Consider the following 64,076-nt stretch of genomic DNA (forward strand, 5'->3'; position numbering starts at 1 on the left):
CTGGGGGTTTTTTCATATATACCAAATAATTAATTGGGAAAATATTTACCAGGTGATGGCTGATGCAGATAAAGCATGTTAGTACATTAGGGGGTAGACGTCTTGGTGCTCTGTTCTTGTATTTTGGAAACCTGAACTAAGAGGAAATGAAAGGCTGATTGTAAACAAGTCGACGAAGCTTTATTTTATCAGTCAAAGCAGAAAGAAGTCAAAACTATGTCCAATATTCAGGCATCGGGGTTTTATTTTGCTGATTGTAAGTGATCATTTGAATGCAGCGTGGGGTCGTAAGTAATTAGGATAAAGTAAATGCATACATAAAAATCAAACGCAAAAATGCACCTGTGTTTGTCTTTTTCTCGTCTCATTTAAAACCTTTCATAATCTCCTCTTCATCCTCTCTTCCTCTCCTGTTCAATATTTTATTTGTGTCTGTCTCTCCTCCTCTCTCTGTGTTTTCTGTACGCGTCTCTCCGTCAGCAGCACTCCGGTAGTCAGGGGGGGTTTCAGGGTGGGTTAGGATGTGATGTATGCTTGTGCGTGAGTGCACATATACACCCAGTCTTTTAATGCGAGAGGAAGGAGGGCTGTGGCGGCTGGTCGTTAGGTCTGTCGTCACGTGGAGACTGGGGGTTTGGCGTAATCAACTCTCGCCATGGCAACGGAAGTGTACGTATGTGAGAGAGGGATGGAGGGCGATGTCTGTATGTTATCAATGCCCAGAGCTGAGAGTTGACTAGCTGAAGTGAAATTGCTGACCATCATCCCTCTTCTTTGCCCCCCGTGCATCATCATCATTCTGACCTCCTCTCTCTCTCTCTTTCTCCTGTAGGTCTCCAACCTCCCATCACTCCTCTCCTCTCTGTGGATCATTGGAACAACCCGTCATCAACCCCTCCTCCGCGAGAAAAGACCAGCGGAAGTATTTCCGGATCCCCCACCTCCTCATCTCTCTCTCCGCCCATCTCCCACCTCCATCACTTTCCTTTTGTCATTATGGGTACCTGGATGGTTTATGAAGTCCTCTAGCGCCTGCGAGCGAGGCACAATGGACAGGTATCCTAAAGTGTTCAGACGGATGAAGCGGCAGAGTCGACACTCGCAGAGGAAACGTGATTTTTTATGACTGAAACGAAGGAGTGGTTAACGATGCTTCAAACTGCCTCCTGGAGTGACGACTAGGGGAACCAGGATCTCTGAAGTGCCTTGCCCGAAGGAGCGCCTGCAGGGCCGAAGAAATGTACAGCAAGGAAACCAAAATCTGACTCTTCTTCTAGCTGATCGCTTCCAACTTTACCTCCATCTTTCTTTTCCTTCTGTTCGGCACCTTTAAGCTAAAGCCTCAGGTGTCTCCTCCCTTCCTTTCCTCTTCCCTAGCTTCCTCCCCTCCCCCTTTTTTTTCTCTCTTTGGCGCACCCACTTGGCCTCCACCATTCGCCCCTCCCTCGCAACGGCTGTCCTCCCCCCTCGCCCCCGTCCCCAGTCATCCTCCCCCTCCCCTTCACCCACCCTCCCCTCTTCCTCCTCCTCTGCCCCCTCCTCTCCCCACCACCACCATCACCACCACCCCCATCCCCACTCCCACCACCACCAGCACCACCATCACAGCCACCAACTCTCCTCCTCTCCCCCTCGCTTCTCGCCCCCTCCCTTCACCACCTCCTCCTCTGTGGTAACCATGGCCATGGCTGCCACTGCCTCCTCCTCTTCCTCGTCCACGGCGTCCCCATCGACGGCCAATGGAAGCGCCCGAGAGCACCTGCAGGCGGTGCGTCGGCGCACCCCGCACTCCCGGCCGTACACGATTGGTCCAGACAACCTCCGCAGCCTGTCGGTGCAAGGCGCAGTCGGAGGCTCCTCTTCTGCGTCCTCCTCTGGTATGACGTCTGGGAATCAACCAGAAACGCCGATGGGGCTCCAGCGGGCCAACAGCGACACAGATCTGGTGACGTCAGACAGCCGCTCGTCGCTCACGGCGTCTACGTACCAGCTGACTCTCGGCCACAGCCACCTGGTCATCTCCTGGGACATCAAGGAGGAAGTGGATGCTACAGACTGGATCGGCCTGTACCACATCGGTGAGCTAACTCGCCTCCCCCTGTCTGAAGTGTGGAGCAGTCCGCTTGTCCCAGGCATTAGTTAGCATCCTGGCTAGCTTAAAATCAGGAGAAGATATGGAGATAAAGGAGCAGCATTATAGCAGAGTCTTATGTTAGCTGGAGATGACAGATCCCAGAAAGAGCAGGGCTAAGTTGCTAACATTAGACTTTACGTTTTATATTCCAGTCTTCAGCATAGCTTTTTCTAACTTAACCTTTAATCAGAAACCATAATGTTGTTGGCTAATGCTAACTCCTGAATTTTTGTTGATCTTAGTTCCTTTGACATGCTGAGTGTTATTTAGATCTCACATGTTTACATGTTTCCTTTAAAAGCAGCTAAAGTCCCTTTCCCACTAGTCAAAAAACTCGCTAACACCCGGCTTTTTTGCTTAGTGGGAAAGGCTACAATCGGCATTCAGACCCGGGTCAGATGATTCTGCAGTAGACACGCTAATCTCCGCTCACTTTCCGGTGCCATGCTATGACGCGCACAGCTTCAAATTCCATCCAAGTAGCGCTCCAACGTCGTTACAAATTTGACATTTATTAGCAGGTCTTCCCAGGTGTGAAAAACCTGCGTCAGCACGCTAATTTTGGTGGGAAAGGGTTATAAGAAAGCCAAGAAAGGACTTGTTGCAGATTATGACTAGCATTTATAGTCGCCAATAGCGCTGAATGTGAGAACATTACAACAAAAAAGTGAGGATTGTAACTGCTAGCTAGTTAGCTTTTAGGTCTTGCGTCACTTTTAGCTAGCTTGCGTCAATGGCAGGATGAGTCATCGATATTCTTTTGTTTTCCTGTAAAGAACAACTTCTACATTATCAAATATCTACTAAGTGACTTTTTTTTGTCACTGTTGTTTTTTTTTTAAATAAATAAAACATCTAGCTTAAGTTTATTGAAACTTTAATGCTAGGTTACTGTAGGTAGTTGGCTAGTTAGCAAAGCGTGCTAACATTTGTAGCTTGTCCTTTCATGCGTAGTTAACACTAGGGCTAGGATTGGACAAGTGGTGTCCAGGGAAGGGGTTAACCGAGTTGTTACTTAGTTAATTAACTGTTTCAGCTGGTCATACTCAAGTTTAAGCTAGCTTTCCTGTGAGTATTAGCATGTTAACATCCCACTCTGTTAGCTGTAAGGGTACCAAGCCGGTATTTATCTTTAAGCTTGACGGACCTGGGTTAGAAATGTCATGCTCACTGTGTCTCAGTACCTTAGACCCAAATCTACCCATTCAGACTACTATGCTATTTCAACATCACTTAACACTTGTGTAGTAAGCTATCACTGAACACCTCTTATCCTCAAAAGGACCTCATTCATTCTTGCTTGCTCATGGTCATCACTCCCGTCTGTCTCCCTACTTCCTGTCTGTCCTCCTGTATGTCTGGCGATGTAATAAAATTGCTGTCGGATAGCGATATGATGGTGCTGTTGAAGAGGTTGCGACTTGTAACTCATCTCCTCAAGGTGAAGGCATTACATCAGCCCCACTGCTGCTACATTAACCGGCTAATGGATTCTGTGTGTGTGTGTGTGTGTAAGAAAAGATGGTGAGAGAAAGCGAGTACGTTACACTGATGAAAAGTGAAGCTGACTCAGCGTTGGTAGCATTTTAAGAGCAGTATGTTTCCTCTCATATTACGCTCTCTCTTTCTCACACACAACCAACAAGGGCGTCCTCCTCGTCCTTTAGAGATGCACTTGTGAATGACAGAGGCCTGCAAGTGAAGTGAGATCTGTTTTTTATTTAAAACTTCACAGATGTCTCTGTAGAAGCATTTCCTTATTTTATTTCTATTAGTGGAGGTGAATTCTGAGAGGCCTTCATCATAAAGAAACAGTTTACTGTTAGGGACCGTCTGAAAATTATTGTGATAGGGAGGGGGAGATGCATTAGTGTATGTTTTTTTACATCCCCTTGATTTAGAAAAATAATAATAAAATTAATTAATTAAAAAATAATGAAACATAAAGAATTTAAGATTGTTCATCCCAATTTAAGGGGCTCTCAACAAATTGCGAGAGCAGTGAAAATAGTTGTTTAATGAATTAATACTCTTCGGGGAGCCTTTTTTTTTTTTTAGCTGATAAAAAAAAAAATTTAATCTGAGATTGGATTTGAAATGTATGTTTTAAGCCCTCATTTACAACTAGTGTTATGGAGTAAATACATGTATTTACCAGGCAGGGACGGTCTAAAAAAAGAGGCCATTGAGTTGCATTAAAGTATTATAGGATGCAGTGTTTTAGAGCTTAACCCATACAAGGGGCGAGAAGCGATGATACCCCTGCTGTACCAATTTTGAACCCTTCTTCAACCCTTTTAGTTTAATAAAAGTCCCCTAATTTAACGTGAGAGCATTTCTAAATTGCTGGCATAACCCTTTAACACAGTGGTTCTCAACTGCTCTAGCCTCAGGGCCCACAACCACCTCCGTAAAGGATAACTTCGGGATTTTTCAACCTGTTTTTCCATGCGTTTGTGTGTGAGTGACTAGTGGAGACAATAATTATTGAAATCGATCCAGTATTCAGGGAGGGAGCACCGGCTGGCAGCCGCGAAATGAGATACAATGTCACTAAACCGGGCAACGCACATACGCCAATATACAGCCACTAAAAGCGCATGTTTTTGCTGCTGACAGGCTCAGATCGTTATAATAAGTGTCTGACAACACAGTTGCAGCCATGGTAGTTTACCTTATGCTCTCTGTTGTTGTCTGTAACCAAGTCTCGCTCACGGAGAAGTCTCGCGCTGAAATCTTGCGCGAGACCGTAGTTGTTGCAGCACGAGGGGGAGAGGAGTGAATCGTAGAAATCAGATAAATCTTCAGCCATGACATGACTTAGATAGCACTGAGCAGCGCTTTCTGTACTCCAACACAACAAACGGCACTTCTCCCTCTTCGTCTTCGTCTTCTCTCACTCCTCTCTCCATCACAAGGTCTAGGTTGAAAAATATCGAAGTTATCCTTTAATGACAATCGCGCCCCGAATCTTTCCACCACTCAGTTATTTAGTGAAAAATGGTGCCGTTTGGACCCGAGACGGAACAAAACATCACGGTATGTGCAGGCAGCAGTGCATAAGAGGGAAATATTCCCTCTACAATTAATTCAACCAACAGAAAAAAGTGAATGCAGCTACTGTTGGCCTCATCAAGTTTCAGTAATGTAACTGTAGCTGGGATTATCATTATCAGACACACATGTCCTTCAAAATAAAAGCGCAGCACCCGCGACCCCCTGAAAACAGCTCTGCGACCCACTTCTGGGTCCTGACCCACCAGTTGAGAACCAGGGCTTTAAGACATTGCTACTGCAAACGGTGTTAACGTCCAAAACAAAGACTGTATATGGTGCTTTTTAAAAAATACATAGATACAGATAAAAATAAATAAAATACAGCATGAAATATAAGCCTATCTCGCTTTAAGGAACAAAAAAAATACTGCTTTTACCTCATTTAGAAAAACTATATATATAATATTTGAATAAATTTCACATTTTCTGACCCTGCAAAAACATTTTGTACAGTCCCTAAAATACAGAGTCACATGACTTCTTGCAGGAGGTTTGTGGATGTAAAACTCAGTACAAACAAAACATGATCCTCCTTAAAATGTATCCAGACATGTTTTTGTACACTGGCTTCCATTGTTAGTCAGACTGAAACGTTGGCATGAGTTGAATGTGAGATTAAAGCCGGTGTGTGTTCACGCTCTTGTCTGCTTTTAGGCTCAGGTGTGAAAGAGCAGCTTTCAGCAGGCAGTGAAACACACACCGTTTTACAGGAGCTAAGGTCATCTTAAACCTCAGGTGATTTTTTTCTCAGTCCTTTACAATCCTCTATTTGAGACGGAGAGACGGAGGAAGCCGGCGAAAGGTGATCTCTCCATCCCTCCATCCTCTCTGCAGCTCTTCTCTGGTATTGATCCAGGAGCAGGGGGATTTTCTGGGGTGTTTCTCCCCAGGGGCGAGCACTGTTTCCAGCCTGGCTGTCAGCCATGCTCCCACGGAGCCGCCTAAGCTCCGCAGCCTCTCTGTGCTGTCTGACCTGTGTGTGTATACATGTTATATGTGTGTGTGTGTGTGCAGCTCTCACACTGTAGTTTATAAGGTTTGGATGATTGCAGGGTTATGAGGTCAGACAGGTGAGGCAAACGTATTCCCCGTCAGCAACAAAAGCTCAGGGTTTATTGACGGCGACCTGCTGTGACACAGGGCAGGAGGTGTACTGTATGTGTGTGTGACGCTGACTGACAGCAGCATTGATCCATGAGGACACGAGCCATTTGTCACAGGACGTACACATAAATGTTTGATGGTTGCACTGCCTCAGACGGGGGTGTAGTTTATGACCTGAGGTCAGAGTTTCCCTCAGGAACCAGTAACCCCCACGCTCCCTAAGCTGTCACATGAAGTGTAGAGATTGTGGCACCAAACCCCACTCATAATTTAGTTGTTTTAGTGAATCAAAAACAGCTACTTCCACCTCTTTGCGCCATGTGTAGAAAGCATATGTCTGTTCATGCTGCCTCGTTAAGTGAGTCAATACCTCAATATGTGACCTTGTTGAACGTCCTTCCAGTGTTTGCCCCTGTGTGTCCTTAACTATTACTGTTGCTTAATTCAGAACAGCATCTGTTTTGTCGTGTGTTTCACAGATGAGACGTGCGTGGCCAACGTGTGGGACTCCAAGAATCGGGGTGTGAACGGCACCCAGAGGGGGCAGATCGTGTGGAGGTTGGAGGCGGGACCCTACTTCATGGAGCGTGAGTGGACCTCATAGGTTCTGTGTTTGTATTAAGCATCTTCATAGGTAAAATGCCTGTATTGTAGCATATGAGTGGTGTTAGCATGGAGTACGTCCGTTCTGACTGGTTTAAATACTCTCAGCACTATATCGGCCCTCATTTGGTTAATTTCTTTCCCTTCAAAATTGGTATCAATTCAGTTTAGAGAATCCCACATCATCAGGTTCTAATAGCATCATTTGTCCTTTCTCCACAGCTGAGACAAAGATCTGCTTTAAATACTATCACGGTGTCAGCGGAGCATTAAGAGCAACAACACCCTGTATCACCGTCAAGAACCCTGGAGTACCGGTACGTCCAATCTTCTGACTTTATATTAACCCCCCAGGATTTCACACTTTTTGGGCTCGAGTCGTCGAAAACACGAAGCTGGAAAACAAATTCGGAGTCAGTGGAGGAAAGTGGATGGAGAGAGGTGGATGTCACAGAGCACAAACTGAGGAGAGGAGACGTTTGCTCCAGTTGAGTCAGTAAAATTTAAAGCAGTCGGCAGTCAGAGCTCTCAGACTATTATCACACTCTGCTGATTCCTCCGTTTAACTTTTCATCAGCTCTCATGTTTTTTTCACTCTTGGGTAAAGTCAGGTCTCCTCTCCTATTGGTTGTTTCTTCAGGTTGGCAGTGAAGGCCAAGCGGAGGACCAATCAGGGACTGAGCACTGTCGTAAGCTCGTCAGCTTCACCCTATCAGGTGAGAGGGGTTCATTTGCAGTTGCCGTCCAGTGAAATATAAACCCGTATGCTGATGATGGTGTGTTTTTTCTCGCTGCAGATATCCGCGCGGTGGGCCTGAAGAAGGGCATGTTCTTCAACCCAGACCCCTACCTGAAGATGTCCATCAAGCCGGGGAAGAGGAGCGGACTCCCCAAGTTCACCCACCATGGTCAGGAGAGACGCTCCTCCATCATCGCCAACACCATCAGCCCTGTGTGGCACGGAGAGGTCGGCACAAAATACACACAGCAACAAGTTACTCATGTTGTGTTGGTTCCTGATATTTATCCAGGACCGTAGCATGGATTTATCCAATTCAGATCATGTGTTTCGTAATTAAAATTTTCCAACACAAGCTACCTTTATGTTTCCTAGCAACAAGAAAGAGCTCCATTGCGATTAGAACTCGACTTGTATATAGGTCGTAGTTAAAGTAGGCCAAGTTAACCAACAACTCAGGCAGAGTTATGATGCCAATTTAAGATAATGGTCATCAATGCAGCAGAGTCATTAAACAACTGACAAGCCGCCGAGAAATGCAGTGTTACAGTGTGTAATGTCCGAAGACGGCAGGCCTTAAAAATGAGTAATAGCTAACAGATGCTAACAAAGAAAATCGTTCTCAAAGTGGCCGCTTCCAAGAAATGGGCGAGTGTGTGAGTATGTTACTGAGCAACAGAGTGAAGGTACGCCCGATACCAGCTGTCATCCAGCTGTTTCAAGATTGCTCTGTAAATAAACCTCACTTCACTTCGATGGTTAATGATTCATTGAAATTTTTAAAGGCATTTTATTTCATTTAAATGTGACAATTTAATCTTAAAGATATTGAAAACATATATATATATTATTATTAAAACATCTTATATTCGGATAATGCAGAAAACAATTCTCAGGGTCATTTAGAAATGATGTCATCACCTCGTTTGGGCGGCAGAGCACGTTTTATAGTTTACAGCAGTGTTGTGACCAAGTCATCTTTGTACAATCCCAAGTAAGTCTCGAGTCATTTTTTCTTGGGCAAGTCAAGTCAAGTCACTTTTTTCCTCCTAAGATCCAGCACTCTTACCTGTAGTATCTGCTCTTTATAAAGAGAAAATACACGGTGTTAGCAGCCCCTCTAATAATGATATTATTGGCCAACTTATATAACCTGTTCAAAAAGTATGACAGTGAATTGTATCTGTATTATCTTGGCACAGACGCAGCCATGATGATGGTCTGCTCTGAGACCGTGTTGAGTAATAACGAGTACGACTGATGAGGCTTCTTTTTGGGGGCTTCGATGTTGCGCGTTGCCATAGTGAGGAGTTTGACTGACAGCCGGTCCTCCAATCATGACAATCACATACCAGGGAGCTTTTTGAGTCGTCCAATCATGATTCCCAGTTTGTGCTGCGTACATACTTGATAGTTAGAAACTTGACAACATTGAAGTTTATCATTTTATATTGAACAGCTAACATTCAAACTCATGAACACACGCAAGTCATACGAGTCATCATGCCTCAAGTCAAGTCGAGTCTCGAGTCATTTATTTTGACTCATCAAAACATCACCAAGTCACCAAGTCTGAAAGTCTCAAAGTCTCAAGTCCACATCTGTGGTTTACAGCACTCTCAGCTCTGTCTGCAGTCACAATCAGTGGTCCACTCTAGAATTTTACAATGAATATTCATGTTAAATATTCTATAATGTTAAAATTATAAATAGGGTTGTCAAAATAACGCATTAATTTTGATAAATTAATTACAGAAAAAATAACGTGCAAAATGAATGCAGATTAATCGCACTTGGTTCTATCCCCTGACGTCATAAGGTGCTGATGTCATTTGATAATGACGTAGCGTTTCAGAGCAGAGACGGACAGAAAGAAAAGGGCGGGGCAGGAAGCTGTGTGCAGAGAGCAGAGGTGCAGGTGTGTTTGGGAGTTCAAACGCATGCGCAGGCCACATAGGAAAGTATAATTTCACTCCAACTTAAAAATAAAAAAAGATGTTATTGGCGGCCATATTGGCAATCAGTTATCCTTTTAAAAATCTGTACTGGTATAGGGTAAAGGAATGATCCTGCATTTAATTGGCTTCCTGTTTCCATGACGAATGTGTCTGCTCGTGTTCCCCCTTGGCAGCACAGAATGTCGTGTTCAGGGTCGCCAGAGCTGGACAGAAGGGAGACTTTCTTTCATCAAGATTAGATAATTTTTTTGTGAGCCAATCGAACCTTTTCAACAACAACTGTTCCCATACAGTTAGATGTCTAAAATCACGTAGAAACATCACCTCTGAGGAAACATGTAGGGTAACGTGACTGTTGCTCCTCCCATAGAAATACACCTTCGTGGCTCTGATGACCGACGTGTTGGAGATCGAGGTGAAGGATAAGTTTGCAAAGAGCCGACCGATCATCAAGCGGTTTCTGGGTCAGCTGATCATCCCCGTGCAGAGGCTTCTCGAAGGGCCGACAGCGGAGTGAGTCCACACACACGCACACACACACACACACACGCACACGCTTTTACAGGTATTAACTTTGTGTTAAAGACGAGGATGAAAGCCGGAGCTGTGTTTAAGTGTTGATTGAGTTTATTTGACTCGAATCAGCTCCTGCTCACTTTTAATGAGCACTCAGACGGAGAGAGAAAACGTCTGCAGGACATCTGACCTTCAGCATTTAACCGCAGTGACTCAACGTTGCTCAGTCCATACCGATCAATACGGGCCAATCAGCTCATTGTTCAGGCATTGATTAAGTATTGATCTACAACCGAGGACATCATGTACTCATGTGAACCGTGATGTACAGCGTGCGTGCTCAGTGTTCCTCACTGTGCAGATTAAGGGGATGCTTGTTTACCTGCCTGAGCTGCTGTTTTTAGGGGCATTAATGTGTGTGTGTGTGTGTGTATGTGTGTGTGTGTGTGTGTGTGTGTGTGTGCAGCGATCAGCCAGTCAGCTACAGCCTGTGTCGCCGTCTCCCTACGGACCACGTGAGCGGGCAGCTTCTGTTCAGAGTGGATCTCACCTCCACAGGACAAGAAGGTGTGTGTTTGTGCTTACACTTTCTTTGTGGTAATGCAAACGTGTGTGCTTGTCACTAATCTCTTTCTTCCTCCGTCCCTCCTCCTCCTCCTCCTCCTCCTCTTCGCCCCAGAAGCTTCCCCAGACGCCGTGGGAAGCATTCTAGGTGGTGCTGTGAACGGTGACCCCGGCAGCCCCTCTGACGACGAAGACCTCCCTCACCCGTCTTCATCCTTACGCGCCACATATGGACCCTCTCCCACAGGCTCCGATGAGGGCTCCCTGTTGGTCAACGGCGCTTCGTACTATGGCGACGACAGCGTGTGGCGGGAGCCCGTCCCGCTGGGGGACGAGGACCTGCTCCCTTTGGCTCTGGGCGGCCACACACACCGGCAGGTGTCGCTTAACGACTACCTGGACGCCATTGAGTCTCCCAGGAGCCCCGGGGACCGACCTCTGGTGGGGCCGTTGCCGAAACTGCGCTCCAGCTTTCCGACGGACACGCGGCTCAACGCCATGCTGCACATAGATTCTGACGAGGATGAGGAGACGGCGGGGCAGCAGAGGGAGCAGTCGCAGGAGGCGAGGACACAGCAGAGCTCAGACTCGCCGAGGGCGTCGGCTACATCAGAGTCTCAACAGCCAAACGAGAGTCCGAAAGGAGAGCCGGCTGCAGCTGGAGCAGCAGAGGCAGGTTCCTCTGCTAGTGCCACACCTGGAAGTGAGCCGGCGGGGGCTGAACCTGGAGCAGCAGGCGGTGCAGACGGAGTCCAAACACCAGCTGAGGCAGCAGCTCCGAGCGCAGAAGTGGCCGGAGCGTCAGGCGAGGCCTCGGGCGTCGCTGGAGAAACCTCCACGGCTTCCTCTCAAGCATCCGGGGAGGAAGCAGCAGCAGCAGGTCTGGGGGAGTCGGCGATGGAGTGTACCTGTCAGGAGCAGAGGAGCAGGATGGGAGGAAGCCTGGAAGTACCCTTCAATCCCTCACTCGGCCCACTGTCTCCCATTCAGGTGAGCAGCCGTAGCTTAGGTGGCCTCTTCCTCTTCTCCTCTTCCCCGCTTTCCTCTCCTTTCCTTCTCATCTTTTTTTCCCTTCTCAACTCCCGTACTCTAAATTACTCGGCTGCCTCCTCCTCTCCTCTGCTCAGGAGGTGGACACAAGAAAGGAAGTGGCTCCGAAGGCGGAGGAGGAAGGGGCGGAGTCATCGAGCAGTGAAGCTAACGGGCCAGTAGGTGCAACAGCTTCAAGCGGCAGCAACGTAGCTGACCAGGGAGGCGGGGCTTCTGAAGCAGGTAGGTGGTCGTTTATGATCAGATCTTTTACTTACATACACAGTATACAACACGCATATAAAAGTGTTGTTTGGATTACAGGAGCTGAGGGTGAGGAGGAGGGAGGGGAGGTGTGGCGGAGGAGACAGTCAATGCAGGCGTCAGGAGGCGTGGCCCAAAACCAGGAGACGAGTGGAGCCAGAGAGGGTCAGGACGGGGCGGCGGGGGGCGAGAGAGAGACAGGTGAATGCAGCCTTCTAATTTGTTTCTTTTGTTTGAAGTCAGAAAATGTTTTTTTAATATTCAAACCAATTGTGTTTATTGTGTTCGGCCACAAATCCAATAGAAGGGGAATATCCCCGCGTCCGCCAGCGTCTCGTCAAGAGGGACTGAGTGATCCGCGGGTATTTGATAAAAGACCGGAGCATTATCCAGATCAGAACAAGTTTTCTGCAGCGGCCAAAAAGCCGTTGGATTACACAGAGAACAGTTGTGTTTGCTCAACCTTTGACACTGTTGGATAAGAGGAGGTAACAGCAACAGAGCTGTACTGAAGGGGCGACGACGCGGCTGTAGGATCTGATATCTCGAGGCCGTGACGTTTTTGTACAGTACATATAAAAAGACAGCTTCCTGCCTTGTTAGGATGACGTTATATAATGTGTGTATGCAGGTGCCACAGCTCAGGTCAATGGCCACCAGTCTGTTCGCTCGCTGCCATCCGTCCGCCATGACATCAGTCGTTACCAGAGGGTGGACGAGCCGCTACCCCCTAGTAAGTGTGTGTGTAGTACAGTATAACAAGACGCATGGAGCATTATTAAAGGGGGGGTGTCGTGCTAATTTCAAGCTTCATATTTCACTCTGATTCCTGTGGAGTAGCTTAGCATAATTTACAGTTAAGAAAACTCTAAGTGCTCTGTGCAGGCCCTCATTCAGCCTCTGCCTGAAACGACTCAGTCGGCTCTGTCCCTTTAAGAAGCCCCGCCCCTACAAGCCCATTTATTATTATTTATTATTTTCAGTTGGTGGTCAATTCTTTTACACCGTTGCTGAGCGTTCACTCTCTTTGTGTGTGTGTGTTTTAGATTGGGAGGCTCGCATCGACAGCCACGGTCGGATCTTTTACGTGGACCACGTTAACCGGACCACGACCTGGCAGCGTCCTACCGCTCCCCCTGCTCCGCAGACCCTCCAGAGGTCCAACTCCATCCAGCAGATGGAGCAGCTGAACCGCAGGTCAGTAACAGCCACAAACACGAGCAACCAAAATATCTTGAAAATTTCGAAATACCGTAACGTTTATATGACTTGCAACCTTGAATGCAGCAATTACCGTGGTACTTAACGCACACATTTACACACCTCTCCAGGTATCAGAGTATTCGGAGGACGATAACCAACGACAGCAGACCAGAGGAGCAGCCAGCCAATGAGCTGCCAACAGATGAGACTGACTTGCACCCCTCCATCCCAGGTAATCCCTCACTGCGCTGCATTCTGGTCTTTGTAGTTTAAGTAATTCCTTGAGCCTTAGTTTGTGCCCTTTTGTGTTACAGAGCTGCGCAGGGACAACAGTGTGTCTCAGTCCGGTTCCAGGTCTCGTCTCTCGCTGCTGCTGCAGTCGCCCAGCGCCAAGTTCCTCACCAGCCCCGACTTCTTCACTGTGCTGCATTCCAACCCTGTACGGACGCTCGTTTTCTCCTTCCCTCTCTGCCTTCTTTCCTCTTACCTTCTTCTCGCAGACCACGCTCTGCTCTTTGTGTCAGGAAATTCCATGGCCTCCTCTTCAACTTCGTTTGACCTCACAGGCTCTTAAGGGACTGTATGAAAATTATTGGTGTGGTCAGAAAAAGGAGGGGTTTTTTCTGATCCCAAATTCATCTATTTTCAAGTGTTGTGCGTAAAAACTGTAAACGGGGATAAAAACGCGAGCCTGGCTCTGTCCTAAGATAATAAAATCCAACCAGAAGCATCTCTAAAGCACACTTGAGAGATAGCATGCTAACATTTACTAGCTAGCACTAAAGCTGACTTGAGAGATAGCATGCTAACATTCGCTAGCTAGCTCTGAAGCTGACTTGATTTATAGCATGTAAACATTTGCTAGCTAGCACTAAAGCTGACTTGAGAGATAGCATGCTATCATTTGCTAGCTAGCACTAAAGCTGACTTGAGAGATGGCATGCTAATATTTGCTAACTAGCACTAAAGCTGACTTGAGAGATAGCATGCTAATATTTGCCAACTAGCACTAAAGCTGACTTGAGAGATAGCATGCTTACATTTGCTAGCTAGCACTAAAGCTGACTTGAGAGATAGCATGCTAACATTTGCTAGCTAGCACTTTAGCTGACTTGAGAGATAGCATGCTAACATTTGGTAGCGAGCACTAAAGCTGACTTGAGAGATAGCATGCTAATATTTGCTAGCTAGCAAATACGATGGAAATGCGATGAGTTTTTGACTCGATAATATGCTAGTAGCTAGCTAAAAATGCTAAAGAGTGGCTGAAATATGTTTGCAATAATTACATTATTTTTTTTGGTAATGGTTGGCCTCGTTGGGAAACGCTAGGTTTAGCTCCCCCCACCAATAATTTTCATACAGTCTCTTCCTCATAGAAGACACATACAAAACAATATTGATGAATAGTAACTTCAGCACCGCAGTGGGACAACTTAACTGAACAAAACTTTTCTCCTTTCTCTGGTGGGTGTTTCCTCTTCCTGTCTCTCCTCCGTCCTCCTTCCTCTCTACTACACATCCTGTTATTCGTCTCTCTCGCTGTCCGTCACCCTCTCTCTCTCTCTCAGAGTGCCTATCGTATGTTCACCACCAACACGTGTCTGAAGCATATGATCAGTAAGGTTCGTCGGGATGCTCACCACTTTGAGCGCTACCAGCACAACAGGGACCTGGTGGCCTTCCTCAACATGTTCTCCAACAAACAGCTGGAGCTGCCCCGAGGCTGGGAGATGAAGCACGACCACACGGGCAAGGTGGGGACGACACCGACATGAGCCAGTGTCCCAGAGTTTATTAACTCATAATCTTTAGTGTTATTATATTTAGCTCCAGATCCTTTCTTGTGCTGTAACCCCTCAGATGTACGTTCTGTTTTACACAGCCTTTCTTCGTGGATCATAACTGCCGTGCCACCACCTTCATCGACCCCCGGCTGCCTCTGCAGAGCACTCGGCCCCCGAGCCTCCTAGCTCACCGCCAACACCTGACCCGCCAACGCAGCCACAGTGCCGGGGAGGTCAGCACCCGACGACTAGTAAGACACCAAAATCTGTTAGACTAAACGTTCTTAAACTAGAAGGGAAAATTAAAACCACCTCCTCTCCTCGCTCTGTAGGTGGGTGACGATCCTCGACACGCTGGTCCGCCCGTCATGCCGCGGCCTTCCAGCACGTTCACCTCTGCCAGCAGGGGGCAGTGCCAAGACGTGGTGCCAGTGGGTCAGTACATGCACATGAACATTAACCCTCAGAGAGGAACCACATTTGACTTACATGATTGTGTCTGCTCTGCTTTCAGCTTACAACGACAAGATCGTGGCGTTTTTACGACAACCAAACATCTATGAGATTCTGCAGGAGAGGCAGCCCGACATCAGCCGGAACCATTCACTCAGGTACGCACACAGATATGCTACACGCAAGGTACCCAACACAGAGTTCAGATCTTTTATGTGCAGCTTCCATATGAAAGAAAGCTGCATTCACTTGTGTATTGTTGCTGTAACCACAGGGAGAAGGTGCAGTTGATCCGCACAGATGGAGGGTCGGGGTTGGCCAGGCTGTCAGGTGACGCAGACCTCGTCATGCTGCTAAGGTGAGACCTACATGATTCCTCTCCTTCCTCGTTTCCTTTCTCCCTTTTTCTATAATGTGTGTATCACTCTCTCTCTCTCTCTCTCTCTGCTCTACAGTCTGTTTGAAGATGAAGTAATGTCCTACGTGCCTCCTCACGCCTTACTTCACCCCAGCTACTGTCAGTCACCGCGGGGGTCACCTGTCTCCTCCCCACAGAACTCACCTGGTATGAGAGTACATTTTCTAAACTAATTGTCCTTGATTAGTTGGAGTCACAATGAATTGGCTCTGAATAAAGCACCAATGTCACCTTATTGGAGTGCTTAAATACTTATAGAGTGTTTTTACGCAGCCTCAGTTAATGCTAGCTGGAGCTTGTGGACTTCAAACGTCTCCGAATCCAACTAAGAGCAGAACAGAGTCGCTAACGTTAGCTTAAAGTGATATATTAGCAAGCAGTGAAGAAGTGCAGCACTGTAAATATGACGTGAACAAGGCAAATTAACCCATAAACGTAGTTATTGATGCAAATGTTGCTAAATGACGCAAGGATATGCGTTAAGCTAGTTAGCGTGATATGCTAACGTTAGATTAGACGCCTATTGTTTATTCCATTCCTACTGGTTTGCATGGGTATGTTTCCAGAACAGCTGAGCTACAGCTAATCTAAAAGTGATGCAGTAATTGGTCAACACTTTAAGATATCTTAGCATTCATTTATTTTAGTTTATTTCCCATCAGAACATCCGTCAACAAAAGCACAGCGTGTAAAGTAATCTCTACATGTGTCCAAAGGTATCCTGGGAATGCTAGTTAAATCTGCGAGTTAAGACTTTCAAAGCTACTGTCAAATGCCGCCACTTTAAGGGAGTATAACTTTTTCTCTCCTCTCTGCCTGTAGGTACTCAGAGAGCTAACGCCAGAGCCCCGGCGCCCTACAAGAGAGACTTTGAGGCCAAACTGCGCAACTTCTACAGGAAACTGGAAACTAAAGGCTACGGCCAGGGACCAGGGAAGCTAAAGTAGGTGGATTTAATTTGTCTGTATTTACGTGTGTGTGTTTGTGTGTGTATGTATGCCAACTCACTAATGTGTGTATCTCAGGTTGATCATCCGCCGCGACCACCTGCTGGAAGACGCCTTCAACCAGATCATGTGCTATTCCCGTAAAGACCTGCAGCGCAGCAAGCTCTACGTCAGCTTTGTGGGGGAGGAGGGGTGAGTGTGTGGGAGGGAGGGAGGGAGGAGGAGAAAGCGAGCATGATACAAGACGTGTGTGATTGTTTCTCTTAGTACGGAGCAAATCTATACAAATCTTTTCCTTGTAGATGTTATGTTGTAATGCTGTATTGGCAAATTTATCCCCCCCAAAAAATATAGGTAGAAAGGATGGGAACAAGAGTTAATCATAATTATGCAGCATTTCTTATATGTATAGATTCAATCTCCTTATAAACATGTTGTAGAAGGAGAGGTCACCTTCTTCACCTAAAGTTTGCAGAACCACCGTAGTAACAACAAAGCCTCTGCTTAATTTTGTTGTGTGATTCCCAAATGACTAAAGATGGACGACGCATCTCCATCTGCTCTCATTGTGTTAAATTGAAGCCAAAGTAGCCCCTGTGACGGGCGCTGCCGCCTCCAATGGTGACGTCATTTGGAGCCAGAGCTGCGCAGTCGAGATCGTAGCTGTAACCACTTCCGCAAACCAAAACACACAAGATCCCGCACGTCGGCGTGTTTAACAGCAGAACAGCTTCTTTGTGATGTTCACAGATATGTAAACTACAATGACTGTAGTGATTGTTTTAGTTACGTCTCCTCTCGCCGTTCGTCCTCTACTCTGCTAATCAGAAACTGATCGGTCGCAGGAGCTGTATTAGTCAACAGAGCTGTCAATCATCCTTTTGACAGCCTCAAATTAAAACTAAACTCGTCAGAAAAATGAACACTTGGACATAAATCAGCATGATAAGAACTAGCTATAATGACAGAAACCATGTTTGAGAACAATGTATTTGGCGTGTATTTTGATTTTATAGTTTGACTCATGTCCCATCTGTTAACATGGAGGAGGCGGGCTTTATGACCTATACTGCAGCCAGTCAGCAGGGGGCGATAGAGAGGGTTTGGCTTCACTTTAAGGGAGCTGTCATGTCGTCCATCTTTTTATACAGTCTATGGTGATTCCCAATATGCCTAGATTTAGCAGATCTGGCATCTGACATTAAATAGCAATTAATGTTTGAATGAATTAGATCGCAGTAAGGCTATATATGTGTGTGTCTCTGTTACAGGTTGGACTACAGCGGGCCTTCCAGAGAGTTCTTCTTCCTGGTTTCCAGGGAGCTGTTCAACCCTTATTATGGTCTGTTTGAGTACTCTGCCAACGACACCTACACGGTCCAGATCAGCCCCATGTCCGCCTTCGTAGACAATCACCACGAATGGTGAGAAGCTCAGATATGATACTGCACAATAAATAAATATCCTGATACTTTCTGCGTGTTAATGTGTGTGTGTTTGTGTATTTCAGGTTCCGGTTCAGTGGTCGTATTCTCGGTTTGGCGCTGATCCATCAGTACCTCCTGGATGCCTTCTTCACCAGACCCTTTTATAAAGGCCTCCTACGCATGTACGTAAAGTATATGTAACACAGATATATATAGGACTCACATACCGGACAAATCCTGCATGTATTTCTTTTGGTTCCTTTACAAGTATGTGTTATAATGTGACCTGGAATACTATAGTCCCCACATGTACACATAAACCTGAATACACACTCTTATTTCCCTCCCTGTAGCCCCTGTGAGCTGAGCGACCTGGAGTATCTAGACGAAGAGTTTCACCAGTCGCTTCAGTGGATGAAGGACAACGACATAGAAGACATGCTGGACCTCACCTTCACCGTCAACGAGGAGGTGTTCGGCCAGGTTAGGCTCCAAGTGTGTGTGTGTGTGTGTTTGTAAAATGTATCATGTGTGGACTTGGAGTTTAAAAGGGGTTCTGTTTTTGTTCCCGTAGATAACCGAAAGGGAGCTGAAGCCCGGCGGAGCCAACATCCCCGTCTCGGAGAAGAACAAGAAGGAATACATCGAGCGGATGGTGAAGTGGAGGATAGAGCGAGGGGTGGTGCAGCAGACGGAAAGCCTGGTCAGGGGCTTTTACGAGGTGGTGGATGCCAGGCTGGTGTCGGTGTTTGACGCCAGGGAGCTGGAGCTGGTGATCGCCGGCACAGCTGAGATCGATTTATCAGACTGGAGGAACAACACGGAGTACAGAGGAGGTGTGGCGGCCATGTTGACACAAAGAACATATTATATTTTCCCTTACTTTCTGTTAAGCCTTATATGCCGTTGTTACATGAATATGACATGTTGTGTTTAGGTTACCACGACAACCACATTGTGATCCGGTGGTTCTGGGCGGCAGTGGAGAGGTTCAACAATGAGCAAAGACTGCGCCTCCTGCAGGTAGGTGATCGGGAAAGGAAAGATGGTTATTAAAGAGGCTTTATTATGCTGTTTCACATTTATATAAACATATATATATATATAATGTTGGATGTTCAGACTAAACGTGGATGAAGTTTCAAATCTGTAGGTAAAAGTATGTTGGAGTAATCCCCCAAGCTTCTCCGCTCAGTCTGCAGGCTGCTGCGAACGCCAGGTTTCAGGCAGTTTTTTCTGCAGCAGGCTTCAAGGGCTGGCCAATCAGAAGAAAGTGGGCTTGTAGGGGGCGGGGTTTCTGAAAGGGACAGAGCCGACCAGTGTGAGAAAAATGAGCAGTTTTGTTAACTGTAAATTATGCTAAGCTACTCCATAGGTATCACAGAGTGAAATACGAAGCTTGAAATTAGCATAATACCCCCCCTTTAAACTTTTTAGGTCAAGTATCCTTATATTCTGTTTTCCTTTTTGTCCCTCTCTCCCTCCCGTCTTCTTCCGCCTCTTCAGTTTGTAACAGGGACGTCCAGTATTCCTTATGAGGGCTTTGCGTCTCTGCGAGGCAGCAACGGCCCCCGCAGGTTCTGCGTGGAGAAGTGGGGGAAGGTCACCTCTCTGCCCAGGTAAGCCCGAATCTTACCATGATTGAAAATCTGTGATTTTAGACTGCAATTGATTTGCAAATGATAAAATTGCAGCCTCAGAAAGCGGGCTTGTAGGGGGCGGGGTTTCTTAAAGAGACAGAGCTGACTGAGTCGTTTCAGGCAGAGGCTGTGTGAGGGCCTGCACAGAGCACCAGTGTGAGAAAAACTAGCAGTTTTGTTAACTGTAAATGATGCTAAGCTATGCTAAGCTAAGAGTGAACTATGACGCTTGAAATTAGCGTTATACCCCACCCTTTAACATAACTTCATAACTTCAACCATGTAACTACAGTGAGAGCTTTGAGTGCTGCTAAACCTCGGATGACCCACTCTTAATACCGCACCTGAACGCATCTCAGGAAAAGGAAAACGTAACCCGTGTCTGACTCATTTCAGAGCTCACACCTGTTTCAACCGGCTCGACCTGCCGCCGTACCCGTCCTTCTCCATGCTGTATGAGAAGATGCTGACGGCCGTGGAGGAGACCAGCACCTTCGGGCTGGAATGAGACCCCCCCCGTCTGTCCCACCACGCAGATCCCAGCTCCTTGTGAGGCGCTGCGTTCAAAAAGCTGGATTTAAAGTCACATTTATGTTTTGTTTTTAATTTATAACGGGCTGTATTTTATAACAGAGGCTGATCGAACCTTTGGACCATGAATCTGCACTCTGAGCTTTTGAAACGCCCCGTGTACAGAGTTACTTTATGTTGCACTTGCACGTCTTTCGCACGTACTTAGTAACACACGCTTTCACCTGTGTGATGTGACGAATGAAGACCCGCACTGCCTTTGGGACCAGACTCATAACTGCCAGGATTTGCTCAATCGGAGACCCTTTTCTTTTTTTTCTTTGATACCAGGAAGTTAAAGATTTACATCAAAGAAGAAGCAACCACTGCCTTCACTGCAAACGCTGAGCGGACTCGGCCTCTTTTATCCCACTTGGATGGACCTCAGAGGATTTTCAGGCCCGTCCGGAAGTGCGAGCGTCAGTGCAGCGTCTCCTTGTGGCCTGTTGTAGTAACTGCACTCGTGTGCTCTCTAAGCCTTTTGAGGAGGCGACTCTGGCTGGGTTTGTGGGAGTTTTCCAGTGAACTTAAACAGCCAATTTTGGAGGAGCCGCACAGAAGCTTTGGTATTGTTGTTACAGTATTTTCATCTACGAGAAGAAGTGATTTTCTAATGATGTGGCAGTGACATGTTGTGATTTGAATGTACCTAATTTTATGATGTTGATTGTGTGGGGAGAAATTTTCAATCAGTTTGCAAAAAAAAGAAAAAACAATTGGCCACCACTAACTTGTGTTAATAAGTACATTAATCTACAGTCTGTAACCGTATCCATTGACTTTGTATTAGATTGAATTGAAACTAGCTTTTTGCTCAAGCTTACTTTAAGTCCTCTACACTCAATACTTTTGGATTACATAAAAAAAGTAAATGTTCAGACACCAGTGGCCCATCTAGAAACTTTGGTGGCAAAGGGGTGGCAGGATATTAAAATACCCTTTTATTTTTTGTTCTCTATCTTCAGTCAAATCCAGCTTCTCTTACCTGCTGAAGTCTCACTATGACTTCCCGTTTCCATCATGGCTCCATCAGTCAGTATGCCGACTCGTGTGCTCGGAAACGAGAACACTTTCAATATATTATTTGCTGATTAAATAAAAAATATAGATTCGTTGACGTGACCGTTTTACGGCCATGTTCCCAGGCAAACTACTCTTAAAGAATTACCGTAAAATCCAGAATATAAGTCGCACCGGACGCAGTCTGTTTTTGGGGGTGTCCCAGATGGAAGAATATTTTCTATAGCTATTTATTAATGAAAACATGTAAACCAGATATTTCAAAACTATTTATTTTCATTTAAACACATTCAAAACACACAAATGACAGCCTACCATCTGTTTTCAACATGTCGAGTTTGCAATCCTGCTAGCTACCGGTGCTGTAGTTGAGCTCAGCCTACGTTAACGTTGATTGTTATGTGGGTAGCGGCTGCACTGGAGATCATGACGGCGCATGTCCGCGACGAAGCTTTAGCTAGCTTTTAGCGCCATCGTCTGGGCAGAGTACTGTAACACAGTAAAACGCGTTTTACACCGGTATGCTGGACACAGCCCACTTTTTAGATGGAGAAAAAAAAAGTATTAAAAGTGCGTCTTATACACCGAATGTTACGGTAAATGTGAGCCTCTAAATCCGCCCCTGCCATTCGACTACAGCTACTGGTGTCAAAAGACAATGACGTCATCTGGTTTTCAGCTGCCATGTTACGTTTAAATTATTATTAACTCATGGAAACGGACTTTATCCTGATAATTCAATAACACCTTCTGGCATTTAAATGTCTCCACAGCGTATTCGCTGTTAGAACAAACCATTTTCTTTTCTTTGTGGCTTTTTTTCACCTTCAACACTTTGATTAGACGCTCCAGAAGATTGGAAAGTTTTCTCTTTTCTTTGCTCTTTTCACACTTGTGATGGTCGGCCACTTATGTATCCGTACGGCTGATTGTGATGACACACGCTGTATGTATATCTGACATGAAGAGCTGACACCGTTAAATAGTCCCCCTCGGTTTGCACTCTGTCATCGTTTCAGTATTGAATGAATTGTATGAACTCACTGTTTATGTTAATTTAATCACATGTAGTGACGTTCACATGGAGCGCGCAGAACAGGCAACAGCATGAACATTTTGTATCACAGATCATCCTCTTTTGTACATTGAGGTACTCGTTACCGTCCCCTTCACTACCACCCCCCTCCCCCTCCGCACTATGAATGTAATCACGCCTTGAACTGCGACACTGAAACAAAGCTATCCACATGCAGGCCTGCATCACCTGACAGTCAACCGCTGAGTTCCTGGACGAACACAAGCGCCCCTGAACGCCTCATTTTCTACACAGGACATGTGGAAGCTCATTTTTAACATGAAATATAAAGTGCATGAGAATCGAGCCCTGGTTAGAATGCAGTTCCTAAAACAAACACTTAAACATATTCTGATTTGGAAAAGCAAAATAACAATCTTACTTTATCTCACAAAGTTTACTCACTGTCTCATAGTTAGTTTTATTGTAGGATGATAGTAGTTTTACTTAGTGGAAATGGGCCTTCATAGACCAAAGTTACTACACACACAGACTGCTTTTGTATGTGCGTTAATGGGACCTTTACATTTTCAAATTTTGGAACAAATTTTGATAAAGTTGTGAACCTGCAGTTTTCCCTGTTTACACTTTTAGAGAATGTGCTCTAATACATGTTTCCGTATGAAGTTGACACTTTGACATTTTCATGTATGCATTCGGTTAAATGACACCATTATCATCATGAAAATATGGTTTCCCTCACTGAATGCACTGCCCTCTGTTTGTCGAACCAGAATGTACCAAAGTTTTGAGCCTAAGCTGACTGCCTCACATCTAACAACCAACCACTCTCTCTGTACAGTCCACCTCACTTTTAGAAATGAATGTTTGTCAGCACTCCTCTCCTGAAATAAAATGTCATTTCTCTATGCAAGATGTTTCTTCTTCTTTTCCTTTTTACGTTGGCTGATATTCAAAGCGGAGCAGGATAATAAATGGTCATAAATATTTGTGTCTTTGTCTACTGTTCATGTTCAGTTCACGAGGGATAGGCTAACCCTCGAATCAGAATCAGGGTTTATTGCCAAGTAGGTTTACACATACAAGGAATTTGTTTTGGTGTTTTGGTGCAGGACAATTGTGTACAGACTATATAAAAGTCCAGTGTGCGTTAATGTTACGCATAGAGTCTGATTTAATAGCTCTACTGTTAGCTTAAAGAAACTAATGTGTTCAGATGAGGTAAAGGCCTGCATCGTGTGTTTTGTGAGGAGTAACCTGCCCTGTTTCGAGCTGTGAGCGAACTGAGCAACCTGGGTCTAAATACTAAAGGATATTTGGGGAAGTAATCTAAGACTCTTCTGAATGTCCTCACCCTGTTTTGTCCTCTAATGGCCACCATATTGGGAACAAAAATGACATTGTACCTATAAACAATTATACGTAATATTATTTAGGACTTGTAAGTCCATTTTTTTTTTTACAAAACAAAAAACCGCCTTCTTTTACCACACTTGATTTAGCGACGACAAATAGACTTGTGCAGCAGCAGCGCCCTCTGCTGTCCGCATAAATAATTGCAAAAGCTTACAGCACCTGGTATTCCCAGGCGGTCTCCCATCCAAGTACTAACCAGGCCCGACCCTGCTTAGCTTCCGAGATCGGACGAGATCGGGCGTGTTCAGGGTGGTATGGCCGTAAGCGAAGGACACTGTCACAAAAAGGCTCTTTATAGATGTTGAGCATCACCTCCACGAACATCTGTGTGTATTCCTGGTAGATGTAGATTTTAACTTTATAATGTTTCAAACAAATACAAATAGTTTTACAATCATAAGGAATTCACAATGCGCCTGTCTGTCATTCTTACACTAGTCTAAATAATGTTATAGGTGGGGCTACACTTACAAAATGAATGTACTTAATGTGGGGACATTATTTAACTTTTATCAATAACGTTTGTCCAGATTAAATATAATTTGTCAATGTACATAAATACATTGAAATGCCCCGATGGTGATGAACCACATGTAGAAATCAGTGAAGCAGCAGCAGCAGCGCCCTCTGCTGTCTGTGAAGAGAAGTGCAAAAGCTTACAGCACCGGGTATTCCCAGGCGGTCTCCCATCCAAGTACTAACCAGGCCCGACCCTGCTTAGCTTCCGAGATCGGACGAGATCGGGCGTGTTCAGGGTGGTATGGCCGTAAGCGAAAGACAGTGTCACAAAAAGGCTCTTTATAGATGTTGAGCATCACCTCCACAAACATCTGTGTGTATTCCTGGTAGATGTAGATTTTAACTTTATAATGTGTCAAACAAATACAAATAGTTTTACAATCGTTAGGAATTCACAATGCGCCTGTCTGTCATTCTTACACTAGTCTAAATAATGTTATAGGTGGGGCTACACTTACAAAATGAATGTACTTAATGTGGGGACATTATTTAACTTTTATCAATAACGTTTGTCCAGATTAAATATAATTTGTCAATGTACATAAATACATTGAAATGCCCCGATGGTGATGAACCACATGTAGAAATCAGTGAAGCAGCAGCAGCAGCGCCCTCTGCTGTCCGCATAAATAATTTAAAAAGCTTACAGCACCTGGTATTCCCAGGCGGTCTCCCATCCAAGTACTAACCAGGCCCGACCCTGCTTAGCTTCCGAGATCGGACGAGATCGGGCGTGTTCAGGGTGGTATGGCCGTAAGCGAAAGACAGTGTCACAAAAAGGCTCTTTATAGATGTTGAGCATCACCTCCACGAACATCCGTGTGTATTCCCGGATAAAGAAATAGCAGGGTATTTCTTATAAAATCTACACAAGAAGCTCTGATCAGAGATGCAATTTCCCCACTTGAATGATAAAAGCCGTATGCGTGAAGATGAGTCAGTGCATTTACTCAGTAATTGTTTCCAAGTCTAGTTTTGAGATACTTTACTTCAAGTATTTTGTGCTCCACCTCATTAATGTGATTTCTTATTAAATGACCCAACAGTATATCAATTAATAAATGTCATATTAACCCCCATTGACTTTTTACACTGTTGCCTAACGCATGATATAATATCAAATGTATTAACAATGACAGCGAGGCAGCACTTTTGAAGGATTTTTTTTAAATTACTGAAATAATTAGTTTATGTACTTCATTTTATTAGTGTAGAAACTGACCAGTAATATACTATTTAAAAGGCAGTGTAAATGGTATGCAATAATAACAAGTGACAAGTTAAATGAATGCTGTCTTTCCTTCAGTTCGCAAATCACTTGTAACAAACTAATATCTGTAATCCTCTCCCTGTCAAATCTTCAGCCTTAATTATTTGTAAATGATTAAAATCAAACTTGAAATAAAAACACTTTTACTTGACCTCACAATTTTAGTATAAAAATAGTGATACGTATTTTGTGTGCTATGAAGGCCTTCTGACTTCTTTAAACATTAGTATTATAATCTTATGTATCTATGTATGTATAGCTGTATAGATGATAGACGCATGCGTAGTCAGTCATGTGGCTCAGACGCGGCAACATCAGCGGTAACGCTTAATAAATGAGTGGAGAACCAAATGAATGCTGCTCACCTTTAACCCGCTCCCTTTCTTATCTTACAATATGCAGAAATAAGCTCAATGAAAAGCCATAGATAGATAGTTAGACATTTAAACGAAACTGGTTTAATTAACAGAATATAAAGACATGCGCACTCCGATACAGTAGGTGGCGCTCGGCACCTTTAACGTCGGCTTGTTGTCCGCCAATAATACCCAAGAAGAACATAGGACGCATGCGTAGTAAGTCACGTGACACAAACACGGCAGTAATGACTGAGCCCTTTAAAAGCTGCGGCATTGTATCGCCCGGGTCGCATTGTGTTAGCCACGAGGCTGCGTCCAACGATATGCGGAGAACGAGAGGAAAAGTAGGAGAGTCTGAACGAAAAACACGAAGAACTGCAGTTTCGTGTGGATAATGAGGTCAGTAATAAGCCACACAAACACACGTAAAACACGTGGACGCTGCGGCACGCTAGCTAGCATAAGGCTATGCTAACGGCTGTAGCTAAAATTGCCACCCTGGCTGTTTGGGGCGATATAAAACGACCAAGTGGTCAAATTCACCCAAATGATGCGTGAAGGAGATTACATGATGTAGTAAAAGGAACATCCGTAGTTTAGGTTGTCTTTTCGTAGTTTTCTTGATGTTATTGTCGGAAGTAATGTACGCTACCTGTTCGCGCCAATTAGCATAAGCGGCTAGCATTACCTGTATTCACCCAAATCACGCGTGAAGGAGATTACAGATAACTGTGAATAGGAATGTTTTATTTTAGGTTGTTTTTCGTAGTTTTCCTGCTGTTATTGTCGGAAGTAATCCACCTGTTGGCGCCAAAATTAGCATTAGCAGCTAGCATAGCAGTACCTGTATAGCCTCTCTGACGACCAAATACAAGGTTGGATGGGAAGGAGGGCAACAGAGGACAATAAACAAACAACTCAGAATTAATGTACGATTTCAAAGTAACTTATTTACTTATTGAGCTGTTTCAGTTGTGTAATTTGTGTCTCTAATGGTTGTGGCTTGTGTTGTTATGTACAGATTGCATGCATGGCTCTGTTAATGTTTTCTCTCGTTTAAACATAGTTGGTTACCAGCAGCAGTTTTATTAGTTATGGCGCAGTTTGAATTTTCATTAGTGCACACTAGGCGCTTATTTCTGCTAATAACTCACATTACCAACTGCTTTTGTACTGTTCTTGTTAAGCCGAGTTATCAGCTTTTTTCCATTGAGATGTTTTAATATGTGAGAATAATACTTGTGCATTAACAGACGGTTGATGAAGTAGTTTTTCTCTCAGGAAACTAAGCTTGATTTATTGATCTTCTGATGTTGTGGTGACTTTCATTAGACTTAGCGTTGATGCCATGTTTCCCACTATCACATTGCAATTCAGTAAGTAATGATCTGCAATGTATAACAATTTAACTAGGACTGTAATTTACTATTTTACTCTGACTATTATGTTTGCAATTTTTTGAATAATTGTTTAGTCCCAAAAATGTCTTATTACCTTAATGAATACATTCTTACCTTTGACATTTTAAGTCGATAAAGTTGCCAATCATTCTAAGATCAATTCTTAAGAACATTTCTATTTCCCCCTCAATCTTTCACCAATTCCAACAGGTTTTATTACATTATAGTTAACAAAAGAATTAACGTGGAAAAACTATCAACAAAATAAATGTAAATGAAATCGGAAGAAAGAAATTATCATTGCAAATACCAGGTTTTTATTTATACACAGAGGATGTTTTAAATGTTTGCATCATGTTTCAGTCTGAAACTCAAAAGACTCATGACTTTATTTCTCGTGTGTTTCAGGGTCCAGATGTCTGCAGGTGGACGACATGATGGAAGAGGAACGTCACACAGACCACCTGAGAGAACGTCTCTGTGCTGAAGCTCTGAGGTAAGAAGCTTTCTGTCTTATCAGCTGCTGTGTTTCACGATGAAGAAAGTGAGTTGAATATTGAAGCAGAGAGAGGCAGCGGTTCCTTTTGTTGTATTTAACATTGAGAAGAGAAATGCTAGTGTTAATTTTAAAGGGTTATTGGCTCTCATCATGGTGTAGTTCAGCTCAGTGTTTGCATGTCTTTTATTCCTGGTTGTTATTTTCAATGACAGAACTGAAGCCTTTTTAAAGTGAGACCCAGCTGTTGTTGTTTATGCTGCAGAAGTAAAGAAATACTGTGGAGTAATAACTTACTGTGAAAACTGGTGTATTGCTGTACGATGACTTCTTTAACAACAATACATGTAAATGAAATAGGAAGAAACACCCAGTGTTTATTCATACACACAGGTTGTTTTAAATGTGTGCATCATGTTTCAGTCTGAAACTCAAAGGAGTCATGACTTTATTTCTTGTGTGTTTCAGGGTCCAGACGTCTGCAGGTTGACTTGTAGATCTGCGGCCTCAGTGGACATGATGGAAGAACGTCGAACAGACCACCCGAGAGAACGTCTCCTCTGTGCTGAAGCTCTGAGGTAGGACGCTTTCTCTGTGTAGTGAGAGCTCAGAGTGTGAATGGTTGTGTTCCTGACATTATTGTGATTACTAGGATCATTCTTAACCGTTTGACTCACTATTAATAGTCCAACTGTGTTGTGATTTCTCAAGGGGATACTTGAGTAAAATAATTTAATGTATTTATTAACTAAACGTAATCAATCAGCTTACAGTCCAGTGTTCTGTGCCTCATTAGCTCTAAGAAATCAACACAAAGCAGCAGTCTGATTAGCTGTGCAGGTTACTAACAGACTAGTTAAGATAAAACTAACCACCAGAGGGCGCCACTTCCGCCACAAGTGATTTATAGCTGATTGATTAAATCGCGCCACCTCTGTATTTGGCAGGAACATAGTTTAAAAATAAAGGCGTTTCTATTCTTGATGCAGTTCATCGGCCACAAATACTTTAAGTCTGTTACTTTAAAAGGAAATGTGATGCAATCGGCCACAGCCTCTGAATATTATGTCTAAAACTATCAGAAGATTCCAGAAGTCAGAGTATACTTTAATGTTCAATGAAAACACACTTTAATACGAACTTTATTGTGAGATATTGTCAAACGTCACCATAATAAGTAATGTAGAAAAACTAACACCTGAAATGTAAATTAAATAGAAAGAAACAATTTATCAGTGCAAACACCAAGTTTTTATTCATACACAGGTTGTTTTAAATGCGTGCATCAATAATGTATGTGACTGTAATTTACTATTTTACTCTGACTATTATGTTTGCAATTTTTTGAATAATTGTTTAGTCCCAATAATGTCTTATTACCTTAATGTATACATTCTTACCTTTGACATTTTAAGTCGATAAAGTTGCCAATCATTCGAAGATCAATTCTTAAGAACATTTCTATTTCCCCTTCAATCTTTCAGCAATTCCAACAGGTTTTATTACATTATAGTTAACAAAAGAATTAATGTGGAAAAACTATCAACAAAATAAATGTAAATGAAATCGGAAGAAAGAAATTATCATTGCAAATACCAAGTTTTTATTTATACACAGAGGATGTTTTAAATGTGTGCATCATGTTTCAGTCTGAAACTCAAAAGACTAATGACTTTATTTCTTGTGCTTCAGGGTCCAGACGTCGGCAGATGGACTCGTAGATCTGCGGCCTCAGTAGACGACATGTTGGAAGAAGAGGAACGTCACACAGACCACTTGAGAGGACGTCTCCTCTGTGCTGAAGCTCTGAGGTAGGACGCTTTCTCTGTATTATACGCTGAAGAAATAGAGTTAGATATTGAAGTAGAGTTGTTGAGGTTATATATCTGACCCTTCGAAAGATTGTAAGATAGAAGACTTGATAGGTCTCATTGTTGTGAGTACGAGCCGTTGTTGTTTATGCTGACGTTGTAAAACAAGGATGTGTAGTGAGTCAGTAGGTGGCTTCTTAAGTGGTTTTTAACAGGTTGTTGGTAGATTTGTCGTCTTGTGTGTGATAGGTCGACAGGTGTTATAGGTGTTACAGAATTTGCTGTGTTGGTCTGTACATTTTAAACGGTCGTGTTAATTTTAGTCTTGTTAGTGATGTCAGAAGCTTTGAGTGTGGCTGTCTTGCTGAAAGTGCTCTTGTCATGTTATAGTCTTGTGATAGTTAACTTTATTACGCTGTCTTAGCTATAAATATTAGGTACTTGTTGCTGAGCGTTGTTGTCTTGTTTGTAGTGGACTTTTATTTTGTCATTTTTGTTAACAAGCTGAGATGTGTCGTGATTGTAGGCCTGGTTACTTTAGTAGGTTGTTGGTAGATTTTCATAATGTGCACTAAGTTTGAGACAATATCCTTGTTGGTCAATCTGTTGAAGTTGTTAGTGTTGTGGTTTATTTAAACCAGTTGAGATGTGTACTGCGGAGGAGACTTGTAAGGAAGAGCTTTGAGTGTAAACTGTCGTTTGCTTGCTGTTGACTCTTAGTTTAATGTCTTAAAATTAGCCCAGGTGTGTAGTGACAGATTGGCTCACAGTGCTACTTTGTTGTCTCTTGATTCAGTGTGTGAAGTTTGTCAGAATTAGACCTGAAGTTGAAGCTCTGTGAGCTCGACTGTTTTAGTGATGTCAGAAAAGCTTTGAGTGGTCGTCTTCGTCTGGTTTCAGTCGTCAGTTTAGTAGGTAGTTTTTTTGTCTTTAGAAAAAGTGCAAATTATCCCATATTGCTAAATGTGTTGAGTAAGTTTTAGTTTGCTTGTGATATTAATTTGTAAAGCACGCTTTGGTTTGAGATGCTTCAGGTTAGATGTTGTCTTTGAAATGTGTGTGGTGTCCTTTTGAAGATGTAAAATCATGAAGCAAAGTGTTGCATTAGGCTATAGCCTTTGTAGTGATGTTGTCTTGCAGTAGACTTACAGTTTGATGTTTGTAGTGAGTATAGTCAGTTGAGATAATTGTGTGTGAAGCTGAACGAAGGTTTATTAGCTCCAAATGTCAGAAGCTTTGAATGTGGTTGTCTGAGCTAATAAACCTTCAGAACAAAGATCAAAGTGTTGCGTCTGTATTGGTTTAAGGCTTGTTAGCTGTCAGAAGCTTTGAGTAAGGCTGTCTTGAGTTGTGTATTGATTGAGTCGTCAGTTTAGTAGCCTGTGTTAGATCAGTTGTCTCTTGGAGCAGTAAAAACAATGTGTAAAAAGTTTTACAGACTAAAACAGATTGAATCAGAAACTAACACTTGTTTTTCTTCTTTAACAGGGACTCCACCGAAGACATCGACTTCTCATCAAGGCGTTCCTGGAGCTGGGAGGGTCCTCCTCGGACGTCGCGCTCAGGTTTGGAAGCTCAAATGCTTTTATTATTTTGTACTGCTGTGTTCCAATTTTTCAGTCTTGTAAATGTGGGGAATCGTACATATTTATCCTTTCACCTCTTCCTGATTGATAGCCAACCGGTAAGTCGATAGATAGTGAAGCTCTGGGGGAACGTTGCGCCATATTTCAAAGTCAAACTACATATTTAATAATCCATTATGTGTCACTAGTTAACTGCTAATGTTAGCATTCAACTACAACAACATTACTATTTTCTTGGACTTTACTATACAGACAAGCTTAAAGTCCAAGCTAATAGTAATGTTGACTAAGAAGTGGTTGAATGCTAACATTAGCAGTTAACTAGTGACACATAATGGATTATTAAATATGTAGTTTTACTTTGAAATATGGCGCAACGTTCTTCCAGACCTTCGTTATCTATTTCACATATCAGTTGGCTATCAATCAGGAAGAGGGGAAATCATAAATATATTCTGACTCCCCACATTTATAAGACTTAAAAGCTGGAACACAACAGTAGAAGATAATGAAAGCATTTGACCTTCCCTCCCTGAGGACGACGGAGGGGGAGAGAGGGGGGGAGAGAGGGAGACCAGGCGGGATTCTACACTCATACAAAAAAAGCACTTTATATTGTCCCGATTGTTCATTAATGAAAGAAAGAAAACTCAGACATGTATTATGTTGGATGTATGAGGGGAGGAGGGACCAGACTGGATTCTACACCACTTATTTTTCTTGTCGCACTCATTCAGTGTTTTGTTGTATTTATTGTTCTGCCCTATTTTTCCTTCTTTATGGCCAGCCTTGTTCATTAATGAAAGAAAACTCAGACACGTATTATGTTGGATGTATTTATTCATCTGTCATTCAAAAATAAAGGAAAAGAAACATGTCCCAGCCTTCTCCATTCATGTGTGAACATATAAACTCTGTCAGGTTTAGTCGGCAGTCAGAGAAGCTTTGTCAGGATGGATCTCCTTTTGCTGTCGCCCCAAATGTTTCACTGCTGTTTCATCGTTCAGCTGTGTTTTCTATATTCTGATTAATGCACTAAAAGTTGCCTACTATTTTCATGAGCATAACATGTTATTTTGTGTACATTTTATGGTTATAATAATCTTCCTGTATTTAGAAACATGTTAATTGGTAGTGGATGATGGAGGTAATGTCGGTGTTTAAGATCTCTAGTCCAAAGCAGAGTTAGATGAAGTTCTGCTTAGGTCGAGAGATCCTACTTCTTTCTAATCAACTGCTAATATTAGCATTCAACCACTTCTTAGCCTGGAGTTTAAGCTTCTCTGTATGGTCAAGAAGTGGCTAAATGCTAAAAGCAGTTGACTAGAAAGTAGTAGGATCTCTCAACCTAAGCAGAACTTCAACTAACTCTGCTTTGGACTAAAGAACTTAAACACCGACATTACCTCCATCATCCACTACCAAATAACATGTTTCTAAATACACGTACAGCTAGTATTATAACCAAGACAAATGTACACAAAACAACATGCTATGTTAATGAAAATCACAACTTTTAGTACATTAATCAGAATATAGAAAATACAACTGAAAGATCAAACAGCAATTAGACATTCAAGACAACACTGCCAAGAGAAACATCCTCAAAGCTTTCCTCACAGCTCACTAACAACACTTACTGTATTTCCTGTGGAGTGAAATGATCTAGTCTTGGACATTGCTTCAACTGACCAAACTGCTAGTTTTGAAGAAAAGTTCCTGCAAACAACACAACACTCAGCTCTCACTACAAAGTCTACTGGATCAACTTCTTTAGCACAAGAACACAACTGCAATCAATAACTTTCTCTCTGACAAAACTACCATGTCATAGTATGAATGACGTGTTTTTGTGAGTTTTTTCGACATGCTATTATATGACGTTTTTTGTGAGGTTTTTCGACAGGCTATAACTATGACGTTTTTTGTGAGTTTCTTCGACAGGCTATTCTATGACGTTTTTTGTGAGTTTCTTCGACAGGCTATTCTATGACGTTTTTTGTGAGTTTCTTCGACAGGCTATACTATGACTTTTTTTCGACAGGCTATACTATGACGTTTTTCGACAGGCTATTCTATGACGTTTTTTGTGAGTTTCTTCGACAGGCTATACTATGACTTTTTTTCGACAGGCTATACTATGACGTTTTTCGACAGGCTATTCTATGACGTTTTTTGTGAGTTTCTTCGACAGGCTATTCTATGACGTTTTTTGAGAGTTTTTTCGACATGCTATTATATGACTTTTTTCGACAGGCTATTCTATGACGTTTTTTGAGAGTTTTTTCGACATGCTATACTATGACGTTTTGGTGAGTTTCTTCGACAGGCTATACTATGACGTTTTTTGAGAGTTTTTTCAACATGCTATTATATGAGTTTTTTCGACAGGCTATACTATGACGTTTTTCGACAGGCTATTCTATGACGTTTTTTGTGAGTTTTTTCGACAGGCTATACTATGACGTTTTTTGTGACTGTTTTCGACAGGCTATACTATGACGTTTTTCGACAGGCTATTCTATGACGTTTTTGTGAGTTTTTTCGACAGGCTATACTATGACGTTTTTCGACAGGCTATTCTATGACGTTTTTTGTGAGTTTTTTCGACATGCTATACTATGACTTTTTTTCGACAGGCTATTCTATGACGTTTTTTGTGACTTTTTTCGACAGGCTATACTATGACTTTTTTGAGAGTTTTTTTCGACATGCTATACTATGACGTTTTTTGTGACTTTTTTCGACAGGCTATTCTATGACGTTTTTTGTGACTTTTTTCGACAGGCTATACTATGACTTTTTTGAGAGTTTTTTCGACAGGCTATACTATGACTTTTTTGAGAGTTTTTTTCGACATGCTATACTATGACTTTTTTTGACAGGCTATACTATGACGTTTTTTGTGACTTTTTTCGACAGGCTATACTATGACTTTTTTGAGAGTTTTTTCGACAGGCTATACTATGACTTTTTTGAGAGTTTTTTTCGACATGCTATACTATGACTTTTTTTGACAGGCTATACTATGACTTTTTTCGACATGCTATACTGTGACGTTTTTTGTGACTTTTTTCGACAGGCTATACTATGACGTTTTTTGAGAGTTTTTTCGACATGCTATTATATGACTTTTTTCGACAGGCTATACTATGACGTTTTTTGAGAGTTTTTTCAATATGCTATACTATGACGTTTTTTGTGACTTTTTTCGACATGCTATACTATGACGTTTTTCGACAGGCTATACTGTGACGTTTTTTGTGACTTTTTTCGACAGGCTATACTATGACGTTTTTTGAGAGTTTTTTCGACATGCTATTATATGACTTTTTTCGACAGGCTATACTATGACGTTTTTTGAGAGTTTTTTCAATATGCTATACTATGACGTTTTTTGTGAGTTTTTTCGACAGGCTATACTATGACTTTTTTCGACATGCTATACTATGACGTTTTGGTGAGTTTTTTTCAACATGCTATACTATGACGTTTTGGTGAGTTTTTTCGACATGCTATACTATGACTTTTTTGAGAGTTTTTTTCGACATGCTATACTATGACTTTTTTTGACAGGCTATACTATGACTTTTTTGTGAGTTTTTTTCGACATGCTATACTATGACTTTTTTCGACATGCTATACTATGACGTTTTTCGACAGGCTATACTGTGACGTTTTTTGTGACTTTTTTCGACAGGCTATACTATGACTTTTTTTGACAGGCTATACTATGAATTTTTTCGACATGCTATACTATGACTTTTTTTGACAGGCTATACTATGACTTTTTTCGACATGCTATACTATGACTTTTTTTGTGACTTTTTTCGACATGCTATACTATGACTTTTTTCGACATGCTATACTATGACGTTTTTCGACAGGCTATACTGTGACGTTTTTTGTGACTTTTTTCGACAGGCTATACTATGACTTTTTTCGACAGGCTATACTATGACGTTTTTCGACAGGCTATACTGTGACGTTTTTGTGACTTTTTTCGACATGCTACACTATGACGTTTTTTGTGACTTTTTTCGACAGGCTATACTATGACTTTTTTCGACATGCTATACTATGACTTTTTTCGACAGGCTATACTATGACTTTTTTCGACATGCTATACTATGACGTTTTGGTGAGTTTTTTCGACGGGCTATACTATAACTTTTTTTGTGAGTGTTTTCGACATGCTATACTATGACGTTTTTTGTGACTTTTTTCGACGGGCTATACTATGACGTTTTTTGTGAGTTTTTTCGACATGCTATACTATGACGTTTTGGTGAGTTTTTTCAACAGGCTATACTATGACTTTTTTCGACAGGCTATACTATGACGTTTTGGTGAGTTTTTTCGACATGCTATACTATGACGTTTTTTGTGACTTTTTTCGACAGGCTATACTATGACTTTTTTCGACAGGCTATACTATGACGTTTTTTGAGAGTTTTTTTCGACATGCTATACTATGACTTTTTTCGACAGGCTATACTATGACTTCTTTCGACACTGAGAAAAGCTTCCTACCAAAGAGCTTCAGCACAGAGAAGTTCTCTCAGGTGGTCTGTTTCTTACGTTCCTCTTCATCGTCCACTGCGCCCAACAGATCTACAAGAGAGAGACAACAAGACGTAACATGAAGCACAGCTGACAGTTACATTTTAACCCTACAACAACAATAAACTGTTAAAGAATGTATTGTCGTATTTATGCTTTAAACCAAACTTGGTGAATAAAGTAAAATCTGGTTATTTGCACTGAGAAGTCGTCTCTTTTTATTTCATTACCAATTCTTTTGCTGTAAGTTTTCAGTTAAAATTTTACACTAATGATAAAGTTATAATGAATTTATGGTTATATTTACAGTTAGAACTGAATGGATAGTTAAGCTCTTTATACAGAAAATTTTATAAAGCTACTTAACAACAGAGACTATGCCACCCACAGTAAGACGTCACCTACGTACCACTGTGGGCGGGGCTTTAGCAAAACCTATTTTAGCCAATTAAGTAAAAAAACAACAAGATCACTTTGATTGTCGATATATTTTCACTGACATTAGACGGCCCTATCCTTTGGCACTACGTGTTCTAACCATACAACAGCTCTGTATTCCTATGCCTGCCAGTTGTATCACCGTGGAGATAAGAGGATACTTCTGCAGAGTTACATGGGCTGGAAGAGAGAGAGGGGAAACCTCTTTGATTGGAAAGTTGTCCGGACTGTTATGAACAGTAGTGCTCTTTGTGTTAAGTGTTTAAGTGGCTTATTTCACTGTGGTTTTACTTCATTCTTACATAACGCCAAACATGGAGTCGTCTCAGTTTTGCCTGTGCAGTGTTTACAGCATCATTTAACAGAGCAGGGGGCACTATATATATGGTGACCGGGAGTTTGATTAAACAGAGAGGAAAATCTCAAGTATGCACCCTCTTTTAAAGCTATTATAATCATTAATCAATAATCTCTAGAATTAGTTTAGCTCGCGACAGCTCTTTGTGACCTTTGGCTTCTCCAAACAGGAGACACACTGACCAGGAACTACTGTAAGTTATTAAGTCACTATTGATAAGTACCCCACTTAACAAACCCAAACTATCCCTTTAACACTGTTCACGAATAAAGTGACAAAGCTAAACAGGATGTGGACTCACCTGAAGACTCTTCATAGCTCGCACAGAGCGTGTAAACACCCGTCCAGATGCAGCCGTCTGTACCTGTGCACAATAAAATGAGTCATCAGTATTGTGTTGCATTTATTTTGTGTTTTTGCACACATGCAAACCAACTTCTGTGGATGGTAATTAAAATCTGTACATTTGAAGTGATGATTTGTCTCTCTTTTGTTTTTAGTTCACACATGAAGCTTCCTGATTTTACACCTGTTTAATTTAATTGTTTTTTTGGGGGGGAATAAGATTAAACCAATTTTTTAAATAAACTAGATTATTTCTTATCTAAACTAACCTGAGGAGCTCAATGATTTCTTGTTATTTTCAATAGAAACATTTATTTCAAATCAAATTAAATATTTTTTATGTATTTAATTATATTTATTATTAATTATAAAAAAAAGAAATAATAATAATAAACATAAAACAAATTAAACCAATCAGAGGAGGAAAATCTAAACATTACAATATAACTGACCAACTCTTTGTGACAGAAGAGAAAATATTAAGACACTTATGGTGACGTTTGACGATGCATCACAATAAAGCTTGTATTAAGTAAAAGTTGAATAAAAAGTGTGTTTTCATTAAACATTAAATTAAAACTGATTTCTTGAATCTTTTGATATTTTTAGGCAAAATATTCAGAGCCATAAACCACTTGTGGGGGAAATGGCGCCCTCTGGTGGTTAGTTGCATTGTAACTAGTCTGTTAGTAACCTGCACAGTTTAAAGGGCCAATATGTAACACTGACAGCTAGCGTCTAAAAAGGGCCCTGCAGTCCAAATTTAAAATATTGGAGAGCCTCGTCTCCCCCCGCCCCCTCCTCCCCGGGTTTGAATGTCAGCCTTTCCTGCTCCCCGCACAGGGGAGACTCATCGGTCTACAATAATGTTATTTATTTTTTATGTAAGTTTACGAATTTTCGTTCTCTCTCAAGTGCACGAAAACTTTATTTTTGATTTACATATATTAATTTAAATTAAGTAGATATATTCTTTTATTTAAAATAAGTGTACTGCAGACAGAATGCGCTCCTCTCAGCGCTCTCACCTCAGAGCTTCAGCGGAGACGTTCTCTCAGGTGGTCTGTGTAACGTTCCTCTTCTTCCAACATGTCGTCCACTGAGGCCGCAGATCTACAAGTCCACCTGCAGACAGCTGAACCAAGAAACAAGAAACAAATACATGAGTATATTCAGTTTCAGGTTGAACCGTGATGCACACATTCAAAACAACCTCTGTGAATGAATAAAAACGGGATATTTGCACTGATAAATTGTTTCTTCCTATTTCATTTCCATTTATTTTGTTGGTAGTTTTTCCTGTTTGAAACATGTTTTAATTACTGAAAGATTAAGGAGGAGGAAATAAATGTGTATAACAATAAAGGTTTGATTGATTGGTGTCCTCACCATCAATACATCAAGCTTAGTTTCCTCAGAGAAAAAAAACAACTTCATCACACTTGAAGAATTTGCTAATTAAAGAAGGCAAAACTCAGACCAGCAAAAGGACTGTCAAAAAGAAGACTATATCATTGGACAAGCATCATTGGGAAAAGCAGCAGCTCGACCTGCAGCCACCAGGACATGCTGTGTCTACAGAAGAGCATCGAGAGACCTCATCGAGGGAACTACTTTATTCATTTCACCAGTTTTAATAATGTTTACCTAAAAAGTTTAACTCCTCAACAACCTAAGCAAATCTTATCAAACTATATTCATAAGTCTGGTTTCTATGGCCTCCTAAAAAAAATATCTTGTGTGGTTTAAACATTTAAAACCAATGTCACGCACGTGGACAGAGTAGCTGTAGCCCTGTGAACTCCTCAAGAATAAAGACACACGTGACTTCCTTCCAACTATGTTCCGGCCAAATTCAGTGATGTAAAAATTAAATCAATCATCTGTTTATAAGTAATCACATACGGATAACGACACACGTGACTTCCTTCCTACTATGTTCCCGCCAAATTCAGTGATGAAAAAATTCAATCAATCATCTGTTTATAAACAATCAGATACAACATGGTCTACTGTTGCCAATTATTCTAGTAATCACAATGTGAAAACACCTCAGGGGAAATACATCACTGTTGAAATTATCTAGTATAAGTATATTTCACAACCTGCGTCAATGACAGCAATAAGCACCTCATATTCCGTAATGGATATTCAAACAATAACTAATAAAACTGCTGCTTGTAATACCCATAACAAACCATAGTAAACAAAACAAGACAATAACAAGACAATCGAGGATCATTAGAGACGCAAGCTACACATTTAACTGCTAACAGCTCCGATAAGTAAATAAATTACTCTTAAATGTTACATTAATTGTGTCTTTTTTCATTGGCGAGGCTACAGTGCTATGCTAGCCGCTTATGCTAATTGCTCATCCACAGGTAGCATTAATTACCTGCGACGACAAAAGCAGTTAAACTTTCACAAAACAATTAAAAACGACATTTTCTTCTCACAACCATCTTGAATTATCTCCTTGGATAATTCGGGTGGATTTGACCGCTGGTCCGTTGGTTTATTCATTCAAAACAGCCAACGTACAAACATTTTGTGACATACATTAGCATAAACAATTAGCATAACATAAGCATGATTTATGCTAGCTAGCATTGGGCGCAGCGTCCCTGTGTCGTATGTTTGTGTGACTTATTTCTGACCTCACAGCCCGCAAGAAACTCCAGTTCTTCGTAATTTCCCTCCATTGGCTCTCATTTTTCCTCTCGACGTTCACACGTGTTTGTGAAGTAAGCTCATGAAGCTCACCAGGGGAGTACGACCGGCTCATCTGCTCAGGTTTTAAGCGTTTCCGCTGATTTTGCCGCGTTTGAGTCACGTGACTTTCTACGCATGCGTATCGATCATCTATACATACATACATAAGATTATAATACTTATTCATATTCATAGAGTTTATTTTAGCATACTTTAAGATTTGACAGGGAGAGAGTTACAGATATTAGTTTGGTACAAGTGATTTGCGAACTGAAGGAAAGACAGTGTCTTCCTTAGATATGACAGCATTCATTTAACTTGTCACTTGTCATTATAGCATCCTATTTACTCTGCCTTTTAACATCTATAAATAGTCTTTTTGTGTCAACGTCTTTCGCTTACGGCCATACCACCCTGAACACGCCCGATCTCGTCCGATCTCGGAAGCTAAGCAGGGTCGGGCCTGGTTAGTACTTGGATGGGAGACCGCCTGGGAATACCAGGTGCTGTAAGCTTTTGCACTTCTCCTTCTGGACAGCAGAGGGCGCTGCTGCTGCTTTACTGAGCACAGAGTCTGAGCAGGTGTTGGCTTTTTGACAGTTTATGCTGTGATGCAGCTTGAACTTAATTTTTTAAATATTTATAGATGTGGTTCATCGCCATCAGGGGCATTTCAATGTATTTATGTACATTGACACATTGACAAATTATATTTAATCTGGACAAACGTTATTGTTAAGAGTGAAATAATGTCCCCACATTAAGTACATTCATTCTGTAAGTGTACCCGCACCTATAACATTATTTAGACTTGTGTAAGAATGACAGACAGGCGCATTGTGAATTCCTAATGATTGTAAAACTATTTGTATTGGTTTGAAACATTATAAAGATAAAAATCTACGTCTACCAGATAAAATAGTATCTTTAAATAACGTATTTATCCATGAGATACTCGCTTACGGCCATACCACCCTGAACACGCCCGATCTCGTCCGATCTCGGAAGCTAAGCAGGGTCGGGCCTGGTTAGTACTTGGATGGGAGACCGCCTGGGAATACCCGGTGCTGTAAGCTTTTGCAATTATTTATGCGGACAGCAGAGGGCGCTGCTGCTGCATCACCCAGCTTTTCAAATTCACTTGAAAGTCCTAAATAATATTACGTATAAATGTTTATAGGTACAACTTCAGTTTTTCCCTAATATGGTACATCCCTACTCTCAGGGTAGGAATATGTCAGCATCTCGTGCCAGTCCTCCATCTGTACACTTCTCTTCACAGACAGCAGAGGGCGCTGCTTCTGAATCACTGGACACAGATCTTTGAATAATATTGCAGAACACGGAAGAAACTATTTGTTACCACTAACAAATTATAGGACACGTGACACAGATCTTGTTCGTAATTTACAATAACAAAGTTTCCGTCCTTTAACAAGAGAAGAAGAAATCAAAATAAAACACCTCTTTTTAAATATTCTCTCTCAAGGTCGATTTTATGTACTGAATGATCATAACAAAGAAGTAAAAAGGGGGAAACGTTGTAGCTCCTGAGTGAGCACATTTTCCATACTAAATATTATATTCTGCTGCTCAAATCTTAATGACAAACTCAAGGGAAAGTCAAATATATATTTAGTGTAACCCTAAATAAGTCAAATCATCATAAAGCACCTTGAATTTTTGGAAAAGCTGAATACATTAAACGAGAGTTCTTCACATTCTTTATTTTTCACGAAATCTGTGAACAAACCATGCTTACAGATTAATTTAGCGCACATACGAACACCAGCCTGCACCCGTACCATACAGAAATAAATACTTCCCCATACATGCATGCTATTGCTAACAACTAGCCAGATCTTACAATGTAGAGTAAGGTAAGTAAGCTAATGTTAGCTAACATTCCTAAATAATGCTCAGCTATCATATCATAATAAGCTAGTTAGCCAGGCATGCTAACGATTACTTCTTACAGTACATTATAATCCATTCCGTACACATCTGCTCTCGTGTTTTTGCTTTGGAAGAGCTACAAATAAAAGAAACCAACTTTTGTTTTAGCTGTTTATTTGCACTCTCAGCATCTACTAAAGGTTAGTTGTCAGATAGTGAATTATAACAATCACAGCCTGTACTTCAGCTAGCTAAACGTACGCTACACCACAGCAAAAGCTACCATGAAATAAATCAGTGTTTTGTCTTCGTTCAGGTTTTACACCTAACAGCAACTTTTCTTGACATTGAAAGAAAGTTATGGTCTAAAGTCTACAGACTCGAGCTTCTCTTCATGCGGTGTTTATGGTCTGATCAATGTCCTCGACTGGAAAACGGTAGTATTTCACTCCAGCGTCTCTCGCTGGGCCGTTCCTTTCAGAGGGAGGGGCGCAATGCACGCTGGGTGTTGTAGGAATGTAGAACAGGCGAAACCACGAGCTGTTTGTACAACTTTCTCCACAGCTATGGCGCCAATTTCAAATATTATTGCTTCTATCTACACCAGCTTTGACTGACAGAGGCTTTTTCCAGGGGCGAATTGCACCTTTATATTAAAATACATTTAAATACTTCCTAGTGAAGCAGTTACAGGAAAAAAAATGCAACAATCAGTGATCAAACATGCGTGAACAAGACAACAGCAGACCCAAGGAGTAAACGAGCAAGAGGGAGCAGCAACTGTTGAAGGAGCAGCTGCAGGCTTATTAAAACATCAGTTTGTTTGGCTGCACTGTCAGCAGACTTATAAGCTGCTTTTCTGTTGCATTTCAAATAAAGTAGGTGCTTTTAAATAACCACACTCGAGTTGACATTTTTTGAAAAGACAGGATGATGAGGCTGGTTCACTTTTCAGACAGATGAAATGAAGGTGAAGGTGAGGAAAATCCCTCCAGTGGAAGCGGTCGCTGGTGTCAACACCACCACATGGACTGGTGTTTTCCCCAGAGGGATTCTGTCTCCAAGTAGTCGAAGTTCATGGAATCACCGGACATCCAAAACCAGGTGTCACCCCTCAGGTACCTAAAAGTGACGCCTTGACATTTGAACTTTAAATTGAAAGTAAAAGTTAAATGTTTTTTATGTGATTTGAAATGATGAAATTCGTTCCCAACTATTTTAATCATCGATTATGATCGATTTAATCGATTAAATGTTGCAGCCCTACTGTCATCATCACTGTCATCATCTCTGTATATATAAATACCCCCCCCCACACACACACATAGAGAGAGAGAGAGAGAGAGAGAGAGAGAGAGAGAGAGAACAAGCAAGTTGTCAATGTTCCTTTTCGACAAAACTTTTCAAGTTTTAATCCACCAAACTTGTTCAAATCATGATAATAACACTCTCAATCAATTCCTCATGCCAATTCATTTTGTCAGAAATCCTAGATGGCTGCCGAACGGATCCTTGGGACAATATTTTGAGTTGGGAACATCAAAAATTGTTTACTAGACACCATGAGGATTACAAAAAACTAATTAAGAAAAATATATCCACGGGGTGCATGGAGACCCTACCTTCCTACTAGACTAAAATATGAAGCTTGAGATTAGCATAATACCCCCCTTTTAAAGACACATATTCCTGCTTGTGTTCGACAGTCGATGCAAATGCAGGTCAGGCAGTATTTACAGTATTTACCTTTAATGTTAGCACCAAACCCCTTGTAAGTTTAGCCGTATTCTCTTATCGCTGCATTTCACATAAAGAAACAACTATTTAACTGGGATCTGTTACCGTGGCAACATGCATGAATCAATCATCACTAACGTAAACTACAGGATTTCACAACTTTACATGAATCACACATGGCTACCTCCAGCATATCTGAGTGTTAAAGGAAGTTTAAAGCCTCCAATAAAACAAAACATCGACTCTTGTTGCTAACGTCCACGCTGTGTTGTCTCTAGGTGAGGCCCAAGTTGTGTCAGCCAAGGCAGAGGCCAAATCCAAGACTCTCTGTCTGCTGTGAGAGGCGCTATGAAGTAGATTTTATGGCTTCACTTGACACTAAACGATTAGAAATGATCGCCTGTTATTTAGGAATGGCATTCCCAGGATTTTGGTTGTGTTCCTGACTGAATGGGAATGCAGCGGTCTGGCTGAGTGTCGCTGAACAGAACATGTCTGCTTCTCCAAGCCTGCCAAAGAGTCCAACACTGCGCCTCTGCCCTCAAACACTTTGTTATATCATTATTTTCTTATGTAAAGACTCCGGTCCTGTCCACATCAGCAGAAGGCCTCATTACTGCTCTAAACCGTGACCGACACGAGAAAAAGAGGAAGCAGTTTTCCACACTTACGCAGCACAATGACACTGCTGTGTGGTGCAAAGGGCACTCTATCTGCCGCAGGGGACGGCATGTCGAGGCCGAGGAACAGCGCTTGATAAACTTGAGACGATGCCAAGCAAGGACGGCGGGAAAAAAGAGAAACTGAGGCACAAAATGTTGCTTGTGTTCGGACTAAACGGGACTAAATCCACTGTGCAGTTATAATTTGATATGGTTTTAAAGCACATGTAGATCTGACAAAGGGTAGTGTTAAAGTTTACTTACATAACTTTGGTAACTTTCACTGATATGGACAGATCGTACAGTGACGTGACGTTAAGTTTTTCCCCATAGAAAAGCATGGAGGTGGATGTCTCCTGTTATAGGGAAAAGAAGTGGAATCAAGAGGGAGATAGTTGACAGAAAATGGTGACATGACATCAAGTATAAAGACGTTAGAGGCAGCTCAGCGAGAAGCCCCTTCCCTGATCATCACATGTCCGCTGAAGTGTGCTGAGGGGACTTTCTATTTAGCTTTTTTTACTTGTTTAATTACTGGGACAATTTATGTTGAAGAGTAGGAAACCATCATTTAGTGCAGGGGTTCCCAACCACCGGGTTGCGGACCGGTACCGGGCCTTTTGTCGCTTAGTACCGGGCCGCGAAACCCAGCAGGTGTCTGACATTCCAAACATACGCAGAGTCAGAACCGTCGCATGGGCTGTGTGAAGTGCGCAAAAAGTTGCCCAATTCAGCTGGAAAACTGCAGACCTGGCAACCCTGGCTTCGCATCCTATGACGTGATCATGACGCCTGATGCTCCTCTACAGCTCTGTGTTTATCAGTGAAATATATGAACTACACAGCATGTGGACATATGGCAGCATGCGGAGCGAAGTTTGTACTTCAACTGTGCGCAGAAATCCGGACAGATCGCGACGGTGTCGAGGCAGGTAGGGAGCACGAGAAACACACACAGATCTGCGTCATGTCTGCTCCTCTCCGCGCGGCATGATAGCTTCGCGTGGATCACCTCCGGATCATCTCATTCGCAGCATGTGGAGACGTATTTTATGCTTTGGAAAGGTACGGGACAGATCACGCCCCTATTGAGTCAGGGGCAGAGCATGAGAAACACACACAGATCGGTGTCCTCACCGCGCTGCACGATTATCTGGATCACATCTCTCTGACCCGTGCCGTCTCTCCCTCTCGTCGGATCGTCTTTCAATGTGGCCTCCTTACACGACCGTGCGTGTGACCGTGATTTCATTATCAACGAACAGAGTGAATTCCCAAGGAATTGGCATTGAAGACTTTGTTGCTATGGTGATGCATTTGTTAGATTTATAACTAGTAAGGGAAATATGGGCATAAAGAAAAGAAACTTCCTGCTTCAGAGCGCAGTGATTTTGTAATTAAGATTGCAACAGTATGGTTTCTCCATTGATAAAACTGTGCATTTAACTCCATCACAGAGATCAGAGGAGCTCCCGCTCTGCCACTCAGTTACATAAAGCACGTGTATCACTCAAACAGATATTTTACCACTCAGGGACAGCTCCTCCCCGTGACGATCCCGCTTTCATTACAACAACTGTGTAGTTTCTCTATCTCGTGAAGAGCTTGACAAATTCGCGCAGCGCATGTGATGACCGGACACAAATGTTCGTCTCATTCAGCTACTGTGCCGCGTGAAATCTCACATTGACCTTTATAGTGTGTGATCCAGCCACTCACCTCAAATATGCCTACTGTATGAAGAGCAGCCAGTGTCAGGGAGGCGGGCTTGGCTTCCAGCGGGTTCAAAAAGTTTATCCGTCACGGACACGGCAGCTATTTAACAAACAAAACAGTGATTACTGTGAATGAAATCAGTTATCATGCTTAAAGAACAGTGTCACATTCCTGTTTGAGGGCTTCCTTCTATCTTTTATTACATCTGCACAAAATCATGTGCAGAAATTTTGACTTTTCATGAGGCTAATCCATTTTCAAACGCTTTGCTTGAAACATTTTATTGGGCATCAGCCGGCCTCTCGCTTCGTCGCCCCGCTCTGATTCTATGCATCCAGCTCGCATGATGAAATTGGGAAAGCAATGACTGGAATGTGGAATTTGGTTGCTCGGATTTCGACACATAAAGCGCACTGCAAGCAGACACTTGCAACCGTGTGTGCGTGTGAGTGTGCGTCTTTAATCCTTGAAGAAGGCTGGCGGTGACTGGCCCGAGAATCGGATGTTTTCTCATTCGAGCGATTCCCAGACACACCTCTTTCTCCCTCCTCCTCCTCCTGCACGGCGACGTCGGCCTCCTGTCTGTCTCTCCTCTTCTTCTATTCCCGTCTGTCCGACATCCCCTTCATTTATTTTTTTACAGTTGTCGGTAACTGCTTTGCCCTAGGAGAGATATCATAAGTTAGATGTAAGCTGCTGCTCACCTCCTCCTCCTCCTCCTGATCCATCATGACACACATGCTCACAGCCTTGGGGCGGTAGAGTTAAAGGAGGTATGTAAAGTTTGGGATTTTTAGGACCTTGAAGAGAGGGGGAAGGAGTGAATGCAGGAAAGGTGTTTCTCACACTAAAATAGTGAAAAGAAAAGCGGCAGGAATCGGAGGCAGCTGACATAAAGCAGAGCGAGACAGGAGCGGTATTAGCAGCTCATAAAAAGGCACTTAGAGCCGCAGTTAGGCGCATTCATCACCGCCGGCTGCTACCGAACACACACACGTCTTTAAAGTCTCCGCAGCAGCTGCTGCAGAGACGTCAAGATAAGGAACGTGTGAGGAAGGAGAGGGAGATAAGGAACGTGGGAGGATGATTTGATGGTCTGACGGACGGTTGAACCTGTTTCGAGTTCGTTGTGAAAGAAAGAACCTCGGTGTTTTTAAAGCACTGGATGAAAGTGTGTCAGTGCTTCTGCAAAGCCTGCAAAGTATAATGAGCTATAACTCATCTCTTTCAAACCCTTCACCCCGCCCACAAAACACAATCCTTCCATTCTTGTATTTTTTCCTCATTTACTCCACCAGGAGCTCATGAGCAGGACGCACATTCGCTCTGTTTTGACAAGAACTTAATACCAAAAGCTGGGGGGAAAAAAACCCATTTGGGAACAGGATTTGGAGTAAGCTCTTCCTCTTTTTTCTCTCTCTTTGATGCCTTCCGAAGGATCAGACGGCCCCGGCAGAAAAAGTTGTGACAGATTTAGAAAGCGGCAGCACACACACACACACGCGCGCACAAAAAAAAGTCCACAGAGAGACAGACAGAGCTTTGCCCTGGAGGTTTCTGAGGAGGAAACAGGAGACAGATAAAGAGGCAGCGATAATCTGAGAGAGACAGACAGAGAGCCGGAGAGAGGGAGGGAAGAGCACAGCTGTTGTGTGAGGAGAAAATACAGATAAAGAAAAGTGTGAAGGGCGAAGGAGACGGGGACAATCAAGCGAGGACTTGCATAAAAAGATTGCAGGATAATTCAAGCTGAAGGTCGAGAAAGACATAAAGGAGGAGATAAAGGGCAAACAGAGGCGAGGACGGACACCTGACATCCACGGCGAGCATGGAGACGCAGCAGCGCGGGAGGGAAGACTTCCTCTGAAGTGAGGAGAAAAGCGGAGCCGTGTTGGACGAGAGGAAGACGAGACCATTTCCTCATCATGTTTTATTCAGCCGGTTTTACAAATTCAAACAACCTGCGCCGGAAGAGCAACTTCGTCCCAGGGTAGAATGACGAGAGGCGCAAAGAGATACCTGCCGAGCCTGTGATACCCTTTTTCCTCCTCTCTACCTCAGACTCCTCCAACATCCTCTCCTCCTTCCAGAGCTTTAAATTCACTCACTTCCTCCTCCTCCTCCCTGATATCTCCTCTCCTCCTTCTCCTCGACCTCATCTCCTCACTATGTGGATACCAGCTTTGCTCCTATGGATTCTTAATAGCAGCAATTTGTGCTCAGGACAAGACTTTATGGACTATTACCAGACTGGAGACATGGGCACCGAGGTGAGACATTTAAAAACATGTGCTTAGCCTGAACTCAGACAATGATGTACCATTTCTTATTGGCTTCACACCAAAATACTGAGGAACTTCTACAGCTTGTAAACGAGTATCTAGATAACAAATGGAGATGCTTCCCCACTAAGCATGAGCGATAAACTCCAGGTCAATTCAAATGAGCATCTTTAGGAGATTTAGCATCAAATAAAATGATATCTTGTTTGTAAAGTATGTGTATGAAACATCTTAACAAGACAATTCACCCACTCAGTGATCTATCCTGTGGTTTAAAGGGCAGCAGCAGCTGCATTGGCATACAGGTTATCTCTTTAATCCAGTATAGAATGGAGAATGGATTGTATGATGTTTTTGTTCTGATATTATAATGCACATTTTTAAGCTTTTGATCGAATTACAAACAAGGGTTTTTAGGGCGGGCTTCTATTTAGCATAAAAGCATTTTTGATCCTTTAATTGAATAAATTATTTTAGTTAATACAAGAGGTATGAAGCTTTGATTGCAACCCGTTTGCAGTAGACCTTTTGTTATATAAGATGGTGTCACCAGCATAGAAACGGATACTGCAATGTTCAGTTAGAAATACATGATTATAAAGGGGAAATGAAGGGGACCCAGTATTGATCCTTGTGGAACACCTTTAACTTGATTTGATACCATCTGCGACAGACTTCGCCTTAAACATATGACTTGAATCAAGTTTAGGTAGACTCATCAAATGAATGGCTCATTCTGCAAAATACACAGTAATAAAAAGCCTTGTCATGATGTAGACGGAGAGCAGTACGAGCAACTGAACAATGTCAAATACAAGTCGTGTTGCAGCAGTGATTTTACTCTCAGAAGGTCTAAAGCCCGACTTCTGTGGAGGATCATGGAGTACAGACAACAGGTATATTTTGGTTATATAAAAACACTCCCATTAGCAATTCATATCCCTTAGCTTTAACTGGTAATCTCGAAGATCTCAGTTTTGTTCTCTCTGGCGGTCCCGATGGCGATTAACGGTAATTGCGGGAGCACACTTCCCAGATATCCAGACAGTGCTGCATGTGTGACGTCCACGGTCGGCTCCGGTTGTAACTCTTGATTTTCCTGGCTGACAGACGCTTTCCTTTTTAGACTGTTTGCTTCATCTGAGCGTCGAGTTTGTTTCTTTTTCTTTGGATTTTCACTTATTTTTGAAGTTGTATCTGTAGTCATCCATCTTTTCTTTGTTTGTTCAGCCATAGTAGATTACTGTTTACTCGCAACACTTGCAGAGACCGGAAAAGCAGCCGCTTAGCTCCGCCTACCCTCTCTGGCAGACCAACCACTGCTAGGTGATGGACAACGCGTCACTAACTGGGCGCCACTTGTGGTTTTATCTGCGATCGCGCCACCGACACCCAGTCAGTAATACTGCAAATGCAAAGGCTTTCATCAGTGGGCTCAATCACCTGTGTTACCTCTTTTACATTTATTTAAATGGAAATCTTGGGAGATTATTTCTTTAAATGCAATCAATTTGATCAATGTGATTGACCATTAGAACCATTAAAGACTAATTTTCGTTGTGCCAAGCAGGTTCCCTTTCTGTAAAGTTACTGCTTGTTTCTTTTAACATAATACTGGCATCGTTCCCTTTGGTTTCAACTGTCTACTTTACTGTAAATGCTGGTTGTGAGCCAGCAAGGAAGTTTTTTGCATGGGCTTTTCAGTGGAAGTTTAAGTGATCAAGTTGAAAGCTTCCTCGGTGTCAGAAAGGAATTTAAGTAGTAAGTGAGTCATTGCACAGTGAAATTCCAAGTAAAGTAAATTGCGTAAAAACCATAGAGATGTTGTTTATACTGCAACAAAGACTCACTGTGCAGTGAAAGATGTATGGGTGTGTACGTGCGCATGTGTTTACAAGGCAGCAATATCTAATGATGAAGCCCAAAGCACTGGTCAGTCATCCATCATGACCTCATAGTCCCATAGGGATGACCTCATGTCATGTGATCACTTAACACAAATGGAGAGAGAGAGAAAATCTGGGAAGGCCATGAAAGGGAAGGAGAAGAATCCATCCCCTACTGTATAATAAAACTGCCCGGCGATATTATGGAACATGTTTTACTTATATGTCCAATATGGCTGCTGGACAGGGTAATCGCCACTGACAGCAAGAAAAGAAAAGTTAAGGACGATAACAGCCTGTGTCTACTAACGGCAGCACCCACAACCTCAATTTCAGAGTCCTTCTCACTGGCGCTACCTGTTGCTAGGTTACTAAAGTTGTGCCAGCACCCTGAGTAGGGTTCGTTAAGTGTTTTTTATGGCAATTTTACAAGCAGCTCTAGAACGGGAAACTGCACCTTCGAAAAAATCCCATCCAAACGAAAACGCAAAAATGCAACAGAAACGCTGTCATGAGAATACCACACCAACAGGAGGCAATATTACCCCATCATGCAAAGAAGAAGAAGAAGAAGAAGAAGAATCTATCCCGACGCCTTTGTTCCTCAGTAAAATAGACGAGTAACTGCACTTATATGTGTAAACATGTAAAAAGTCCTGTGAAGCATCACTGTTTTTGTCACGTCCGTCATTTTGCAAGGAATGTCGCCTCATTAGTGACGCGTCACCATGGAGATAAAGATCCGTTTTCAGTGACCTAAAACGGTGTTCGTGTGGACGAAACGCCAAAACACAGAAACAGCTACGTTTTGAAAAATACCCGTGTACATGTGGACATGGCCTGAGAGTGCTGCGAGAAAAAGCAGCTGACGTTTGGGGCGCTGTTTGCGCTGAGGACGCTGAACTGCATCGGTTCTGTATAGAAAATAGGCACTGCCAGCGCAAAAAACACTGTTAGTGGACACAGGCCCCAAGAAGCATAACAAATGTGCCAGTAGGGCGACATGGCCAAAATCCTATATCACAATATAGGATTTTTATATCTCAATATATCGTGTTTTCTGGTAATTTAACAACTAATTATGCATATATGTCCATATGAAATAACCACATGATAACGCCTATTTTTGGATAATCCTGTGAGAGTTAAATACTGAGCCCGAGTCCTTTCCTGCACGTCAATGTCAATGTTAATAAACAGCGCCTCCCTCTGTGGTTCACTCACACGTGCAAGGACTAAAACGTAAAGCGTAAAATGTTTATTGCTGTAGAGCAGTTCAGCTGCTTGTTTTGTGACATCACGATAGAGACGATATAACAAAAACGCATACAATAGATATTTTGCTATTATTTTGACGATATATATTGTCATATTGCCCAGCCCTATGTGCAAGTATATTCTAGCAACACCAGGGACTTGGTTCTTAGGATGCCAATGTTGGCAATTTGGTCCTTTTCTTTGGTCCAGACTGAAATATCACAGCTTCTGGTTGGTTTTGAGACAAACGTCTCCACGACTACCGGCTCGATTGCTGTGAAATGGGGTGTACTCATTCATGTTCCCCATGGGATTGACTCGGATCATTGTGTCACGTCATCGTGAGGTCAGAATTATTTCTATCAGTACATGATACCTGCAGAAAAAATTCCCATTAGCTGCAGCTGGAAGTTGCATTTAGTGCAACTCAGCAAACACTAGCAGGCTGACGAGCCAAACTAGGATGGTTAATAAAATAAATGAGGTTCCTGTAGGTCGCTTCATGTCGTCGTGACACTCACAAAAAATAAGTGTATAGAAATCGTCTTGTGAAGGCAGGATTATACTGTATGTTTTTAACGCTTTATATAAAAAGAGGAATCTTTTAATCATAAATATAATGATCTAATAATACTTAAATTATTGTTGGTTATATCGTAAATGTAGCCGAGTGGAAGCATGTTGACAGAAAATAAAAGGGGCCCAAAATTGAACCTTGTGGAACACCACAGGTGATATGTTAGATGTAGGAAGAGTAATCAACGTCGGGTGACCAACAAGGTTATTTAAAAAGGTTAGAGGATCCACTGTATGTGTAGGAGCTGTTTTCATTGTTCTCTTTGTGGGCGTGGGAGGGCGCTGAGCACCTGACCAGTCACTGGCTGGATTTACATCGGTCATAGGTCAGTCCCAGGGAACCGAAACAACCACCCTCAAACGTCAACTCCTACCTGACTTTCAGTCCCGACAGGTAATACAGAAGCCTTAATGTGGGAGTTTGTTACACAATTAACCTTTTATCTTCTCAATCTACTGTAGTTCCGCAGGGTAGAACAGAGTCATCTGTCATAACAGCAGAAAAACCATTATGGCTGATGACTCACGGCAGGAACGTTTTATAAAGCATATCTAAAGTAAACTGAGATTTCCTGAATGGAGCTGGTTCGCCACATAAAGCTCTCTTTGTGCGATAATAATAATGATATGGGTGTTGGCTGTGCCGACGGATCTGTTTGGTCCATTTATGCACGCCTAATGTTGCATTCAAGGACTCCTCGGTTGCTCTTACGTAGGAGGTTGGTGGTTGAACCGGTCATGGAGGGCTCATAAAGCATGGGCTGATTTTCTAAGCTGCAGGAGGAGTTGAAAATGTAGCGGAAAAATTCAACCCCGATGGGAAAACTGGGTCAGATTATAGCGTCTGGCTCGAGGGCAGGTATTTTCATATATTATCACACCGCCTGAGGTGACATTGTTTGAAGTCTTACTGCGAGAAAAAGGAGGAAAAATACACGGCTCCGTCGCTTCCTTGTGTGTTTGGGTGAGCGGAGGACACACGTATGCATAATAACCAACAGTAGCCAACAGCGACATGTCACAACACATTGGTAGCTGAGGTATTCACTGTTTATGCAGCTCACACAAGGGACGCTTACACAGTAAATCTACCGTATTTCATAGTTTTCCTCCAAAAATACAACTCAGATCCACTCACGTTGCAACAGTAGGCTTTCTATTTAATTTAATCACAAAAATAAGGAATATTTGGCCTTAAAATTCCTCCCAAACACCTATTTTCTATTGTAAAGTAACATTTGTCCTCTACTTCCTGTCTCCCAGGCTCCAGTGTTGTCAGACGACCAGCCCAGTTTGGAGACGGTGACGAGCGTGGATCAGCTTTTACAGGTTCTGTACCCGGAATACAACTTGCTTCAGCACTGCCTGAGGAGGAAGTCGTGGCGCGACTCCTCTTCCCCCGTTTTCGCCGCCTCCTCGGCGAGCCCTTTAGTCCACTCCGGGGATGAGGATCTGTGGGGTCAGCCGAGGGAGGAGGCGCTTCACAAAGTGGACGGGACGTTGGGAGGTAAATGCTGAGAAGACAATTGAATGCATACATTTTACGCCCTAGATAGATTTAAACTCCAACAGAGTCTAAGTACAAGAAGGTGGTAAATGCAGCAGTGTGAGAGCATTTGGAATCCAAATCCTGTTACTTAATCACATCTGTTTCCAGTCATCTTAGAGGAGATCCAGCGGACCTCGTGCCAGCCCAGAGAGGTGTGTGTTGAGGTGGCCAAGGAATACCCAGAATCCACCAGTCAGTTCTACCTCCCGCGCTGCGTGGCGCTGCACCGGTGCGGCGGGTGCTGCACCAACGAGGCCTTTTACTGCACCAATACGAGTCACACGCTCGTCAACAAGACAGTAAGTGTTGTCGCTGGATCCTCTCCTCCCATGTGAGACACTTTATAGCACTTTAATTATTTAACACTCGCTCAGACGGCCTCGGGGAAGTGGACAGAAACCAATCTACCACAGCTCATCTCAATCACAGCCAGCTGTACAGCAGGGGGACGCCCTTTGGCTGCGACTGGACCTCAGTCACGCACAGTTGCACAATCTCGCAACTATTACATCAACTGGAGCACTTTTTCATGAGCAGAAAACTGTACTGACAGCAGCAGCAGCAGCAGAACACATAAAAGATAACTGTTTACTTACACAATCTCCTTCTTCCTCCTAGCTGATGGAGCTGTCCCCGCCCAGGATGGATCGCTCCGTCGTCATGGTGAGCTTCGTCAACCACACTTCGTGCGAATGCCTCTCCAAGCGGCCGCTCCACTCCATCATCAGACGAGCCGCGGCAGATCACCTGTGAGTGGGCAGTGACGTGTGCAAACATCGATGAGTCATTTCTCAATGTATCCGTGGCATTTGTTTGATGTGAGCGTGCGTGTGTGTGTGTGTTTGTGTAGATGTTCCCCACCCGAAGTTCCCTGTGCCTCGGGCTCATTATGGGATCCAGTGAACTGTGTGTGTGTGTCTACAGACGCCATAAACTACTCTGAGAGGGAGACAGGTAAGTGTGTATGAGTCATGTTTCTTCTGTGGCTGCTGCAAATTTTCTTTAGATCTGAGAGACATTTCCAGTATATCAGATATATTTTGATTTTTCTCCATTTTTTGCATAATTTCTTGTGAAATACTCAAAAACTTTCAGCTGCTTTGGTTTTAAAATGCGTCAAATGAATCATGAAGGGAACCACTCGTCCAAACCAACTTTGCAGTAATAAAATATATATATATATAATGTTACAATGTTGGATGTTCAGACTAAACGTGGGTGAAGTTTCAAATCTGTAGGTAAAAGTATGTTGGAGTAATCCCCTGCTAAAGAAACTCTCAGTCTGCAGGCTGCCAGGTTTCACAGTTTTTTCAACACGCTGCACTTTGTGAAGTCACAGAGAGCTGGCCAATCAGAAGAAAGTGGGCTTGTAGGGGCGGGATTTCTTAAAGGGACAGAGCTGACTGAGTCGTTTCAGGCAGAGGCTTCATGAGGGCCTGCACAGAGTTTTTTTTAAACTATAAATTATGCCAAGCTACTCCACAGGTATCAAAGGTGAAATATGAAGCTTATAATTAACAAATTTCCGCCCCTTTAATTTTAAGGGGGAACCACTCGTCTTAAGAGCTAACTAATAAAAAAAAAAAACTTTGCAGTAATAAAACGCAAAAAAAAAGTGAGTGTTTAGGCAAATGAAAATTAAGCAAGAAATCAAAAATATAACTGAAAAAACAATCACAGAAAATATCACATGATATGCCCAAAAAGAGATCAGGGTGTCAAATAAGCACTCTCTCTTCCCCATACTTCCTGTCTATCTTCAGATAGCAAAAAAATAAAAAAGGCAAAAGCAAAACAAAAAAAACGTAAGAAAAATGTATGTAAAAAATTAAAATAAAAATTAAAATAAAAAAATAATAATAATAAATGCAAAAGCCACAAAAATAATCTTTAAAATAATTAATAAAATAAAAATATATAACTAAATAAGCAACACTCAAAACTTAAACTGGGAAGTGTATTAAAAAAACTTCCCTCATGGGTAATATTCTGCAGCAGATGCAGGAAACCCTGGAGGAACACATGTGATTTCATAAGTCAAGTGTACACAGTGTAAACCCTTCGCAGTGTGGAGCGCATAAAAGCTCCTAACAGCAAGTTTAAACCAGAAACAAAATGAGCTTTTATCTCAAACAAATCTAAAAACTCCCGGCCCTTTACCAGAATGCACTGTCATCCAAGACGCGGCTACACCTGAGTAGGTTTTAGGACGCGAGCCAGATTTCGCTTTAGTTTCAAAGTCTTAAAAAATTCCACCGCCACTGCCAGACTCTGAAGATGATAGAGCCTTGGCGGCAAATAAACTGATCTGAAGCTGGTTTCCCCCGAGGAAATGTTTATTCAACTGTAACGTGAGAAATGAATCTGTCTTTGTGGCATTCTACTTGTACAATCATGCAGTGAACTGCAGAACCCTCCGTATCAAGATACTTTTACTAATAATAAACTGGCAAAGCTTCCTTATCACTGCTAAAAAGAGCACACAAATAGATAGCCATGGGAAAGAGTCAAAAATATTCTGAATATATGTGAACAAACATGTTTATAAGACCTTCCTCCACGTTTCCACAAGCAACACTGATGTAATAAACATAACATCCAGCCTCTTTGCAACTTTAATCCCTGGCTCTGAAGCTGCTCGCTCGACTGGCATCAAAGAAACAAAAAGTCTTCAGCCATGCGAGCTAACATTTGGAAGGCGTCTCCAGTTAATCCCGCCCTCTTGTGCTGTGATTGGCTAGAACTGGCTCGTACTGCTGTGCTGTTATTGGTTAGTTCGTGTTGCGTCTCAGGATGCTAAGTAGCTAATGTTGTTTCACCCGGTACAGGAGCATTCTGCTAGTGTCCCTAAACCTAACCAACTATTACACAACATTAACCCGATACACGTTATGCTCAAACCAATCTCAGAACCCATCTGACGACGATACAGCCTCTGGGGACAGCGGTGAACATGTCGGGCGTGTCCGCTTTAGCCAGCGGTTAGCGGTAAACCCGAGACTTCCTTTTCCATGCGCTGCATTGTTTAGCAACTTGAGAAGCGCCAGGGTGTGCAGATCAAACGTCCCCCCAGGTATATAGTCAAATTAAACGCAGTAATTTCTTGGTTCATTAAATCCCCCAGAGGAGCGCCCGTTCAGTCTCACTTTCACAGCGGAAGTGAACTCGAAAAAGAAACCGATTTTCTTGTGATTTACTTTAATTAACGGGTCTTAAGTTTGCCGAAATTACAACATCATGATGCAGATTAGTAAAGAGTAAAAATGAAGCTTTGTCAGGTCTGTCCTCGTTGAACGGAGGACGAATCGACCATTTCTAATGCATTCGAGGAAGTCGGGAAATCTAAACGCTGAGCAGCTTTCGCCGCACAGCGTCATGGGAATTTAACTCACGTTGAATTTATGATGCAGAATGGATTGTTAGCTGTTAGCATGCAGACGTCTGTTTATGGAGATTAATAAGAAGGTAAAACGTTGTTAGGTGAGGCTGATGGGAGCCGGGACGTCATCACGGCAGTCTGCGTTCAGGCTGCTTTTGCTCTCCACGCGGACGAGACTTTCAATACTTTTTACGTAGAATGTAAATAGAGATTATGCCCAAACTAATCAGTTATGTTCAGGTACAAAAAATACTAAAGAATCATGGTTTGTGTTCAAGTATTAATCTGGACTTGAGAAGCAATGAAAGTGTGTTTGTTTCCTAGCCAATGATATCACAGTAGCACGAGCCAATTGCAGCACAAGAGGGCGGGGTTAGGTTAAACTCTATTGGTGAAAAGAAAAGCATTTGCTTGGTATATTATTTACCTGGTTAGCTTTGCCTGTTAGCATGCTAACATTTGCTTTTAAGCACTAAACTAATGGGATTGTTTTGATTGGCTCGTGAAAGTTAATCAGCAACAAGAACAAACAAAGCTGGAATAACAATCATTACATTTTCTCTGCCTTCCTTTCCATGTGGCTTTCAGAAGCGCAGGACTCGGGTCTCCTGGCTCTCTGTGGGCCCAACAGGGTTCTGGACGAGTCCACCTGCGAGTGCGTCTGTCGAAATGGACTCACCGAGGCCAGCTGCGATCCAGGCTGGAAACTGGACCACAACACCTGTAAGAAGAGATCAGTTACTGATTATATTTCACACTGCCCGGGGCACTTTGATGCAGGCTTTAAAGCTCTTGTTTCAAAAGGACCATTTCACTGTAAACACAACAATTTGCAAGAAAAGGGAAGTCAGTCTGAAAGCAACCAGGCAGGATCGAGCCAGACGGATTAATCACAGATGAAGGGAGTTTTGGAGGAAGCTGTGCTTTATGCAAATGTCTTCAGTAACAAGTCCGGACCAGACCACAAAATATTTACGACGCAGACAGACGTGAGCGTTGCAATGATGACGTCTGGTTTTCCAATCACCTTAATGTCATTTCTTCTTTCTCTTTCTGTTCCCAGGTGAATGCCAGTGTGTAGGTCAAGGCGAGGGGAAGCTGTGCCCCACGGGGCAGAGGTGGGACGAGGAGCTGTGCGGCTGCGTGTGCGCCGCAGAGTGTCCCGGGAATCAGCCCCTCAACCCCGACACCTGCCTGTGTCAGTGCAGGGAGAGTCCTCATTCGTGTCTACGGCAGGGCAAGAGGTTCAAGCCCAGCACCTGCAGGTAGGGGTCCAGCTGCTGCTGAAGTGTCCTTAAGCAAAACGCTGATATTCTGAACGCTGCAGTGTTGCTCCCTGTGAAAATACCAAAGAAAGAATGTGTCCTTTGGGGGATGAAATTATCCCAAATATTCAGTCTGGGTTTCTGCCAGCGAGACGCAAAAGTCTGAGCCATAAAAAGCCAATAAGCTGCAACGATATGAAGATAATTTTGTGTATATTCGCCCGTCTCTCTCTCTCAATATTTAAGTTCTGTTGCTGTTTCTAAGAGACGGGGGAAGTCCACTCCCGTTTTACAAAAAGCAACTCTTGTTTCTTGCGTCGAAACAATTCCTTTGAATTAGCAGTTCTTCTTTCCTATTACCACGAATGCGTTAAATAAAAATCTATGACCTGATTTGAACCCACAGATTCAGAGCTGTTTTGTACTCGCCTGCATTAGGAACACTCTCGTTGACTTGGACAAAAGCACTAATTGCCATATGCAGGCCAGATCACACTGAAATTACTTCCTCAGTTTTAAGAGAACATAAAATAAGTTCGGGGCGATTAGGAGCTAATGAGTGATGTCACACAGGCCTGAGGGCAAAAGGAGGTCCCAATCTTAAAACGATTTGGCAGTACTGAAATGATTGTATCGGCACGTTTGATGTCGGAGCAGGTTTTTACTGGTGAACGTGTAATTTCTTCTTTCTTCTTTGTTCTTTGATAATGTCTGCTTATTACCCAGTAAAACAAGGGCGCCGTAATACACGAGTTCAGACTTCAAAGCGTTTTGGACAAGATTGTTCCAGGGTTACAATGACTAACTTTTAAATTACAGTATAAATTGTTATTTTAGGGGGATATTAATGATATAATGCGCCCAAATTACATGTTCGTTTAAAGGAGCAGTTCGTCCCTGGAAAAAGCCGCTGTCAGTCAAAGCTGGTGTTCTCTGTCCCGACAGGACAGGAGCGATATTTGAAATTAGCGCCATAGCTGTGGAGAAAGTTGTACAACCAGCTCGTGGTTTCGCCCATTCTACATTCCTAGAACACCCAGCATGCATTGCGCCCCTCCCTCTGAAAGGAACGGCTCAGCGAGAGACGCTGGAGTGAAATACGACCATTTTCCAGTCGAGGACAGGCAACGGCTCAGAGCGGTACAGAATCCGAAACGCGACGAGAATCGACCGGTGGATCGTCTAAAAAAAAATCTTCAGGTCTGCAGTCAACATTTCAAACGTGACGATTTTGAACGAGACATGACATCGGAGGCGGGCGTCCCAGATTGAGGAAGTGTAGTTTAGCAAGCTCATGGCCTCCGCCAGATGATGTGTTTTACGTAGTCTGGCGGAGGTTTTCCAGGCCCCATTGGAGAAGCGGATAGCGTCCTCAGAAGGCACAGAGCCAAACTGCTAATGACATTAGCTCCCCATAATAGCATGATAGGACTGAGGTTGAAAATCGGCGCTGGCCCTTTAAGGATAAATAAGGTTGTGTGAATCTCTAGTGGAGACCGCTAAAGCTTCTGTTCACCATGACTTACCTGAACCAGTGGCTTATACTTGGAGAACCGGTCCTGTATGCTGTCTTTAGGTGCTGTCAGAACTCTTCAGTCTGGGAGCTGAGTAAGAGAAAGCAGTGAGGGGAAAAGTGAGATAGGAAGATAGAGGGGGGGAAAGCAGACAAACTCTCAATGGACATATCAAACATTCCAAACTCCAAAAGAAAAACTCTGGATTTTCCTCGTTCACATGTTTCTATGACCTTTTATGGACACAGGGTGTCCCAAACAGTCGACCATGGTCTCAGCAGCGTGCGCGAGCTAGGCATGCCTGTCGGGGTTCCCACAGCCGTCACGTAAGAGATCAGCCCTCCTCTGACCCGAGAGGCCTGCGGAGAGACAGACAGGGAGACAGGGTGAACTTGATGACAGTGAGCAGGGCGGCGCGCAGGCAGGCTCGGAGACAGATGGAGTGACAGCTACGAGGAAAAACACACGAGCAGACATGAGCGATAACATGAGCGATATCTAAACGTGGCTTTATAAATGTGGGAAAGTTCACAGACATGCATACGAATGACCTTTCATAGGAGTTAGCTTAAAATAAGATCCTGAGCCTAATAAGAGTGACATTACCTTTATTTGACTCCCTTGTCCATCCATTTTTTTTTACATTAAAAAGTTAAAAACTATTAATTCAATTAACTTTTATGAAGCTTAATTTTACACATCATTTTTTATTTATTAAATGTTTAATAAAAACTGGCTCCACCACTCAACCACACCAGTTCTTACTTGATATTATCAGTTAGCTTCCACCGTAAGTATCTACACCCTCAAGCTAGCTGCTCAGTGGAGCTGCTGCATAGCTAACTCAACAAGCTAACGTTAGCTTGCTAACGTAGAACCGTTTTGACCCAAAACTAAATGAGGGACCGTAAATTATGGTCCACATGTCTGAACTAACACTTAAATGATGATTACACTTCACAAAAATTACAACAACAAACCAAAAATTGTGCCACAAACACAGAGGGAACAAACAAAGCTAGGTTAGCATAACAAGATAACTCCTTCTCAGACGCATAAATGCTAACTCTTTAAAATATATTCACTGATAAAGAAAACAAAGTAATGCCTACATTTAAAAGATAGTGAAGTAAAATATATAGTTTGCCTCCTAAAAACGTTTTTATCTATGTGAGGGTAAAGTAAGTAAGCTAGCTCTTTTGATGCTAGCAACCAGTTTCACCATTTGAAGTCATTTGCAGCCAAGACGCTTCTTAGCTTATTTAATACACGGCTAGTTTTAATTAACTAAACTTTGAGGATTATTAACTCCTACTTACTACTTGCTAGTTTCAATGTTTTTTTAATAGCTAGCACAACCTAATCCAGCCCTATGAAACAGACAAGGCAGCACAGGATGCTTTATACAAGTATTCTTTTTTACTCCATTCTTTTCCTCATTTTGTTTTATGTCTGATTCAACATCTGGTCACAGGGGGTGGTACAAAAGAATATTATACACCTACTGTGATTTTGAAGAGGAGAGTTCACAGTATTTGGCCGTCTTCCTCCCCTCCTGGGAGGCATACTCCCTTCTTTTCTCACACACAGAGCCGTTTGATGCAAACAAAACTTGGATCAGGGTTTATCCAAAAGGGATGTGAGGATCTGAATAATCAAAAGTGTTCATGCCAGAAGAATAATCTCCCATGTGTCCTCTTTTTTTTTCTCTTCCTCTTCTCAACCTCACCCTTTCTTTCCTCCCACCCTTCTCTCAAAAATCTTCTTTATACTCTTTTCTTTTAACTTTCTGTCTTTTGACTGCTTTCCATTTCTTCTCCGTCTAGTTGTTACAGGTTGCCTTGCAGAAAGCCAAGACCTGTGTGCCAGACTGGTTTCTACTACAGCCACCAAGTCTGCCAGTGCATCCCCAACTACATGAGGCCTGAGTGGAATTAAATGATCACAGACAGAGAGAAGAACTGCAGATTTATTGCCCGTCGACATGAGGCTTTCTGGCCTCAAAATAAAGGGGGAAAGAAGTGCCTTTGACAGGAAGGAAGGAGAATGGAACTACACAATTACTTGTACTGGATATAAAAGACCCTGGAGGAGGTTTGTTAATGCTGTCGGACAGGAAGGAGGACGGGAGTGCTTCCCAGTGGAGCAAAAAGGCCGAAACAGCTTCCCGTATGCACTCAAACTTGTAAAATTGGAGTCATTTTGAGCAACCTTTAAAACTCAAGGCGTACATTTATAACAAGATCCTGATTGGAAGCAACCAATCATGCAAGGAGACGGCCTAAAAGCATGAACGCAAGGGAGGAATGGACCAATCAGACTCTCGAGCCAGCGCTCTCCCCAATGCAGCGTGTTCAAGCATGATGTTCCACCACCAACCCTCCACATAGACACCGCATGACTGTGTGAAATGGAAAGTGGAATAAAATAATAACAGACCAGACTCCATTGGTTTTTTTCATTAAATAAGCTGCAGGCAACTTCACTTTGTTTTGGCAGGCTCGAGTCACAACATATTTGAGAGGCTGAAGGATATATTTTGCGGTAATCATGTCACGTGACGTTGCCGGGGGCCCGATGGAAAAGGTTACAGTATATTTAGGTTATTGATGCAGCTTTTCTCAGCTCAGCGAGAGAGTAGTGGTTGAATGCCAGACCCTGTTTAATAAAACGCTAATTTAAACACTCCCAAACAGCTATTATATCCTCCAGTTTCTACTTGCCTCTACTGCAGTGCTGCTCTTTGAACGTCTCATACATGGCTGAATAGAAATCGCAAAGGACTGTAACAGTTGGATGCAGTCTTAATTCTTTGAGTTATTTAACTTTACATACTCTAAGTAATACTATTTGTAAATATTTAAATCTTTTTTCATATTTAAAACTGATATTTTGAAGTGGGTATCATGTGTCATTGTAAAATACTGTATTTAAGTCCCGATCAAATCTAAATATTGCTTTGAATTTAAACACACGTCTTTCTCCTCCTGCAGTTTCAATTATTATGGAGAATTTGAATTGTGTTTGTTGTTGTCCATTTTACCTGCACTGCAAAGGGTTTATTCAACAGCTCATTTAGGACCTTTACAGTTTTATAACATCATGATTTTGTGGCTCAAAGGTACATTAAACATTAGAATGAGGATTCATTGCAGTGAACAAATGATTGTATTGTTTGTGTTTTATATGTCAAGAAAAACTGAAATTCTTGTGTCATGCTATTATGAAATATTTAATGTAGATTTAAAGTATGGATTAAAAGCCTTGTCAGACTAACATGCTTGTGTACCCGTTTTATTAATGTTGGGTATTATATCTTGCTAAGGGGATTATTTGTAACAACAAAATTAACCAAAATTCAAATTCCCACAGCTGATTCATCCCACGAAGACATTTGTAACAACACATAAACCAAAGTTTGTGAAATTGCCGCAGTATTTCAAAACAACAACTATTTTTACACTTCATTTAGTCAATTAAAGCCATATTATGTAAATTTAGCTGGAATCCAGCCACCATGACTCAGAGGGACAATAATGAGATAATACTGATGCTCAACTAGTACTTGGGGGAATACTGTTTGAACTTTAGCTAACCATTTAAGTTAAGCTAATCTCTATTTACAAGGAAATTGGATTTCCGGGACGGCAAGTGTTGGGTTTACGTTCGTAGTTCCATTTGTAGTACGCTTGTAGTCCGAGTAATATTGACCAATCACGTATCAGCAGGCTGCGGCGTATGCAGGCGGAACGTAATGCGCCGTAATGATATATCGGCTCCCATCAGCGGCTATCTGATGTTGATTTAGCTTCTTATCAGTCTCTTTAAACATACATCTGCATGCTAACGGCTAACAATCCGTTCTAGATCTAAAATTCAGCTTCAGATAAACTCCCTGAAGCGTTGTCACGACAGCCGTTCAGCAGATTTCCCGACTTCCTTAAATGCATCATAAAAAATCGATAAGACATCCGTTCAACAAAAGAGCATTTAAAAAGTAATTTTCTTCTATTCAAAGGTTAAACGTTAATTAAAGTAAATCAATCACAAGAAAAACGGGTTCTTTTTCTGTAAAAAATGCAGCAGGCGGAAAAGAAAGTCGATGGGATCCGAGATTGAAGCTTTGCTAACAATGGCTATAACCCAAAGTTAGCAAACATTAGCTAATATAAGCAATCATGGGCTACAGTCTACCACAGTGTTCTCATAGCACGACTTAAATACTGTGTTCTTGTTTTGGAGTGAATATTTCGTTTGGAGATGGCGTTTAAACTTGTTACTGACCATGACACTGTTTGATAGCTTTCCACACGCACACGGAGTTGGTGCGGCGGGATCACCGGTGAACTAAAAAAACAAACGACATGTTAGCATCACTGTGGAGTCGTGAACTCACCGTTTTCACTTTCTTCCCGTCACGATTAGTGAACTCTTCTTCCGGGTTATTAGTTTATATTTTTACTCGTCAAAAAATGTGTCCATCTTCGTTGTTGTACATTCCCCTGTCACTTGTCACTCTCGCCGTCTACGCATCTCTAATTCTATCGACTAAAATCAAAACCGTAATCACCAGTACTCGAGCTTGCTACCGCCACCTACTGGCAAGGCAGAC

The 64,076-nt window shown here is 42.5% G+C and overlaps 2 protein-coding genes, 1 long non-coding RNA gene and 5 other non-coding genes across 8 annotated transcripts; 5 read left to right on the forward strand and 3 right to left on the reverse strand.

Moving 5' to 3' along the window:
* The first annotated feature begins 1,537 nt into the window (after nt 1-1,537).
* Nucleotides 1,538-21,342, forward strand: hecw2b (HECT, C2 and WW domain containing E3 ubiquitin protein ligase 2b). Its single transcript, XM_069675251.1, has 29 exons — nt 1,538-2,078; nt 6,775-6,882; nt 7,121-7,215; nt 7,539-7,614; nt 7,696-7,865; nt 9,966-10,108; nt 10,578-10,678; nt 10,791-11,665; nt 11,803-11,954; nt 12,012-12,169; nt 12,600-12,701; nt 13,015-13,165; nt 13,300-13,403; nt 13,486-13,610; nt 14,743-14,928; nt 15,057-15,209; nt 15,291-15,393; nt 15,473-15,569; nt 15,686-15,769; nt 15,867-15,976; nt 16,652-16,772; nt 16,855-16,968; nt 18,048-18,200; nt 18,287-18,385; nt 18,557-18,686; nt 18,778-19,039; nt 19,141-19,226; nt 19,710-19,822; nt 20,240-21,342. Exons 1-29 carry the CDS (start codon nt 1,679-1,681, stop codon nt 20,349-20,351), a joined length of 4,683 nt encoding a protein of 1,560 aa, XP_069531352.1. The 5' UTR covers nt 1,538-1,678; the 3' UTR covers nt 20,352-21,342.
* Nucleotides 21,343-24,032: 2,690 nt separating this feature from the next.
* On the reverse strand, nt 24,033-24,151 carry LOC138603799 (5S ribosomal RNA). Its single transcript, XR_011309255.1, has one exon. It is a non-coding gene; the product is annotated as a 5S ribosomal RNA (ribosomal RNA).
* A 387-nt stretch (nt 24,152-24,538) lies between these two features.
* On the reverse strand, nt 24,539-24,657 carry LOC138603806 (5S ribosomal RNA). The gene has a single exon (XR_011309262.1). It is a non-coding gene; the product is annotated as a 5S ribosomal RNA (ribosomal RNA).
* A 387-nt stretch (nt 24,658-25,044) lies between these two features.
* LOC138603810 (5S ribosomal RNA) lies at nt 25,045-25,163 on the reverse strand. The gene has a single exon (XR_011309266.1). It is a non-coding gene; the product is annotated as a 5S ribosomal RNA (ribosomal RNA).
* Nucleotides 25,164-26,294: 1,131 nt separating this feature from the next.
* On the forward strand, nt 26,295-31,937 carry LOC138603733 (uncharacterized). The gene is made up of 5 exons (XR_011309253.1): nt 26,295-26,432; nt 27,842-27,929; nt 28,398-28,507; nt 29,622-29,740; nt 31,229-31,937. It is a non-coding gene; the product is annotated as an uncharacterized lncRNA (long non-coding RNA).
* Nucleotides 31,938-40,141: 8,204 nt separating this feature from the next.
* LOC138603817 (5S ribosomal RNA) lies at nt 40,142-40,260 on the forward strand. Its single transcript, XR_011309271.1, has one exon. It is a non-coding gene; the product is annotated as a 5S ribosomal RNA (ribosomal RNA).
* A 442-nt stretch (nt 40,261-40,702) lies between these two features.
* On the forward strand, nt 40,703-40,821 carry LOC138603807 (5S ribosomal RNA). Its single transcript, XR_011309263.1, has one exon. It is a non-coding gene; the product is annotated as a 5S ribosomal RNA (ribosomal RNA).
* Nucleotides 40,822-47,097: 6,276 nt separating this feature from the next.
* On the forward strand, nt 47,098-62,713 carry LOC138603763 (vascular endothelial growth factor C-like). Its single transcript, XM_069675665.1, has 8 exons — nt 47,098-48,026; nt 53,021-53,264; nt 53,415-53,605; nt 53,925-54,055; nt 54,157-54,260; nt 57,274-57,408; nt 57,749-57,950; nt 61,291-62,713. The coding sequence occupies exons 1-8, from the start codon at nt 47,925-47,927 to the stop codon at nt 61,400-61,402; spliced, it is 1,221 nt and encodes a 406-aa protein (XP_069531766.1). The 5' UTR covers nt 47,098-47,924; the 3' UTR covers nt 61,403-62,713.
* Nucleotides 62,714-64,076: the final 1,363 nt, after the last annotated feature.

This window comes from Semicossyphus pulcher, unplaced genomic scaffold, assembly GCF_022749685.1.
Source record: "Semicossyphus pulcher isolate SPU_LCO1_2020_fin unplaced genomic scaffold, fSemPul1.0.p SCAF_24, whole genome shotgun sequence".
Taxonomy (NCBI): domain Eukaryota; kingdom Metazoa; phylum Chordata; class Actinopteri; order Labriformes; family Labridae; genus Semicossyphus; species Semicossyphus pulcher.

Bases quoted from the DNA above. Each gene is read 5' to 3' on its own strand.
- LOC138603763 (XM_069675665.1), top strand. From the start codon at position 47,925: ATGTGGATACCAGCTTTGCTCCTATGGATTCTTAATAGCAGCAATTTG. The intron at 53,265-53,414 runs GTAAATGCTGAG...ATCTGTTTCCAG, and splicing joins AGTGGACGGGACGTTGGGAG to TCATCTTAGAGGAGATCCAG. The intron at 57,409-57,748 runs GTAAGAAGAGAT...TTCTGTTCCCAG, and splicing joins GAAACTGGACCACAACACCT to GTGAATGCCAGTGTGTAGGT.
- hecw2b (XM_069675251.1), top strand. From the start codon at position 1,679: ATGGCCATGGCTGCCACTGCCTCCTCCTCTTCCTCGTCCACGGCGTCC. The intron at 7,615-7,695 runs GTGAGAGGGGTT...TTCTCGCTGCAG, and splicing joins CGTCAGCTTCACCCTATCAG to ATATCCGCGCGGTGGGCCTG. The intron at 16,773-16,854 runs GTAGGTGGATTT...TGTGTATCTCAG, and splicing joins CAGGGACCAGGGAAGCTAAA to GTTGATCATCCGCCGCGACC.